This window comes from Protomyctophum bolini (assembly GCF_963924005.1).
Source record: "Protomyctophum bolini genome assembly, chromosome: 6".
Taxonomy (NCBI): domain Eukaryota; kingdom Metazoa; phylum Chordata; class Actinopteri; order Myctophiformes; family Myctophidae; genus Protomyctophum; species Protomyctophum bolini.
In genome coordinates this window covers 13088087-13156459 of record NC_137867.1, presented here as the reverse complement: position 1 = coordinate 13156459, position 68373 = coordinate 13088087, and the positions used below count along the sequence as shown (strand labels likewise).

The 68373-nt window shown below is 42.1% G+C and overlaps 5 protein-coding genes across 9 annotated transcripts in view; 1 reads left to right on the top strand and 4 right to left on the bottom strand.

Moving 5' to 3' along the window:
• Positions 1 to 9647: 9647 nt before the first annotated feature.
• On the bottom strand, positions 9648 to 11534 carry LOC308317166 (proepiregulin-like). Its single transcript, XM_080766000.1, has 3 exons — positions 11409 to 11534; positions 10472 to 10618; positions 9648 to 9735 (listed from the first exon to the last, which is right to left on the bottom strand). The coding sequence occupies exons 1-3, from the start codon at positions 11498 to 11500 to the stop codon at positions 9666 to 9668; spliced, it is 309 nt and encodes a 102-aa protein (XP_080622126.1). The 5' UTR covers positions 11501 to 11534; the 3' UTR covers positions 9648 to 9665.
• A 4456-nt stretch (positions 11535 to 15990) lies between these two features.
• On the bottom strand, positions 15991 to 19627 carry LOC308316406 (epigen-like). 2 transcript variants are annotated; one of them, XM_080765017.1, is made up of 5 exons: positions 19449 to 19627; positions 18361 to 18495; positions 18125 to 18245; positions 17668 to 17820; positions 15991 to 16258 (listed from the first exon to the last, which is right to left on the bottom strand). In XM_080765017.1, exons 1-5 carry the CDS (start codon positions 19585 to 19587, stop codon positions 16198 to 16200), a joined length of 609 nt encoding a protein of 202 aa, XP_080621143.1. In that variant the 5' UTR covers positions 19588 to 19627; the 3' UTR covers positions 15991 to 16197. The 2 variants fall into 2 exon arrangements, with proteins under 2 accessions (XP_080621143.1, XP_080621144.1); XM_080765018.1 differs by having other exon boundaries at positions 18361 to 18390.
• A 1658-nt stretch (positions 19628 to 21285) lies between these two features.
• LOC308316408 (epigen-like) lies at positions 21286 to 24259 on the bottom strand. The gene is made up of 5 exons (XM_080765020.1): positions 24119 to 24259; positions 23559 to 23687; positions 23202 to 23322; positions 22562 to 22714; positions 21286 to 22013 (listed from the first exon to the last, which is right to left on the bottom strand). The coding sequence occupies exons 1-5, from the start codon at positions 24150 to 24152 to the stop codon at positions 21956 to 21958; spliced, it is 495 nt and encodes a 164-aa protein (XP_080621146.1). The 5' UTR covers positions 24153 to 24259; the 3' UTR covers positions 21286 to 21955.
• Positions 24260 to 25695: 1436 nt separating this feature from the next.
• Positions 25696 to 40249, bottom strand: LOC308316808 (bifunctional methylenetetrahydrofolate dehydrogenase/cyclohydrolase 2, mitochondrial-like). Of its 2 annotated transcripts, XM_080765582.1 has the most exons (8): positions 40102 to 40249; positions 38366 to 38550; positions 37847 to 37969; positions 37322 to 37474; positions 35445 to 35552; positions 31887 to 31979; positions 27708 to 27833; positions 25696 to 26202 (listed from the first exon to the last, which is right to left on the bottom strand). In XM_080765582.1, the coding sequence occupies exons 1-8, from the start codon at positions 40245 to 40247 to the stop codon at positions 26087 to 26089; spliced, it is 1050 nt and encodes a 349-aa protein (XP_080621708.1). In that variant the 5' UTR covers positions 40248 to 40249; the 3' UTR covers positions 25696 to 26086. The 2 variants fall into 2 exon arrangements, with proteins under 2 accessions (XP_080621708.1, XP_080621709.1); XM_080765583.1 differs by lacking the exon at positions 37847 to 37969.
• An 11112-nt stretch (positions 40250 to 51361) lies between these two features.
• The window catches only part of slc20a2 (solute carrier family 20 member 2), a 52421-nt gene continuing 35409 nt past the window's right edge, over positions 51362 to 68373 (top strand). For 2 of the 3 annotated variants that reach the window (XM_080765430.1, XM_080765429.1), the window contains exon 1: positions 51362 to 51572. The gene's annotated coding sequence lies outside the window, so the exon portion shown is untranslated. The remainder of the gene's footprint in view (positions 51573 to 68373) is intronic. The other variant, XM_080765427.1, reaches the window with a different exon arrangement.

Below are 68373 nucleotides of genomic sequence, written 5' to 3'. Positions count from 1 at the left end.
GCAGAGCTACAATAACAGGGTGTTTATGTATGATCAGGTCCATTCATTTACATGGTGAATGGCTCATTGACTCTGGTTACATCTCTAATGTGGCTGCAGAGGGACGCTATGTTATCTATTAACTACTTGAACGCTAGTGTCCTCGTTCTTGGTATGCCATTATAGGTGTACCTTTGGTGAAAATATGCATGAGACGTTGAGAGAGTGCAGGAGAAAATGAGGTGGCCAAGGGCAGACCCCTGAAGGACCCCAGTCAACAAAGTATATAGGGTTAAGTGGTTAACTCCAGCTCACTAGGACACACTGTTCAGCTGCCTATATGCCACCTGAGACAGAGACCACACAACCATGCAGCTCTCATTAGTATTCCCCCCAAAGGGACCTGAGCACGAGAAGTCTGGAGTGTCTTGATGTTTCATTTGTGCGCGTGGTGCGTGCGTGCGTGCGACCATGCGTGTGTTTTTTTTCTCAGCTTGACAATAGAATCATCTTACATTTATATATATAGTATAAAGGTGGGTGAAATTCGTTTTGCGCATCATGTTAATAATAAAATAAAATTAGAAGACAATTAGGAGAACACGCACGTGCACGCACGCACATGAACTGAGGAAGAGTGGCCCATATGCAGACAGGCCCATAGAGGTATATAGACATGCAGGCCTGGATGGATGGTGATGGAATTGCTCAGAGGGGGAGAAACAATGTTTTTCGGATGAAATCCATTACACAGTCGATCACAGTACGAACATTCACGAAAGATAATCCATAAGTGACTGTTCAGTAAGGAAATACAGCATTCCGCATTCAATACTGAGATGACATGTTACTGGGCACATGCAGTGCCCTACCCTACAGCTTCACGTTGGTTCGGCAGCTGCAAGACACAAGAGAAACATCAGCTGAAGACAGCTGGGGGGGACCACTGGTCTCGTCTTTGTTGGAGCTAATACAGAACAATGTGCCCCGAAGAGCCACCGTGTGCACCAGCATCATAACAAGGGTCCTCCGTCAGACCATCACCCTTGGCCTGTTTGCCCTCCTGCTCTCAGGGAAGAGGCCAGAGCGTGTGAGGCCTGTAACTGAACTGTGCCCCCCTGTCAATCCTTTTCACTTTTGAAAATGCACAAACAGCACTTTACTAAACTGTACTGGAAACTTTTTTAAAGGATTTCACCCGGGAAAGGCACTGCCACCAATGCTGTGCCTACATCCATCACCAATTAAGCAATATACAGTATAAAATAAACACCTTTGGCTCCTATACATATTCTATTACTAAATGGAAAAGCAGATTACTTCAAAGTACTGATTTTAGTATTTGGGAGACATTTTCACACGGCTGAATTGGCTTCATGACAGAAGAATGTAAAACATTTTTCATGCAAGATTTTTGAAAATCTGACAACAGCTCTATACCCAAAACAATATCCCTGTGAAATGTGTCCTTCAAATATTTTGCACTATGAACCAAACAATGAGACACAAGCTGGAGTTAGTTAAAATTGTGTTTATATAAATGAAATGCATTATTTCCTTTTCAAATAGACCATGGAATAAATCCACAAACTGTTCCTAACCACTTTAACCCTGGTGCATTGTGAGCTCATTATTATTAAATTATATTCTAGACAAACATAGAGACAAAGAATACTGCAGGCCCCTATATTACACGGATAGGCTCGGTGGGAGCCCAATAATAATGAAAACAATTTGAACGGCAAACAAAGCAACAGTAAATAAGACATGAAATAAATGTTAAATAATAAACTAGATAAATACAATGACGTATAAATAAGAAAAGAAAATATCAAGTACATCCCATAAAAACGAAGAGGTTTCTTTAGAAACCAAGGTTTTGTAAGTAGAGTGAGCGAAATACTTCACTCTATGGGATGTTTCCCTTGCGGAGCAAAGGGCAGAAACTTCAGTCATGAACTCCCACAGCACATATAGCTCCTAAATATGTACTGTGGGTTTAAGAGCGATGACGTAGACGCCCTGCTTCTCGAAGCGTCTAGTCTGCGTCTACGTCATGCGCGCTCATTCGTACACCTTTCTTCTGCCGGGCCAAGACAGAAGGGTGTTTCGAGTGAAGTATTTCGCTCACTCTACTTACAAAACCTTGGTTTCTAAAGAAACCTCTTCGTTTTGTTAAGTATTCGTTCACGAAATACTTCACTCTATGGGACCTTATGAACTCCCGTGTCTTGAATTTAGTCAAGTGTGTTCAGGGCTATATGGTAACCTAAAAGAGGGCTGGAGAACCTCTGGTTGATAGCCCGGTCCCGGTGGAGAATGGTAGTAGCCTCGGGCTGACCTATACATTCCCAGTGTAGATGCTTAATGTAGGCCTGGTATATCCAGGGCATCTAGACTTATGTGATTACACATGGTTTAATGGCCTAATAGGTCCATTATGGAGCGGCAGCTCCCAACACTGCGTGCGCCACAGAGGGCGCTGCCACGTCTAGGTTATAGTATGTGGCAAATGTTGAGGGAGAGGACCAGCTCGCTGCGGTACAGACCTCTTGGATTGGGACTCCCTTGCAGAGTGCCCATGATGCTGCCATGCCTCTTGTGGAGTGAGCTCTCAGCGCTTGTGGGGGCTCCACTCCCTGACTAGTATAAGCCAGGCGGATGGTTTGCACTATCCAATTGGAGATACTGACCGTTGTGACGGGCTTTCTTTGGTCCTGGTACCCCAGGATACGCTAGAGATAGCGACTTTGGTGACAGGTTTTCCCCTGGTTCTTTCACCCCAGGATATGAGCAGTTGATGACCTATCCTGTAGGGGCCTGTCCTGTCCATGTAGGCGCGGAGCGCTCTCACTGGACAAAGGCGGTTCAGCCTCCTGTCCTCTTCCGTGGCGAAGGGGGGAGGGTGGAAAAACTGTAGGTCCACCGGTACGCAGACCGAGAAAGCGTTCTTTGGTAAGAAGGCTGGGTTTGCTTTGATGGTGACCTTGGTTGACCTGTCGTCGAATCTCATGCACTCTGGAGTGGTCGAAAGTGCATGTAGATCGCTGACCCTCTTAGCGGTCGTCAGAGCGACTAGGAGGGCTGTCTTAAGAGTAAGAAACTTTAGGTCAGCCGTCTGCAGTGGCTTGAAGGGCTCATTGGTTAGAGCCCTGAGTACTATAGGGACAGATCCCAGGAGGGGACCAGGGGCCTGTTGACCCTACAGTCCCTGCGTACGCCTTTCACAAACTGTCTTACTAGCGGAGAATGACTGGTGGTGAAGTTGCATTACCTGATGAAAAGGTTACATATCATTGTGAAGTCATTGTGAAGTCAAATGCCCATATAATAATGTGGGCATTTGTCACTTTACTCTTGCAAATCGAAGAGGTTTCTTTAGAAACCAAGGTTTTGTAAGTAGAGTGAGCGAAATACTTCACTCTATGATACCGTCTGGTTGTCAATGCCCACGTGGCAAGCCGAGATGGCTGACAGGTGGGTTTTCACTGAGGAGATGCCTAGACCTCTGTCCGGGAACTCCTGCAGGAATGTCAGAATGTCGACTATTGAAGCTTGGAAAGGGATAACCTGGTTAGGTCGTTCTAAGCACCACTGCTCGAACACACTCCAGGCTGTGTCGTAGTGTAACGCTGTTGACTGGGCTCTGGCCCTCTGAATTGTTGCAACAACATTCAGAGGGAGGCCGGTTTCAGTCAGCATTGCCCTCTCACAGGCCAGACCCATAGGTCTAGGTCCTTGGGGAAAGGGTGGAAGATCTCTCCTCTTGCTTGCGTGAGGGGGTCCGCTCGTAGAGGGAGCTGCCATGGTTGTCTGTAGAGGAGGGGAGCTATCTCCGACCTCCAGACGCCCCAGGCTGGTGCTACTAGGAGTAGCGTCAGACCCTGAGTACTCACTCTGTCCAGAGTGTGAAGAATGAGACTCAGTGGAGGGAAGGCGTAGAGAAGGGACCTGGGCCATTGGTGAGCTAGAGCGTCTAGTCCCAATGTTGATGGTCCTCTCATGGCGAAGAAGAGGACACTTCGTGTCCTGCTCTGAGGCGAACAGGTCTACCTCGGGTGCTCCGAACCTGCACCAGATCTGGTTCGCTACCTGGGGGTGTATAGTGACCAGTCTGCGTATCAGAGGTCTCCCCTGGACAGCAGGTCCGCCCCTGTGTTTAGAACACCCGGGACGTGGCACGCTGTAATGGACAAGAGACGAGTGTTGCACCACAACGTGCGTTTCTGAGCCAGTTGGTGCAAGCGGGGGAACCTGAGTCCCCCTTGCTTGTTGATGTAGCACATCGTTGTCATGTTGTCTGTCCTGACCAGGACGTGACAACCTTGGGCGCGCGGTTCGAAGCTCCTCAGTGCGAGGAACACCGCCATCAGCTCCAGATAATTGATGTGGCAGGACCGTAGTTGTCCTGTCCACAGCCCTCTGGCTGTAGCGCCCTCCAATGTGGCTCCCCAGCCAGACATGCTGGCGTCTGTGGTGACGACTTTCCTGGTCAGAGGTCTGCCCATAGGGACGCCCTCTGAGAGGGCTCGTCTGTCCGCCCACCATTTCAGTGCTAGCACGCATTGTGACGTCACTGTTACCCTCTAGCGGCGACGGTGCATGGGTATGCATAAAGCATTCCTCCACCGTTGAAAAGGTTTCACATTTAGCCTGGCTAGGCGGACTATGTGAACCCCTGGGGCCATAAGCCCCGCCCTCCGGAGGCATGCATGAAAAATAATCGAACGATCCCTCTTGAATGATGCCGTGGACTTTATTATCAACGGTTCATGGGTATGCGTACAGCATTTACCCACCGTTGAAAAGGTCTCATATTCAGCCTGTTTAGGCGGAATATGTGAGCCACTGAGGCTAAAAGCCTCGCCATCCGGAGGCGTGCATGAAGAGTAATCGTGCGATACCTCTTGAATGATGCCTCGGACTGTATTATCGCCTCTATCCCCTCTTGGCTCGGGTGAGTCGTGGGAGAGATTGAGTCTGGCGTTATACCGATGGAGTCTATAGACTTTTCTTTCGGGCTATAGACTGTTTCGGAGTTAGCACGCTCTTCTCCTGGTTTACTTGAAACCTGAGAGTGGAGGTGGTTGAGCACTCCTGTTGAGTGTGCAGTGGCGCCTCCTGTGGCGAGTCTGCTCACAGGGGCCATTCGTCTAATGTTGCTAGGCGAATGTCCTGTTGTCATAGTGGAGCTTATAGCCATGGCTGTAACCTTCACAGAGACTCTCGGACTCAGGGACAGTCCGAACGTGAGCCAGTCCCCTTCGCGGAGTAAGCTTAGTAGGACTGGCGGTGTCAGCATTTTGGAGCCAAAGTCATCAAAATCGATTCGGGGCTCTGAGGTTTGAATGGGCGAAGCCCGCCCCCTGTCTTTTCACCAGAAAATAGCGGGGAACCCGTTGAGAGACTGGTTGACAGGGACCTCTCTGAGATGGCATCTTTCTGCAGGAAGGAATTGATTTCCTCCATTAGAATGTGCCTCGCCTCTCCGTCTGCTCTCGAGAAGATGATTCCTTCGAGAGTGGGCGGTTTTATTTAGGCGAATTGGAGCCTTTAGCCCTCTGCTATAGTGCGCATGATCATGGGGAGTTCCCAGTATCTAGCACTGAGCTTGATTACGTAACAGGGAGCCCCTTCTGTTCCAGGGGATTCTGTCCGTGAGGCTTTGGTGCCCTCTAGCGATTTGAGCGCATGGGGACAAGTGTTTCTCTTCCTTTAGATGAGAAAATGAGAGATAGTTGCTTTAAACAGTGCTGTCTGTGGCGACTATCTCTGAGGCATTGTGGTGCACTCTAGTGGCCTAGGCGCGTAGAGGCATTACCTGCTAGAGACAAGCGCCGTTATTCTTTCATTGTAGGTGAGAAAATAATTGGGCGTAGAGTACGCGGCCTGTGACAGTATAATACTGTCACAGAGCGTGGTTATTCCCCACGTATGGCCCACGTATGGTCTTCAGGTCGTTTCAAGTCGTATTAGTGTTTTTTGTTTCATTGTATAATTTTATTTTATAAAAAAAATACAGAGAATACACATTAACAACAAATGCAGAAAAGGGTACAGAGGCTAGTAGCATGCACCATTTTCGGCTTTGAAACGTCTTTTAGAGTCTGTGGTTTGAGGGTGAGGTCCGTGACCACTACCCTCTAACTCGGACCCCTGAAGGGAGGAGAGAAGAGAAGCCCACGTTCTAGGGGAAGGTTCTGTCTGTGAGGCTCTGGTGCACTCTAGTGGCCTAGGCGTGTAGAGGCATTAGATATCATTGACAGCCCGTTCATTTTTCAATCAATTGAAAAAATAATTGGGCGTGACCTCCCGGGCCTGGGACAGTAAAATACTGTCCCAGAGGCGGGTTATAGTCCCCACAATGGGCTTGTGCCCTTCTTCAGGTCGTCAAGTTTCAAGTTGTTCCTGTGTTTTTGTTTTTGTGTTACTCTTTGAAGTAAAAAACATACACATTGTGACATAATTATGCACATTCTAACAACATTTGAGGGTTTTGTACAGTGGCAGCACTGCATGTACATTCCCTCTGAAACGTTTGTAGGGCGGAGAGCAGCGGCCAGCGGTCCCGGGGCGTCCTCTGTGTCCGTCGTCCACCCTGAAAGCAGCCTAACTAGAATGCTACAAGCTAGGATGGCAGCGACCATCCAACGAGGTTGTTAATCCCGACCTCTTTTAATTGTTAGCTAAACAGCTAAACAAACCTAGCTTCACAATGTACATACCTTGTAATGTTGGGGGAAGCAGTGGGTAGAGTGAGATTTTCGTGTTACTTTTTTATTGAGGTAAAAAACATACACATTTGTGACATAATCATGCACATTCACCATGTTTGAGGGGTTTGTACAGGGGCAGAAGTGCTTGTACATTCCCACTGAAACGTTTGGCTTGTGGTTCGAGACCACTACTCTCGGGGAGTGGGTTGACCCGTTTCTTTGTTAGCAACGTTAGCTATAAGCTAGTAGAGCCGTGGGTGTTAGGTCCGTTGACTCTACGCAGCGAAAGCTAGTTAGCTCCCCGCTAGCGCGCGCGGCACAGGCCTCTCATGGTTTAGCCGAGCTAGCACGCGGCACCTTATGGGGTGGTACGTGTTAGCTACGGCCAGTGTTGTTGCCGCATCCCGCCACGGCGCACCACTTCTGAGGCTTTTCTTTCTCTTTTCTGGGGTAGAGAAGCCTCTTCGGCGGCGTCTCGCTGCTGCTGCGGTCTCCTTCCCCGGGGAATTTCCGTGGAGAAGGGGACCGCGAGTTAGCTGGCTTCGTGTGAGGGCTAATAGCCGGAACGTGAAGGAAGCTGGAATTAGCTGATTCTGTGAAAAGGCCTACTAGCCGCGAACGTAGAGAAAGCTAATTTACTAGTTGGCTTATTGGCCGCGTAGTTTTAGTTGAAGCTGAACTAGCGAAAACTGGCTTAGAGGCCTAGTCAACACCAGCTAGCTAACGTGAAGGTAGACTAGCGAACAAAGGGCTGTATGGGCCTCGGTGAACACTAGCTAACTTCTGAGGCTTTTCTTTCTCCTTTTCTGGGGTAGAGAGGCCTCTTCAGCGGCGTATCGCTGCTGCTGCCTCCTTCCCCGGGGAATTTCCGTGGAGAAGGGGACCGCGAGTTAGCTGGCTTCGTGTGAGGGCTAATAGCCGGAACGTGAAGGAAGCTGGAATTAGCTGACTCTGTGAAAGGGCCTACTAGCCGCGAACGTAGAGAAAGCTAATTTACTAGTTGGCTTATTGGCCGTGTAGTTTTAGTTGAAGCTGAACTAGCGAAAACTGGCTTACAGGCCTAGTCAACACCAACTAGCTAACGTGAAGGTAGACTAGCGAACAAAGGGCTGTATGGGCCTCGGTGAACACTAGCTAACTTGACGTGGAGTCTCTATGTGAAAACTAGGCTGGCGAAAACGGGCTTAGGGGCCCCGTAAAACACCGCCTAGTTTTAACGCTGAAGGTGCTATGCTAGCGCTGGCTAGTAAACCGAGCGAGCTAGGAAGATAGCACCTTAGTGAGACTCGAGCTATGCTAACTGTAGATAGCTATCAATAGGAAGTTAGTGCCTTGCTAAGCTAATGCTAAGCGGCGCTAGCTGTAAGCTAACGCCAACGGCGCTAGCTGTAGTTGATGTTAGCTTCCTATTCTGAAAAGGGCGGTCTTTTCGAATTGTTTTATTTTAGAACTTAGGTTTTAACCGTTCTAGGAGCTTTGTTTCTGCAGAGTTTCTTTGCGAAGAATTCTGTCTGAAGAAAGTTCAAGTATCAGGGAACCTCACGGTACTCGAGTTGCACTCTTGTCCGATTTTCAAGGTATAAATTGCCCTAAACACTTGACTCTATTAACAGAAGTCTGTCCTTACAGCTCGGCAGAAGAAAGCGAATGAGCGCGCATGACGTAGACGCAGACTAGACGCTTCGAGAAGCAGGGCGTCTACGTCATCGCTCTTAAACCCACAGTACATATTTAGGAGCTATATGTGCTGTGGGAGTTCATGACTGAAGTTTCTGCCCTTTGCTCCGCAAGGGAAACATCCCATAGAGTGAAGTATTTCGTGAACGAATACTTAACAAAACCTGTCTGGAGAGGTAATTTGTTAAAGATGATGACTGATATTGCAAGCCAATCTACACTAAATGTATTAAAACTCCCAACAGATAGAGGCACGTAATTGCTCAGGGCTGTCCAAAAGGCAGAATTCGGGAATGTATTGCAACATAGGGACATGATGCTGTGTGTGTGTGTGTGTGTGTGTGTGTGTGTGTGTGTGTGTGTGTGTGTGTGTGTGTGTGTGTGTGTGTGTGTGTGTGTGTGTGTGTGTGTGTGTGTGTGTGTGTGTGTGTGTGTGTCTGTGTGTCTGTGCGTGCGCTGTGTGTGTGTGTGTGTGTGTGTGTGTTTTTTTTCTCACCTGGAGAAATAGGAGAACAAATTTAAAAAAAGGGAATAAGATATGTGGAGCTGATACAGAATTTACATGGAATTCCCGTACAGAATATCACGTTCCTGTTTAATGTGCGTCATCCTGGCACCAAAGTGCAGCACAATATTCTTCTGCAAGCCGATGCTTGTCACAGTAGACATATTTTAGGTGCATCACTGATTCAATCCATAGATTACCAGTTTGAATGTTTTAAGGGACATTTGAAAATTAACTGAATTGTTTCATAATCTGTCTTCCTATATAGTGTTCTGTGATTAATCCGCATGTCTGTGGGCCAAGTGGTGTAACTATTAAAGTACTGTACTTTCTGAGTGTACTACCCGGTAACGTTATGTTCAGAAGGACTTTTGGGAAAAGAGGAAATGTTGGTTCTCTTTGCTTAGCTTACAAAAGACCAGACAGACAGTATCACATACTGTATGTATACTGTATCACACCTGCATGAGCAACTAACTAGAAAATGGACATACTGTAAAACTAACCCTAAGCCCTAAACCTATAACCTCTAAATGCCTAATTTTAACATTAACCCCAACCTGAAGGAAATGTGTCCTCATAATATCTATTTCTCAAATTCCAATACAGGTAAACACACACACGCACACGCACACGCACACACACACACACACACACACACACACACACACACACAACACACACACACACACACACACACACACACACACACACACACACACACACACACACACACACACACACACACACACACACACACACACACACACCACACACACACACACACACTAAGCATTCTGCACTCCCTGGTATCCCTGATGCTTTGGTCGGAAGGAGCATCTGCTTCTCTTCTTACACCTAGAAAATTACAAAAAAAGAGAAAAAAGCCTTAAATATGGTCAGAAACTGGCCTTCAGACTGCCCTCTCTGTGAAAGCAGGTGTGGTGACTCAGATATAGTCTTGTTTGTTTATTCCTGGGACGTCACACATTAGCATATTCCTGCAGGTGTGGCATGATCTATAATAATAGATCATGGAATTGTTAATGAGGACACAGACAGAGCCAAGTTCAAGGTACTATAAAACATAAGAAACACACTGGTATAGGTCAATAACTCTCTGGAATGCTCTGCCCAAAAACATCTTATCTACGATACATAACAAAATCACTTTAATAAAGAATATCAAGAGATACCTTGCCACTTTGCGAAGTACATAACTGTGAACTGTGATTTGTGAATTTGTTCTTTTGATTTTATAATGTGAATTTGTTCTTTGTATTTGTTTTTATTTTGTTTTATTTTAAATTGTATTTTTAGTTGTACATTTGGTATTGTATTTGTTTTATTCAGGACCCCAGGAAGACTAGAGGCTCAGTCATGTGTCTCTAATGGGGATCCTTCAATAAACATAAACATAAACTCCTTTATAGGCAAGACAAATACTTGACAGGGCATAATTGATCAAACATTTATATTGCTCACAAAGTTGGGATGTGTGAACTGCATCTTAAAAGGGTTTAACTGCCTCAATCTTTCATCAAACATCACATTGCACTGTGCACAGACACAAGCTCGAGACATCAGCCTTTACCATTTCCAGTAGAAGTAGAAGGCTCCAGCTAGCCCTATAATCAGCAGAGCCACACACACAATGATGAGGACCACCTGCTCCTCTCCTACCGGCTGCTTGACCAGCTCCATGTGAGTACATCTGGGGCCATAGTAGCCCCGCTCACAGCTGCAACACAAAGACAAGTCAGCACACATGCAAATAGGTTTGTATATTTTACAGATTAAAGGAATATGTGCGTCACTGTTTCTCAACATTATCCCCTGTGTCTTTATCGGTCTAACTGTATCACTAGATCAGCAAACCAGGAGCAGGGACAGATTGTCTGAGCGGAGCGTACAGTAGTTGTACAAACATGCAAGACTATACACTACAGCCATTCTCCTAGAGATCTTTTCAAGAGCCATGCCTTTACAGTGATGTCTGGGATCAGACAGCAATGTGTTATCTTCAGAGTCTGAGCTATAAATTGCACTTTGTAAGCCACTTTGTATACAGTAATACTAAAATCACACCTGTGTGAAGTGGGGGCGCTCTTATCATCATTCATTATCATACATCATCTCATTCTGGCCAAGCACAATTTGCGTCCTCCTTTTGTCTTCAATGTTTGTGTTTACACAAACACTCAAAGCTGGGCATATGAGGAGCTAGCGCCCCTCAAAAACGTTTGTGTGGATCGACACGGTTAACCACCTTTAACCTGACATCCTTATTTTTGCAGGTCATCATACTTTTCCTAACTAAAATAATTTAAAAATCACACCCGAGGGAAGTGAGGGGCGCTCTTATCATCATACATCATCATATGTCACATTCTATGCTCAGCCAATCAAATCATCACAAATGTAGCACACACAAACACACAAAGCTGGGCATATAGGAGTGGCTGACGCCCCTAAAAAAAACATACACATACTTGACAGTGGCACATTACTTTAACATTTGACACACTTACTTGCAGTGGTATTCATTGACTTCCAGAAGAAGCATACACTGGCCATTGTTGAAGCAGTATTGCTCTAAGCCAGAGCCACAGCCAGCTGTCATCGACCTCGCCACTCGAGGGTGCTCTTCCACTAGATATAAATCAGTAATGAGATGAGTTATGGCAAGTCTTTAGGCAATGAGGAAAGCATAATCACATGCCCCTGTCAGGCAGTGCTGCCAGCCATCATCCTACCCAACCCCCGACACTGACATCTTTCCTCTGGGCGATGGAACAGGTTTTTCCTCAGATCAGTAGCGCTTTGGCAGCCCTCTTATATAATCTCCCATCTCTCACAGAATCACAGTACATTTCCTTACCATCAAACAGAACTGTCAATAAAGTACCGCCGTGTGCCACTATATCCGTATTATACCATTATACACAATGTTATAATATCTGCATATTATGATTTTGGACTTTGACACTTTCTAAAAAATAAAAGGCACATAAGTATATATGTTCCACAGTGGGTTTCCTCCCTGTATTCTATACACTTACAACCACTTGTACGTCCTGATACAGTGGACTAGCGCAGGCAGTAATGTCAACATAACGTCCCGTCACAGCTGCAACCATGGAATAACTATAAGCAGATAACAAATGTATATGTTGATATATGTGCTGCCTAGGCTGTCACACATCTTGAACATGCTGCCCTGTAGTCTGTGTATGTCGATGTGTGCTGTGAAACACAACAGACTACAGAAGTTCTAACAACACCACAGTCATCAGAGTAGGCTACATACCTGTAGATGGGGAGTTGCTTACTGTGGTTTGCTGTAATGAGGAGACACCCTTTGTGAATGCATAAGGCCAGAACAGCATGACGCCTGTTTAACAGAAAATGTTACCCATGTCAAGAATATTGTGGTTCTCAGGCTGTGGATTTGATTTATGATTGGGTTTAAAAAAATGATATAGATGGTGATTATTTTTGTTGTTGACACGTATTCTTGCACCGCAGTGTGTGATATGAGTGTGATATGTGATATGATATCCTGGCTCTTTTTCAATACAATGTACATGTAATATTATATGTTATTCAGGACACCTACATTTCAAGCTACAGGAGGAATGGTTCAAAGTTCAAGGTGTCAAAGTGTTGCTTGACAACCCGTGTAGATATTGTTGTGTAAACAATTATGCAGTGAAAAGGACGTGATGTGATGTTGGTCTTATTAATTGCTTCACATTCCTGTACCAGTCTGAACGGCTTGGGTGATGGTGGCATGTTTAGGCGCTAACGTCCTCCAGGCTTGGCAAAGAATAACATGCTTCGTCAAGACATGGACTGTCTGTATCGCAGGCATAAAACCAACCAAGACCTGGCTTCCTTGGTCTCCCTATGATGTGTTGTTTATTGTCATAAATAATGTATTCACTCGGTCATCCCTTTTCTCACAATAATTTCCATTCTCTTGAGGCGAACGTTAAATATTTTAAGGATTTCAGGCATGCATGAGGAAGAATTTACTTTATTATATACCACAAATTATTTATTGTCAAACGTATTGGTTGTTGGGTACAATCTAACTATAAATGCACCAAGTCTCTCTGTGTGTGTACGTCTCACTCTGGAATCCACGGAACTCGAGAACCGTTCGCCCCACGACTTCAAATTCGACCCACGTGTTCCACCCCATCACAGGGGGTGCAGTGCCCGGTGTCGGTCGGACCCACGGTTGTCCAGAACCACCCCAAAAAAGGCTCTGCCCGGGGCCCCTGCCCAGGGCCCCTGCCCAGTGTCCATATATGGAGCTGGCCTGTTCTGACATCATTCTGCCATCTGCATAGACTCCATATTTGGGTATGCCTGACAAAGAACTCCATATAATTACATTACAATTTAGGCATAAGACGATCGTAATCCAGAGCGATTTACATTAAGCAAGAAAGAACAAAAACATGGCAATACATCATAATAAAGAATAGTTATCATGAATCATGCATACGTAAGCTAAGAACGTAACAGTGATATATCCTACTAGAAATGCCACGTCTCTGTCGACGTAACTGGAGAACCGTTTGCCCCACCGACTTCAAATTCGACACATGCGTTCCAAACCACCACAGGGCGTGCAGTGCCCGGCCTCAAGTCTGTGGGACACACCGTTGTACAGAAAGACAACAAAAGGCTCTGGTCAGGCTCTGCCAGTGGAGATAATCAGCCAAAGTCCCCTCACCTGTGCAATTTCCAGCCTCTGCCTCAGCCAATTGATTGCCATGGCAACATCTCACACCTGTCTATTGATTACTTAACCAGTCCACTTTACACAGTCGGTTTGCACTTCAGACACAGACAGACAGATACAGAGATCTCCATATACTTTACAGTATGGGCACAAAAGGGACACAGACAGATAGTTAAAACGGGTGCTATGACAAGGTCACAACGGGTATTATTAGGTTCCCAAGTTGCATCGTTCTCAAGTAGGCCGGTGGCCGACGGGCACGTACAGGTCTAGTCTAGGTCTAGAACTATGCATATACTATATAGTGCTATGTCTACAGAAAATGCTATCTAAGTTACATAAGTTGAGCCTTTGCATACACCTGTAAGATCGTCGCGTACTAGGGCATGTGCTACGGTCCAAGATGGATATGGGCATAAAAGGGACACAGACATAATATGTGGGTGTGGGCACTTCTGTATAGAGGCTCCAATGGGCACCGCTCTAGTTATAATTCATTGACCAACAATATAAATCAGATGCTCAACTAGTTTATGGGTAGAGATGAATATCATACTACCGGTATATGATATATATGTAGGCCTACAGCATGGTTGCCCTCTCTTAACATTCTTCTATTAAGTCATAAACCCATTATAATATAGGGTTAACGACAGTCACAGAATAACAGAATAAAGAATTTATTACACTTACACATCCCAATGTTTTAGCCTAGTATAGGCTGTACAGGAGTCAGGACATTAGTCTATTTAAATTCTATTTGGTGTAGGACTATTAAACCTTGTGTGAAGCAAAAATAAATATACAGTTAGCCATGAAAGTGAGATGATTTGGTAAAAATAAATCACGCAAATATCTTTAAAATGTGATGTTTTCATTACTTTTGCAGTTGCCCAACAACACCCCATATCCCACATGGTGGATCAACATTCAACATTTAATTGAAACAGTCAAAGTAGACGCCGGTAGACAACACGCATAGATCTATCCCTGCCTAAACAACATACCGAAAAGTGGCAGGAGAGCTGAGGGCTTGGTGTTCTTCATGGTCGAGTGACTCGAGTCGACACAGCGGCTGCGGAACGAACGATGAACCGTCCTTTTCAATGGTGCTTTCGTGGGAAGACAGACAGAGACGCGACAGAGAGTAGACTACCTTGTTGTGGGCATTTCCTGTCCGAAGCCTATCATTTAGTTATTCAGGAGCTGACGAAAACCTTTTTTGTCGGAGAACACCTGAAAACTACACTTTATAGTTTGGGCGTGGTGGTCGACTCATTCCTTTTTCGTTGGGGAGGGGGTAGAAGAAAGGAAAGAAAATAACAGAACACAGACCCATCCTGCACTGCAGAGCAACCAATATTTGTAAAGGTGCCCGGTCCCGGATTAGTCATATAATTATATGTCTTAATGGTTATGGAAAATACATGCAGCAGCACAGCAGCCGCACAATCAACTCTCTAATGGTTAATAGTGTTGTAAATAAAGGACTACAGCAAGAGGCCTAAACTAAAATACATAGATAGCTCGATCATTGTGATTAATTTAAAAAAAATCCGTCACCGTCATCGGTTTTATTGTTGTTTGTCAAAGCAATATATAGCAGCCAAGATATTTTCTACAATTGAGAAATAATAGGAAGGTTCTTTAATAGCAAGCAGTGGGACAATTTCAAGCTACACTGAATTATCTTCTTCCCGAGGTAAACTATAGCCTCAGGCTATTGAATTATCTTTCATGAACACCTTCCTACAGATACTCACCCTATCATGCATGAAATAAAGACTATTAATATTTCCTTGGTTAGACAGTAAACGAATTATTGCATACGTATTCATCTACATTAATGCTGTGTAGACTATATATAGTTCTGTTTTTTTTTCTCCAAAACTTTCAAGGAACAAAACAAAACATATTTTTATGACTTTATTAGAAAACATTTTTTTTAAAGATCAAATTAATAAATTAGTTCATATATCACAATAAATAAAATCAGCAGCATAAACACAATTTCTTAAGGCCCTTTTAACAAGACATGAGGGAATTCCACTCATTTTACTGTCATTAATATACCTGAGCTGTTGTGTGGAAATAAAAAGTGGAGGTCTGGAAAAAAAATCATTAACATGGTGAAACACATCTTGATGATGTCATCAAGATGTATTTCACCATGTTAATGCTTTTTTATTATTTCCACACAACAGCTCTCTAAGGTATATTAATGACATAGTAAAAATGTTGAAAATGAGTGGAATGCCCCTTTCATTGAGCCTGTTTATTCTCATGGCTGCCATCTGAACTGACAGTGACAACCATTGAATCTTTTGTCGTTCACAATCACAGCAAGACATGCAAATAAAATGAATGCAACAATGCACTTGGTTACTCAACACTGACTGCAGTCAATCAGTTGTTCACTGTAACTCTCCACTTATTATCACTATCTCAGTGCTAATTTGACTTGGAGAGTGAAAAAACATCAAACGGAACCTCTGAGTTACATTTGACAGTATTCTGGTGGTGGTGGTGATGAGAACAAAGAAAGTAACAGCAAGTTACAGAGCTTACACCGAGTTCTCAGATTCATGTTTAATTAACCCTTCCGAGTTGGCAGACTTGGCACACCTGGAAAAGAAAAAATATATTACAATGAGGATTTGCATGATGTTTACATACAGTAACTGGTCTGGTGTAACAGACACATTTTTACTTGTTGATCCCATTATTGTAAAATAATGCAGAATCATTCTCTCTCCACTGATGATAATGGTCAATTTGCCCAGCTAAAATAAATAAGATAGGTAGGAAACCTAGATTTCATCACACCAATCCAACTAGCAAAACACACCTGACAATGTGCTGCATTTCACACTAATCCTTCCTTCATTCTCTCAATCATTAATTATCAGGTGGAGGTTGCAGATTTGTTTCTAGCCCAAAATTCAAGACAACATTGAACTTGAAATGTGAACTTAATCGCTTGTTCTTTTCTTAAACAGGCACTTATTTAAATCGTATTGAAAGACAGCTGTACAGTATATGCATGCAGTCAGTGTGCCTCTCTCTCAGAGAGAAGACTCTCACCCAGAGATAAAGGTGTCTGCACAGTGCACACTGCTGCGTTTTACAGATTCTGCCGTTTTCCAGCAAGGATCTTAATTCTGACTTACTTACATCATAGTTGCACATCTATCTCTTAATCTAAACATGATGGCTCGATCCAAAGTGAGGGTCACTCCCTTTGTTGAAACCAATGCTTGCCCGACAACATCCTGACCAGTAGAGCGCTGTCACACTCTATGCTCTCTCTTTCTACACCATCACGCCATCACTTCGATTTCTGGTGTTTTCACCAAATGGAAATTTTACTCTACCAGTACATTCCAAAGATTGTTGAAAAATGACATGAAAGCTTGCCACAGCTTGCTCGAACACCACACAAGATGAGTGCCCGTTTTCACATGAGATGGATTTCAAGATTTCCACTATACTTCCTGGACTTTTTATGAAACAGCGCTCACGTGTCATCATGAACGTGCGCAATGATAGTCAACGGACCAGCGCGTTCACGGTTTGTGTCCAAACTGCAATACCAAATTCGGCCACTATGTCCATTTCGCCTCAGGGTTTCCTCCGGGTGCCGTCTCTATTCATATATAGGGTATGATGTATCAAGTAATGCCATGTAAGCCAGTCATCAAGCACTAAATCAGAATGTACTGAATCATCTAAATAGCCAAAATGACCACACGATAGAGGAGGGGAAGACTGGATCTAAGTTCATTGGCTTATTCCAAAAGAACTAATAAAAAACAGAAAGCTGTCAAACGTGAGCCAACGTGTTTTGACCAGAGGTCTTCATCAGGCCAACTGTGGCACAACACAATAGAGGGTATGCATAAAATGAGTCTTTTGCCACTTTGTAGGCGTTCCCGCACAACTAACGCGGGTGTGAGTGTATATATATATATATATACACATACGGTATGGTATATACACATCAGTTATCATTATCAGTAGGGTTCAGCACTTACCTCCGGTGGAGACAGAAGAAATATATTAATACAATGGCAAGAATGAGCAGGGCCACTCCCACAATGATTATGATCACTCCCTCATAGTTGGAGCTCGTCCGAGTTTCCGATACAAGATACATACACCGCACGCCACTGTATGAAGACGTGCACCTGCAGACACAGTGAGAAACGTGTGAATACATCTCCGCTTTAACGCCTTTAGACCTGAGGCTGATTCTATACAAATGCCCTAAGTTCTAAATCAGTATATTCTCACACCTTCAACATTTTTCAAAAGTGTTCAAAAATAGCAGAAGTAGACTCGCTGTGCCTGTGACTGTGCTTGTATATCTGTATTTTTGAATAGCCAACAATGCTAAAATAGTAAAATCTAAAATGACACAGATGCTTTCCCAGTTAAATGAGAGGGACAGAGAGAAAGGGAGGGAGTGGGAGAAATTGCTTCATATCTTACACGCAAGAAGGCATGTTGGTGTCTTGTGGGTATATGCACCGGCCATCATTGAAACAATAGTGGAGATGTTCCTCCCTGCATGGACTGTGCATTTGCAGCACTCGAGGTTCCTCCATACTTCCTACAAAGAGAGATAAACAAAGCAGGTATCTCTCATAATTTTGGTTCCCCACATAATGCATAATGGTAATGCATGTTCCAGTTAACAATGCTTTGTATTCTCTGAAGTCACTTACCATTGTTAAGTTCAGTTGTCAGCATGTGTTCTGAAATGGGAGGGTCATGTGTTGTAAAGTTATCTGGTAGGGATTCGCTCTGGACCACTGTGAATGTGATCAATATGAACAGTGCTGCAACCACCAATGAGACAGCTGGAGCAAAGAGCCAGAGGACAGAGATGCGACAATTAAACACTATACATCCTTGACATTGTGTGTACGTAAGAAACACATTATGAACCGTCACTGACAGCATCATAAATAACTATATCACAAGTCCAATGTATCTTTTCCTATCTATACTTGTTCAACCTGTGGGCCATTTGGGGTGGGGGTAGCCTATGGATGTAGGGGAATAAAAAAGGACAAATTTGGGCAGTTGACAAACATGAAATGTGTATTGGAATTGTCAAATGGTTGTATGCAACTCAGCTGACATGCTTGTCCAAACCGCTATGTAGGCAAAATAAAAATAAAACTTTATCTAAAAAAAAAAAAACAACCTTCAGGCAGGTTGCCAACTATATTCTCAGAAATAAGAATGTCTCAAATCCAATGTAAAATAGATTTTTGTCTAATAGGCTACTTATAGCCTTAACCAATGTCTCTGACTACTCAGTGTAGTGTAGTAAGTACCACCATGTGCCTTTTACATTCAATCAATCATGTTTACAAACATTACACTGGGTGTGGGACTGTGGCATGATTATACAATCAGCTCAGCTGTGCGGTCAGGTAGGTTCATTCTGTCATCATGAGCATTTCAAACTAATGACGAAAGATCATCAAAGACGCATTCAATCCAGATTAGGCTGTAAAGCGTTCTACGTCGTGGATCCTAGTTGGGCATAAACCCCAGACTCTACACGTACAGTGCATTCGGGCGGACGGTAGCCTTACTAGCCTACTATAGTTACAGTACTAGTTGAGAGAAACACACATAGCCTACCTACAGCTAGCTCTGGTCCAGAGCTAAGCATAGCAACTTGTTGTGACCGTTATGATTTCAATATCACAGTCAAACTAAAGTTTCCATGTTGATCAGTAGGCGCTAATATTGTTCAACGTTTAGCTAAACTGAGAAAGGAATGAGTAATTTAACATACCTTTGTCCAAATCTGTTTGTCTTTTTGTAAGCATCTTGTCCTCGGACTGTGTTATCAGGTAACTCTTCTTCCCTGGAGGTGTGTGTGTAAATTCAGATCTATGCTGCTGCCTGCTGAGCCTTATATAGCGTTGCAACATGCAAGCACACGACAACACCCTGGCTATATATCATACACCTTCTTTTGGTTAGATGTTTAAGTCTAGAAAGCCTGCCCTGTAGTGTAGCCTCCAGCATGGCTCCATCACTTCCTGTCCCACATTGTCCACGGCAACCTGCATGCAGAGACAACTCAGGAATGGTGCACTGTGACGTGACGGACAGATAAGGCTCTGAGTAGCCTCGATACCCAGGCTTTCATTTCGTCTGCGCGAAACTCTGAGTAACCTCGCCTCACCAGGCTTTCCACCACCGGAGGAAAGGCTCTGAGGTATTTTACGCACGGAGGCGCCGGGGGCTGTCATGTGTGTCCCAGTCACCACCAGCATAGACCAGAGACCACTAGCCCTAAAATGTCTCCGCTGTTACAAATACGTCTCAGGCCACTGCAGCCACTCAACCCAGGGCTGTGTGCGTGGGCGTGTGTGATCTGTTTAAGTTTAAAACTGGAAGAGTGAGAAGTGGGAACCTATAGCTATGCCCAAAATCATTGTGGGCACAAACTGACCTGCAATGTTAAATTGGCTATTTTTTTTTCAGAATAAATAATTTGGAAAATGGTCTGAAGTAATGTAGTATGATAATGATTACATGTCATGATTTGATTACAGTACTATACATTTTTAGATGGTTTCCCCACTATAGGAGTTCTCAGGCTTTTGCAGGGACAAATTACCCATTGGGCCAGTGGGGCCCTTCGGGGAAATTGGACCGTGAGGTACTAGGTTTGACACCCTGAAAAGGCCCTTCATTGGCTGTTAATTGTGTTAAACTTATAGGTTAAAAAGGTGTTAAAAACACGAAAATGTGGGGGCCATGCAAATATTACCGGCCCAGGGGCCCTCGTAAGGGTTAATCCGTCCCTGGGCTTTTGTTGCAAATATCAACTATAGTAGGCTATATGAATTTTCATTTTGTTTCACTTCATTTTAATGGTAGTTTAGTTTAGTTTATTTCGGACCTTTCTTAACAAGCATGTATAACAATACATAATACATATACAAGACACTTGAGTGGCCCGAAAAGGTGTAGGCTGAAGCTAAAAGCTTATGCCTACCCTATTTGTTTACAGAATCAAATAGAGCTAACAAAACTGTCAAACCGTTTATACTATTTCTCCAAAACATTCAAATCACAAAAGCAAAATCTTATTTTACGACTTTATTATAAAACATTAAATAAATTGCACAAATTGAATAAATTAATTTATATATTACAATAAATATATACCCAGTAGAAACTGCATACATTTCTCAAGGCCCTAATAACAGACCTAGATAAAAGAGACTGTTTATTCTCATGGCTGCCTCTGAACCGGCAACCATTGAATCTTTTGTCCTTCACAGCCAGTCACGTTGTCTGCCTTACTCCGGCAAAGGTGGACTGCCATGTTCAACACCGTACAGTGTCAGACCTGAAATACTTTATGTACTGTACTCCAGACTCGAGGTTCTCAACCTTTTCTTGATCAGGGTCCACCGATCTGACCATCTTCAAAGCATGTTCATTTGAATCAATCAGTCTACAGTGTAGACTGATTGATTCAGTGTGTGTGTGTGTGTGTGTGTGTGTGTGTGTGTGTGTGTGTGTGTGTAGACTCTACACACACACACACACACACACACACACACACACACACACACACACACACACACAGGTTGTGTATGTGTATGCCTAGGGTATACATTGTGATCATGGCTTACAGTGGTGTGTGGGGGTAGGGGGCTGCCCATGCAGTAAGAAGGGTACTTAGGCTATATGTTCTGCTGACATGTTGGAGTAGGACTTATGGATTGTGCTGGCCTGTCGTATCCACATTGGTCCGTCTGTTCTCTCCTGTTTGTTCCAGGGCGGGTTGGTTTGTTCAGTGGCTAAAACCACCTCAGGGCAGGTTTGTTGTTGTTCTCAATGGAACAAACGTAGTATATTTTATATGTTATCCTTAAAATTATTAATTTAGGGGGCCTACTTGCAGTATCCTTGCAGCCCCGGACCACAGGTTGAGAATCACTGACGTACTGTTCGTACTGGACGATCCAATCAAAACAAAAGTCAAGTCCTCACAGCATGAGACACATTCTCACAAATCTGTGTTCAGAGAGTGTACGAAAAGAAGAACATTTACTCTAGTCACAAGGGTCCATTAGGTTCCATTTGTACACTCTTGAGTTGGATAAATTAAGACTAAGGATTATACTGTGTAGTTTTCCATTGCTACAGATTATAGTGAAATTGTAGGACTGTACAGAAATGCTTAACTGACAGCAGTGAATGTGATGAAGCGATGATGAGGATGAAGAAGATGATGGCGGTGGTGATGACAACAAAAGTAACAGCAAGTTGCAGGGGTTACACTGAGTTCTCAGATCCATGTTTAATTAATCTTTTGGAGTTGGAGTTGACACACCTGGAAAAGAAAAACGTTGGAATGAGGAGGATGTGCATGAGATGGACATAACTGGTCTGGTGTAACAGGCAAAATATGACTTGTTGGTCATACAGTGTAACTCAGAATTATTATCTCCATCAATTTGTCAATTTGTCCAGGTGAAGAGGCATAGATGGAAACCTCAATTTCACTGACTACACCAATCTAACAAAACAACTGACACTATGATGCATTTGACGTAGAGAAGCCCCTGATAACTACACTGATGAATAATGCCATGAAGGCTTTGATCATGTAAATCAAAATGCTGTCAGGCCAGTCATCAAGCAGAGCAATGTGAGCTCTTTACCGAATCAAATGGAATGGATTGATGGATTTTTGTTGAGTGACACAACTCTTTTCCCCCAAGAGTTGATGAGAGAAGGGGGAAAAGGTATTCTTGAGCTATTGTCACAATGTCCAAAGAGGATCCAGGAGGACGTAAAATGTTTTGATCAGCACAGTAACACTGAATGTCACGGTGCAGTGAGCAGATATCTAAACAAACAGCCAAGTACAGCACTTACCTCTTGTGAAAACAGAAGAAATATATTAATCCAATGGCAAGAATGAGCAGAACCACTCCCACAATGATGAGGATCACTTTCTCATAGTTGGGAGCCACCTGAGTTTTGGCTACAAGATGCATGCATCGAGGGCCAATGTGTGAAGATGTGCACCTGCAGACACGAGAAACATGTTACATGTCTGCTTGAACACCAATCAAGTGCATCTGTGCACAACATGAATTTAAAACTAGAAAAAGTGCCCCTCGGGGCACAGGTCTCCACCAGGCCAGGCCTCCTGGTGGCGCTATAATAGGCCAATGTGAAAAGGGTGCCATTTTCTTACAACATTGATGGCAATTGGATGATTTGCGGCATTTTGTTCCAGAAATGTGTTTTGCAATATTCCACCTGTTGGTGGCGCTATAACAGGCCAACCAGAAAAGGGTGGGATGTATTCCTCAGCCTAGTAGGAAAGTCTGTGCACGCTGCATTCATGATTTGAGGCTCTTTGTTTCAAAAGGGCCAATCCTGCAAACTTTGAAAGCCAAAGTTAGCCAATTAGGATGGAATGTGAAATATCGGACAGATCCGTCTTGAACACATGACTATAGAGATAGTGTGTAATGATTTGCGTCATAATTCATGGTTCATAACTTACTCGCAAGAAGGCATGTTGGTGTCTTGTGGGTATATGCACTGGCCACCATTTAAACAGAAGTCGACATGTTCCTCCCTGCATGGACTGTGCATTTGCAGCACTCGAGGTTCCTCCATACTTCCTACAAGTGAATGGAAAAAAATGGTTAATCACAAATAGTGTAAAATGCAATGATAATGAATCCTGTGTTTGCAGGAATCACTGAGGCATATCATATTGGTTAGTTACTAAGTATTCCCCGGTCCCACAGACTCCCACTGTGTCCAACCTATGCACATTGCATGCATAGTTGCATACAGTGCAAGGTACTTAATGCATGATCCAGTTGACACTACTTTGTATTCTCTGAAGCCTCACCATTGTAAAGTTCAGTTGTCATCATGTTTTCTGAATGAGGAGGGTTGTGTGTTGGATAGGTATCTGACAAGGATTCACTCTGGACCACTGTGATCAATATAAACAGTGCTGCAACCACCAATGAGCCTGCTGGAGCAGAGAGGCAAAGAATAGAAGAAAACAATTAAACACGACATTATTGCCAAGGAGTATTTTACTGAAGCTTCACCATTTTGCTTACATAACCGACAACACCACTGACCACCAATTAAAATGGTCACACAACTTGCATTTCACACAATTATTAAACATTTCCACCATGGAAAGATGTTGAAATCCACTCTTTAATATACTCAAAATATATTGTTTGCATCTAAAACTCTATAAACACTGTGCAATTGATATACTCAAGTTGTATAGAAAATTGAGACATGGCCTCTTGCAATCGTTTACAAAATATCTGTAATTTAAAACAGCTGGAGTTTTGCAAAGCACATAATAATTCAATCAAAATGTCAACGTCAAAGAATAGTTTTTATGTAATCTTAAAGCTTAAACTGAGAAAGGAGCCAGCAACTTACCCATGTCCAAATGTGTTTGTCTTTTTGCAATCATCCTGTTCCCCGATTGTGAGTGCTTAGATAAGTCTTTGCTGGAGTGTGTAAGTTCAGACCTACAGCATGCTGAGCCTTATATAGCCATTCAAAGCAGCCAAACAGCCAATCATACACCTAGATTTTGCTGAAATATGAAAAGCATTTCGTTTTCTTATACCACGTAGAGCCTGGAGCGCATCGAGCGCATCACTTCCTGCCCTATTGTCAAAGGCAGCATGCATGCAGAGACAACTCAAGAATGGTGGTGGTGGAGTTTGACAGGTATTTTACCGGAGGCACCCAGTCGCCCACATTATTAAACCTTATTCTCTGGAACTAGCTGAACCTGCGCAATCATTGGCACATCTAGGTAGTTTTCATGATGCTTGTCAACTCTCATTTTTTATGAATTGCCTCACTGTAGGTATTGTGAAAGTTTTTCACTGAAGTGGCGCTCACTAAAGGGAAATTGAAATATGAACTGACACAGGCAAATAAATATAAACAGAAAGGGAAGGTATTACCGTATTATAACAATATCACAACCAAATATTTTGTGAAATGAGAAAATCTATAATATAACAATATTAGGAAAATATTAAGATTTTTCTTCAGGTTGAAAATCCAAATAATTTAATTCAAAACTTCTCAGATTAAAGAGTAATGACACTTTGGTAGAGGTTTGGGACCGGGTTGTTTGGTTACCTTGCCACAATGTGACTCCAAATATTGGTGAGATGTCTTAAATCGTTGCTCTCGATTAGAAATTGATATTCCAAAGACAGCTCGAATTTGAGTACGAAAAAGGATGGCATTTGTGGGTGAACGGTTTGAGCTGCACAGCCTGCCCATCATGTTGTGGTTGGATCCATGTGCTTTATCAGTGAGTCAAACTTATTCTAATTGGGGATTAGAATGCAGACAAGATTGGATTCATCTCTCTAGATAAAAGCTCAGCAATAGCAACATTATGGGTTCATTATGGCCCTAGATAGGCAAATAAACTAGCAAGCATTAATCACATGAACCCTATTCTTTAGAGCGAACTTTCTGCAAAATAGATCTACAAGCTCAAAACATGTCAGCGCTGTAAACACATGGTGTGCATACAATGTCTTATGCCATTTGATGTTGCAGAGGGGATAAAATGAGGGGCCTAGTATGGTCTATACTCCCCCCTCTGGGGGTCTTCAATTAACAAAGTATAGGGTTTAAGATGTGATTCATGTGCTCAATTTATACTCCATCGCATGATGGCATCACATCCCAAAAGTACAGCTCCAATGGTCAATGTGTCGTGACATCTTGAAGATGTCGGCAAGCAACACTGTCAAGTGATATATCATGAATTAGATTGTGGGCTTTGTCATATTAAATCGTATAGGGCTAATGTGGTTAAGAAAATATCCCCCCTGTTAATTTCCTTAAAAGAATTGAAGCCATGCCTCTGCTCAGAACTACCACTGTTTGCAGCCGACAGCTGTGTGTATTTCAAGCTTTAGATATTGGACTGACACAAGTTAAAGTATAAGTATATTCATCGGAATAAAGAGAAACCAATATACATGCCACAAAACCTTTTATTTAATGATTACTCTTTCCAGTAAATCTTGATACTCAAAAATGATCATAACCAGCTTCAGTAGAAAAGATATGAATCTCAAATCTCAAAAAAGTTAACTCTGAAAATAAATATTACAATATTTAGTATAGTGTGTGTGTGTGTGTGTGTGTGTGAGAGAGAGAAAGTCTACTGTTTTCTGTTTTGATTGGTGGTATTGTTGAGGTTTTCTGAGTTTAGTCCTACAGTAGCATACTTGTTGTGGTTGATGTCATATTTCCTTAAGGCAAGATCTGTAAATTTTCCATAGGTGAGCAGTAGTGGATATACCTGTTCTGTGCGCATGCGCGCCTGCCTGCGTGTGTATGTGTGTGTGTGTGCGTGTGTCTGTGTTAATGCATCAGCGCATTCCTGGCAGCAGTCACAGTGTTCTTCATCAACATGGCGACCGTCATCGGCCCCACTCCTCCTGGGACTGGAGTAATGAAACCTGCCTTCTCCTTCACACCTGCGAGGAGCCAAAGATGGGTATTATTAAGTTAGTCTTTTACTGCAGTTGATTGGAAAAGTGTTTTGGGTACAAGGAATTTGTGTACTCATGCTAAGAGTTGATGTTTGCATGGAGGCTAAAGGTGAAATGGTGGCAGGAAACCAAATGTTGCAAAACCAATTTGCAAACTCTGTTGGCATTCCAAATCTAAAGAAACTCATTTTTGCTTTTTGGCACTACAGCAAGAGTTGTTTTGCTGTCCTCTATGCATGCAGAATTGCATTAATACACAGTAAAGTCCTCAGTGTTCATTTATCCATTTATAGGCTGCTACCTGTAAGTGAGTCAAATGCTCCGTTAACTAGACTGGGTGCCCAGTGTGGCCTGGGTCATTGCGTTGATAGTCTCGGGGACTGCAGGCGTTTTGTTAAAAAAAACCTGGGTGATGTCAATAATCGATGAGGCATCATGACACTATCACTCACGGTAGTGTTAAGGTAGTTCTGCTGAGTGTCAAGAGCACAGGGCAGAATCACAGTTATACTGTAGCTGCTCCAAGGACAAGGTAAACCATAACAAGAGAGGCTATAACACTTACACAACAACGGCCACTGGGCCACAGTGGAGACATCCAAGGCCTCCAGAGCCTAATCAAATAGCGCATGTATTATAAGTATCTTAAGTGATGGTAAATAATATAAAGGTTAGAAATAAGCAGTCATGTCAATTCTTCCTCAGTTTAACACGCACCAGGAAATGTGCCATAGGAGCGCTAACCAATAAGTGCAGAGGGGCATCGCCCCAAATTTGTGTTCTACAGGGGAGGGGTGAGTGGAGGCAAGTACCTAGGTTTGTGAACCAATAGGGAGCCGGCGTCCGTTTCCAGTGCTAGTTTGATCCGCCCCTCTATGCCAAGAAAAGCTTGAGTAATTTCAGGTTATTGCGTTGGTAACATAGATACTCTTCACAATGTGACTACAAGTACTTGGTGTAAGTACTTGGTCTATGACGTCATGACATTGAATGTGGACTTTACTGCATTTCATAGAATTGTATTTAGTGAAAATGGTGATATAACCACTTTCCACCTGGCTTCCTTATTTTGGGTGTCATTGTAGGAATTTATTCATATTTTTGTCATGAGACAGCGGAAATGAAAATTCTGCTGGCTTATGGTGTGGCTTATGGGAACAGAATAGAAATATCTCAGATTCTTCTTTTTGGCTCAAAATAAGCTTGATTTGCGACTCATTTCTGATTCCTGGTTACAAAATGTATGTTTTGGGTAACAATTGTGGCACCCGTTACATTCACTTTCTGACTCTCGGCTTCTGAGTGAAACGGCTTTCAAACTTAAGGTCTCGCTGTATTAAATGCTGGTGGCCCTGGAGTACACAATTCAGACACCAGATGGGGGTGTTAGCGGTACATGAGTTAATATGAGATTACACACAAAAAACATAAAAAACTAAGTGGGAATAGCATTGGACACTAAAGTACAGTATGTGGTTAAAGTTACTTACCTTCAAAGTCCACATCACCAATGAGTCGGAGCTTTCCTGTCCTTGAGTCCTTAATACGGTTGATTCCAACGTCAATGACTGCTGCCCCCTCTTTCACCATGTCTGCTGTGATCAGCCCAGGAATTCCTAATAGCACAAAGGACTACACGTTAACAACACATTACTGTACACAGCACACTGTACATGTGGAAATATTCCTTCCCTGTGCTGAACTACAGTCAACGAGCCTGACACACTTTGTGTTTCAGCAACATCACATTTACATTTGTACAATCTCAGAGTTAAACTAGATAAAGTGCCCCTCAGGGCACAGGTCTCCACCAGCACAGGTCAGGTTGTGGCCTCCTGGTGGCGCTATAATAGGCCAATGTGAAAAGGGTGCCATTTCTTCTTACGGCCTAAAAACTCCACCTGTTGGTGGCACTATAACAGGCCAATGTGAAAAGGGTGGGATATAGTCCTCAGCCTAGTAGGAAATTCAGTGAAAGATTTCAGTAAATTGCACGCTGCGTTCATAATTTGTTTTTCGCCTCCTGGTGGCGCTATAACAGGCCCTTCTGGAAAATTTGGGGCAGAGGTTCATCGTTGGCATCCAGGGAGTGTGTGCAAAATTTGGCAGGTGTACACAGAAGGACGGACGGACACACACACACACACACACACACACACACACACACACACACACACGGACGGAGTGCAAAACATACTCTCTCCCAATGCCTTCGGCCTGGTGGAGACAATTATTGTGCACACTCGATTTCTCCACTGATTCACATTCACAATTCCAAAACTTGAAAAAGTCTGAAAACTTGCAATTGAACGCAACAATGTAAACAACACCACCTTTCACCTCCTCTTAACTGCATTTTAATGAGTGGAACTGGAATGTATGCAATTTCACAACAGAGTATAATTACAATAAATACCTCTGTAAAAACTAAAATTATGAATTGATTTATTGTGTGGGCATTGGGTGGCTCGGTTTTGGTATCTTTCGGAGCATGTAATGTATATGTGGAAAATTTACTGAAATTGTCATGTACATACATTATTGTTACGTCCCCAACAAAGAGGTCCAGGACAGGTGTTATTTTGTGCAAAAGTGCATTATTGGCTATTTCCCCTAATATAAGCCCTCAATGGGGGTGGGGTTTTTGTGCTAATTCGCTTATTTCCATCGAAATAAGTAGTAAAGTGTGCCACTCGGGATACTATTTACATTATGAATAGGGATGGAGCCCGAAAATCGGGTCCATTACAAACCCGGTTCTGCATTTATCGAGACCTGAGTATCAATAAGCGTTTGGCTTGTCGAGGTATAGCCGCAGCGGCTGATGTCATGGGCCGCTCGCTATAAAGGGGGCTTGGACGCGACGGGTGGTTGTGTGGTTCGTCATCGTTTGCCGTGGTGGAAGTATGGTGGAACGGGTGAAAAGTTTGGTAACATATAAAAATCACACCCGTGTGAACTGAGTGGTGCAATAAGACGTATTCAATGTGCAACTTCTCAGTCTATCGTGGGCCGAAAAGGCAGAGCTAAAAGCTCACAACGCGGTGCAACCAGACGCGTTGTGAGCTTGTAGATTGGCTATTTTTGGTGCGCGACACCGCCGTACACATTGTATACATTTCACCTTTAAAGTGACGGTACACAATGAACAGTTCCCTCTGTCTGTTAGAAAGGTACTGTATAAGGCCTATAGCAGAATGTAGTGCAAAGGGATGTCTTGGTTGGTTAAAATAAAGAGAAGATTATTAAAATATAATAAGCATATATATATATACTGTATATATAATATGCATGTGTGTGTGTGTGTGTGTGTGTGTGTGTGTGTGTGTGTGTGTGTGTGTGTGTGTGTGTCTTTGTAAGTGTGTATACACCTTAGAACTGTTTGGCATACAAACTCTCACAACTGGCCAATAAAAATAAGGTTATGTTCTTTCCACAAAATAATAGTGCAGGGCTCGATAAGGACCCGGCTCAATAAGCCTGCTCGATAAGGTGATCGTTATCAATAAAACCTTAACGAGCTCCATCCCTAATTATGAAGAGAGGATATATACAAAAAATATTGTTTTTTGAGCGATGGAAATTAGCGAATGAGCATAACACCCCATAGCCCCATTCAATTCAATACAATTAAATGTAATTCATTGAGGGCTTATGGTAGAGGAAATAGCCAATAATGGCTTGGTGGGGACGTAACAACTACAAATAAAGGTAATAAAGCCTTCTAGCATGGAATTATCTTTTAAAGGTATATTCAGTGATTTCACTTAATTCAAATATCACTTATTTTTTTTGTTTTGTTGTGATAATCTACTATAGTGTGCTGACCATATAAGGAGTTTCTCCCTGTCCCCAGTTAACCCCTGGGGTCAAAAAACCTTAGATTTCGTTTTTGGCTAGGTGGCCCAGCCTTCATCCAATCAGGATAGAGAGGGGTCTTCCGCCAATCATGATCGAGCAGGGGCGGGCCTTGGTGTGTGCATGCTGTTGGCCTGTCACGTGTACCCCCCACTGTAGAGCGTGTGCATGTGCACATCTTGTTACCGGGGCGGACCGGGTTTTTTTTCTCCAAATCACCCAAATCACTGAATGCTCCTTTAAACAAATTAATATTAAGATTTAATTGATTTGAATCAAAACACTGCACAGTATATAGCATGCAGACAATGGAAGTCAATGACACGCTAACACAAACTACACCCTAAGTTTAATTGTCTGCTAACCGCTAGTGTCAATTAAACCAAATTTAACCAATCACCAGTCATGGCTTTAAGAGATCCCTTTAAGAGATCCCTTAAGCCTTAACCATTGCCCGTTAGTGCTATATTGCTTCATAGCCGCTGCCCTGAAGTCTCTGCTGCGCAAGACTTCTGCTGATTATAGGAAAATTACAAAGAGATAGGAGAATAAGGAGAGATGAGGCAACCTACTCTGTGCCTGCAGACATCTCCATTGAGGCGTGCGCGGTGTGCCGTGCACTGCTCTACCGAACTAATTTGGCACGGCTTACGGGTGCTTTTAAACTCCACGACAAAATTGGAGCTCCATATTCCTTGTGAGCAAGAGGGCCTGAGTTCTGACTCCCTCTTGTCTGCATATTGCTCCCTTGGTTTCCTGTATTTCTACACTGATTCATCTTAAAGGTAGAGTAAGTGATTTCACTCAAAAAACCTTAGGTTTCGTTTTTGGCTGTGGGACCTAAGCCTTCCAATCAGGATAGAGAGTCAAAAACGAAACCTAAGGTTTTTTGACCCCCAGGGGTTAACTGGGGACAGGGAGGAACTCCTTATATGGTCAGCACACTCTATAGTAGAGAGGATTATCACAACAAAACAAAAAAATAAGTGATATTTGAATTAAGTGAAATCACTTACTCTACCTTTAAATAAAACACACACACATTTTGTAAACTGGCTTGATTTTCATATGATCCGACCTATACGGACATATCATTTGCTTTAAGGTGCTATAAATTACATTTTAAGGTTAGTGGTCACCGTGGTCAAATGGTGGCTTTTTTATTTTGGAACAAAATCTTTCAAAAGTAAAGAACAGGCATATACTCCATATTTGTAAATTGTATGGAGTATGATGTATAGTACAGTAAGCATCTGGATTGAAAAGGTGGACAAACTCCCCAGAAGGGGAAATCAGGAGCGTCGTCTGCTACAAAGAGAAATGTTCCACATTTATAATTTGAACACTACGGCCCCATACAGTCTAAACAAAGTGTTCGATATCAAACCATTCCTGTCAATATTTTTGGTCTTTTTAACTACGTTATTACATAGAACAGTGTATGTTACTACTACTCTGGCTACTGGCTACTCTGGCTACTCTCTGTATAGCTCAGGGAGCTGTTTCTACACTTGGATCGGGTTATGATATGGGTTCTTGATGTATGTGTGTATGATTTCTTCCCCTGGTGGCCACACAGGGATAATCCCTTCAATCCCAAATAGGGACTGTGTCCACATGGTGCTTATCATTGATTTGTTTCTGCCCACTTATACCATACCTGTGCTATATGCGCTGCTAGCTATCCAATATACTTTGGGGAGCTTTCAAAACAGTGTTTTTGTTCGAGCACCCGTTGAATTAGCCTGGGATGTGCGTGCACCTCCTGACCACTTTAGTACAGTAAGCATGACAGTGAATCAATTGATTACCTGCAGCTGCAATAACGATATCAGCCAGGCTTGTTAGCTCCTTCAGTCTCTCTCTAGGGGTACACCTGTGGGCGATGGTCACTGTGGCGTCACCTGAGGGGCAATGGAATTTAAAATGAAGGAAAGGAATAAAGAGTATGAATCAACAATGCAATGTCATGCTCAAAGCTAGTGTCAAGCTGTGTCTCATTTGCAAGGAATATCCCTGACTAGGTACCAGATTATTATCTGGAACTTTGTGTCTATTTGTACGTCTCTAAATGTTTTGATGAATTGAACAAGGTGGACCCTCTTGTAAACAAGTGTAATGCTTTATTGGGTCGTCCACTCACAGTTAACAGTCTTTTGTATTGAGTTGTGCTTGAAATGTACTGTAATTCTGAAAAACTGTCAATACATATATCAAACTCCCATTGGAAAAGCATGGTGGTGGCCCAAAAAAACAAAAAAGCGACCAAACATTGCTTGATTGGTGTTTGGTGAGGCCTCAGAGAACTTTAATGATTCAGAGGATATTTGAATGGAGGGGGTGGGGTGGGGTATGAAGGGAGACAAAGACAGTGGGAAGGGCTCTAGCATAAGAGGAATGGAGGGCAAGTCACAGCACATCAGACCTCCATGTGTGCCAAGGGAGGGATACTGTATGTGGGGAGATAGAAATATGCGAGACCCTTCAGCTCGACTTCCGAGTTCAACAGGTGAAACGACCCGAAGGGGCCCATGTAGACTTAGTGTTGTAAATGGCTATTTTAGTGTCTCTCTTTTGGAGAATCCTGGAGGCAACCCGTGTTAAAGATCATCAGAGATGTTGCTAGGTTACATTCTGAGGGAACAGAGTGGCATGTATAACCACATTCTGACAAGGGTTAGCTCATGCTCGTCATGTTTCAGTTCTCCTGGGTTTATCGTACCAGACAAAATACTAGAACATGTGTCGTCATGGAAAATGTCTTTTCTTTTAAATATCTCTTTCCAGGAAAATATTTCTTTATCATTCCATACTTTTGTAGAAAGCAAGAAAGCTTCTGGATGTTCTCCAATATATGCATAATAGATACAGTGGAACGCTAAAGCCAATGTCATATACAGTAGGCGAACATGTATAAATGACCCTGACTGAGAGTTGAGACCATTACTTTATATGCATGACACACTAGTCTTACAAGATGATACAATAATGCTTTTTCATGTGCGAAAACTGAATGAAAATGTACAACAGATCTTGATGCAAGCTTCCGAGAAGACAACAAAAACAATCTTGTAACGTAATTTTCTCCAAATTAGGCTCAACACTGACACCTTCACTGAGCTGGCTTGCTCACCTCCCTATAACCATGAGCTTGAGCACACTTGCCTTGGAATTTCTCAGCAGTGCACCTCGGTCAATTATTGCCAAAGTCTGTCTTCATATTAATATCTCTGGGATGGGTGATAATAGTCCCTGCATGTACTCCTACAGGCTGGGACGACACCTGTCAGCAGGGAGTGTTGGGCGGGACGAGTAGGACAAAGGCCCTACGTCCTCCCGGTGGGGGCTCCTCACTGGCATGTGAGTCAGTAAGATACAACAGCAGTGATAGCACAGAAATGTGCGCGGAGAATAATTAATTGGCATAACGACTAAATTGGGAGAAACAGGGGGTAAAAAAATAATTGGCTACTCTAAAATTGTATAAATAAATAAAAGAAGAAGAAAGGAGTACTAGGAGTAGTAGAAGTATATTTACAGACAAACTGTGGGTGGTGGCAAGCTAGTAGACAGGTGCTCTTTTCTGTGAAGGAGGGTATACTAGTGTGATTCATAGTCTAGCAGTGAGTCACAGAGGATATTCAGATTCTAAGGAATTGAGATATGGGGAAAGCTGGAAATGTTTGAAAATGGTTCCCATCAGAACCCTATTACGTGGTCATGACATTTATCAAGGCCTGATAACCAGTGGTTCGGTGGCTGACAACCAGTGCAGTTATACAATGCAAAATAGTTTCTATATAATTAATGTAGTACACGTTCTAGTAGTGCTCGAGTCTACATCTTTCTACGTCACAGGACATCAGTCGTCAACGATAAAACTCTTCTACAGCAATTTTGTTTGCAATTTTGCACTTATTTAGACACGGTTATTGAGATCTACGTGTTGCTTTGATCAAGATTGTTCCGGTTCATGCCCAGTGCTCTTGCCCCATATTAACGTTAAATTCCATCCTGCATTTCCCCAAAACCACTCCCGCCTTCTTCCTGCAGCCATATGTGGGATTGCCAGCCCACATTGCCAAACAATCATTTCCTGCACGGCCCCATAATGACGTGTAGCAGCAGCTATTGTTTGATAACGAGTCGGAGGGTAATTGTGCTCTCCCCTTTCATCAGTCTCACCGTGATGAACACGATGAACTTTTAATTTATGGTCATCAGATTTGTGCCAGGGAAAGTCGAGATGGCGCAACAGCTTTTGATTACACAGCAACCCAAATGCACTGGTATTGCTCATGTGAGGCAATACCAGTGTTTTATTATGTCCCCAACAATATGCAATACCCACACCGAGACAAGCAGGTCCCTGTGTCTCTAAGTGGGTCTTGAATATTGTCTGGATCATAATGAAACACAGGTGACAGTGGCTTAGGGGAGTGGCCGGTAGATAGAGTGGCTGGACCGCGAGGTTCCCAGTTCGATCCCGGTATCCTTGAGCAAGACACTGAATCCCGGCGAATTGCTCCTGATGTGCAGGTTGGTGCCTTGCATGTTTGAATGGAATGCAATCTATGTAATATAGCAAGCAAGAATGCACACACACACACACACACACACACACACACACACACACACACACACACACACACACACACACACACACACACACACACACACACACACACACACACACACACACACACACACACACACACACACACACACACACACACACACACACACACACACACACTTTATTTGAATCCACAAATTACAATAACGGAGTTGACAGTTCATGTTCACTTATGATGTAATTTTTTATATGGAAAGCACTTTGGGTCAACTTCTGTTGTTTTTAAATGTGCTATATAAATAAAGGTGACTTGACTTCACTTAAGGATACACATGGCATCTCCTCCTCCACACAGACAAACTGCCTATAACAGCCGAAACAGAACAGTATTTGGCAAGTTGTTTGGCTTTGCTTTTTGTCATGCCAGCTATTCTTAGGCCACTCATGGTCAGTTTATGCACATGGCCCAGGCTTCCGAATATCAGTATGGCAAATCTACAGCGACACCCCAGGTTTGTTATACTTTCACGTAATGGTTGATACTTAGAATGTTTATATTGGAATGCCTGGTCCATGTACAAATCAAAGACACAGCCTACCTCCAGAATCAGGACCTCCTTGTGACTGGTGTCAACAAAGGCAACATCAGGTGTATTTGGGATGTTAGCAAAGACATCGTATGCACAGCTAAACCAATCTGGTAACACACACACACACACACACACACACACACACACACACACACACACACACACACACACACACACACACACACACACACACACACACATACCTCCAGGACGTTCATGGTTCTGGTCAGTATGCAGCAACATGGCGATAGGCATCCCCACATTTTTGGAACGCCCAGCCACCAGCACATTCTTTCCCACTGTCTCTATACCTGCACAGATAAAAATGCACACCGATTGGTTGATTGGTTGCAATAGAGGTTCAATGTTGTACTTTATTGTCATCTTGAGTATACATACTGTAAGAGTAAAACGTATTTTGGTTTGGCAGCACATGATCACTGAGACCCATCATGTGAAGCCCATCAAAGGACAAAGTTTATAGATTTTCATCATAAGATGAAGTATAAATAGGGAATATGCGGCAATGAGCACTATAAATAAACGTATCTCCGGATGTCTGAGTGAAGTGAACAGTAAAGGAGACAAATGAGACACACACACCGCCAGTAGTAATATTTAATCTATGTGCCTGATCAAAGACAAACTATGTTTTGGTAGTCTGTCATACTAAATCGTGCACCGCACTCTGGCACCACAATGTCGTAGCAGTCGCGCCCATCCCAGTTAACACATCTTTTGTCAGCAAGGACAAAAGTGATTGATGGAAGAGTGGGAGGATAGGTATGCATATGTTTGGTGTGGCTGAATCGAAACCGGGATCATTTAATTATCCCGGTTTCATCATTTAACTTAGGTGGATAGACTGGGTACTTTTTGAAAAGTCTGTGCAACCTGATTGTTCTATTATATTTTTATAGCTTTACCATATATTTCATGGATATAATACGGTGTCACATAATCTTTCCATTCTCAGACCATTCTAAGGTCCTGATGGGGGGAAATATCAATCATTTTCATTTTCATCGTTTTCTTTCTCTTTTTTGTCTTTGTATTTTTTCTTAAATCTTTTGTTTTCTATAAAAGAAGAATGTATTTCATATCACAATGTTTGTGTAACAATTTATAATCTGTTCTCAATAAAAAACCAATTAAATAATAGTGCCCTAAACACACAACCTGTTGAAAACCCCTGCCCTAAACACATTCAGGCCAAGCATTATTATAGTATCATGCGTCAAACAATCTAGCCAAACAATGTTTGGTTTGAAATTCTGCCAATATGGCACATATATATATTTAAATAAATGAATAATATGGGAGGGAAATATTGAGAAGAAATCCTATAAATAATATCTGTGCTGCTGTGTCTCGTTTCAGCAGACATGAGACATCAGAATGAGAAATGTCGAAAAAAAGAAAAGAAAAGTTTAGTCGAAGTCATCTTGCTCAGCTCTAGTTTAAATAGTTAAAATTAAATTGATTTAGTCTGTGCTTCACTCCCTTGCCAATGATGACTCTGTAAAAGAAAATGATCATGTGGCGCCATCTAAAGGCAATAGAAAGCTAGGAGCACATATAGATAAGCTATCTCTGTTTACAACTGACATAATTTGTCATACATCCTGGGTGATTGTGTTCAGAACTGGGAGCTGATGGTGATGATAGCAATCCATCTCCCAGGGGTCTAGGTATGTTCTTGGCTGATAACTCTACAATAAACGTCTCTCACCTATTTACTGTACTTACCTCACATTTCATCCACATTAAATATATAAATAGAATTATGTTTAAAAGAAAATAATCTTTTCTAGTCAGATATACTTCAGATTGCACTCCCTCTGGGGGAGCGTTAATTTAACTAAGGGCAAAACCTGACCTGTAAAGTTATATATCCGTAACTCACTCTCTTTACTGCTGATTCGGCCTTACAAAAACTACTAGTCTACTAGTGATGCACGGGCCGGCACGTTGCCCGCAGGTCCCGCGGGTTGTCCCGCGGGGCGGGCGGACGGGTCAAGGTTTTCAGCGCAATTATCGCGCGGCGGGTCACTGCCTTGTCGTGTTCAAAAGGGTTTACCTGCTCTTTTAATGATCTCCCAGACAGCAGCGGGTGTGGCAGGCACCATTGACCTCTGGTCCAGACACAGCTTGCCGATATTTACAATGTGGAATCCATCCACATCCTTCTCTGGTGCGATGGCATTACACACAGCCCGCTCATTGATGTGCTCTACACAAGGTGGAAGATGCACAAACGTTCAATGATTATGTTCTGTTTTAATTCCCATTTCTTCTATACTAAGTAATCATTCAAGCGTTTAAGCGTGACCAGGGTCCACCAGGGGATTGAATTGTGCACACACCAGTCTTAATAGGGATGCCAGCTCAAGTCTTAAAAAGTCAAAAGAGTGGCTGATAGCCAAAGTGCCAATTATTTATTAGGACGCAGAGTGAGAAACCAACGTTTCGGCAGATGCAACTGCTGAAATGTTGGTTTCTCACTTCTAAAAAAAATAATGTTCAATTCAAAAGACAAAAGAGTAGCCGTCTTTTGAAATTATTTTTCTTTTTTTAGAATGGGCAGTAGAATTATTTTATTTACCAGGGAGTGGCAGCTGTACTAGCAGACCGCTGACCTTCCAGTCACGGTTCATTTGGTCAATCAACTCTAGAAGTTCCTCTTGGGACACCGAGCTGGGATAAACCACTGTATCACTGGAGATACCTAGACGCACATAGCGGAAAACAAAACAATGGTAAATGGTGCCTTTCTCAAAAGCGCTTTACAATGGGCATAACATTCACCCATTCACACACAGTTGCACGCAAGCACACACACTCACACACACACACACACCGGGAGCAATTAGGGGTTCAGTGTCTTGCTCAAGGACACTTCGACACTAACTCTGGGGGAGCCCGGGTTCGAACTGGCAACCTTGCGGTTGCCATCCAGCCACTCTACCCCTGAGCCACCGTCGCCCCACACAGCAGAGGAAGTCACCATGCAAGGCACCAACCAATCTGTAAGGTAGAGTATGTTCATAATATAACTGTGGTAACTTGTGTACACCACTGTACCTCTAAATGTGTGGAGGTGTGGTGAATGATGATGTCTGACCTAGTATGCTGGCTGCCTTGGTCTTGTTCCTAACATAGGTGCGACTGGCCGGATCGTCCCCCACCAACACCACTCTGAGGTGGGGTCTCATGTTGCCCTGGGCCATCAGCTCCTCCACATCATCCTGTATCTCTCTGTGTAGCTGACGAGCCAGCTCTGTTCCAGAAATCACCACAGCCGCATGTCTGGTCCATAGTATACCACCATGGAAGACAGAAATCCATGCACACCATCACACAATGAATAATGTTGTGAAATTGCTAAATGAAATAGAGAATAATCTAAATAAAATATAATACCGTATATGAGATTTTCTATTTTTTTGTTGTTTACTTTATTTGGACCAAGATTTTCTCCCCCCCCCCCCCCCCTTGTCCAATGATGCACTCACTCCAAGTGCTCCCATTCTTGATAAGAACAAGACTTATGGAACATCCCAGTTATAGATCATAGGTTGTAGGTCAAAACATTACCATGTGTTGTTCTTGCTTACTGTAAATCGCTCTGGATTAAGAATGTCTGCTAAATGCCTGAATTGTAAATTATAGTCCAAAGAAAAATGGTGAAGGAAATTACATTCCGGTATTCTCACTAACACTGATACAAATCCTTCAGAAGAAAACATTTCAAGGGAGAGGAGAGTATGAGATTTTTCTAATAAAAAATCATATTAGAGGCCTACAAAATCCATATGTGCTTAACAGCTACTGGCTTTGGTGTTTTGTTTTTATTGAATACTTTATAGTCAAACATGTAAACACCTGGTAGCCTATGCGTTCAGGCTAAACTAAAGAGAGGATAACACAAGGGTTTACTTTCCATTGTGGTACACAAAAGTCCTGGGGACTGGGGTTTCCATTGTGGTATGTCCACAATGGAAAACCCAGTCCCCACTGCTCCCCAGGACTTTTTTGTGTTATCCTCACAGCAATCTGAGAATCCCATCGTCAAATATTCGGGAAAACAGCGCCTCCTCTGTTGTTCCTCGAAATGTAGTTAGTTGACGCAAGGCAACAGTCTGTCTTGAGAGACTATCCTATCCTGACAGTGGTACGTCCTATGTTATGTAATACAATAATTCATCAGAATAACACAATAATTCTATGTCATCAACAAATACAAAACATTGTATGTACAAAGGACACTCCTTTGGGTTGTGTGTGTGTGTGTGTGTGTGTGTGTGTGTGTGTGTGTGTGTTGGTGGGGGGGGGGGGGTACAGTAAAGTACATTTCTGGCCTGGGTCCCTGGAAACAGCTGACTGACGTGCCAGGACAAACATGAAACAGGTGCTCATGAGTTGACAGATGACGGTTGAAGCATGATGATGACCCTCTCACCCTACTGTCCCACGGATAACCTTGACAATCTATCTCACTCCTATCTCACCCCCCCCCCCCCCCCCCCCCCCTCCTGTTTGCAAGTATTGCAACGCTCACCGCAGCCAACATTACTCCAAATGCGTGCAATGTTCTTCACGCAAGGCAACACAGGACTTATGTAATACGAACACTACTGTCAATTTGTTGACAGTAGGCAACCTAGGCTATATTCAGTTTTTATCAGGGCGAAAATCTAACCTCGTGGCATTCTGCTAAATCTGCACCTGCACTGCTGTCACTCACATCATCTCTCACACGTGACGACAGACATTCCATGCACCGGCAAAAGCACAGGACATCCATCCGTCTACGAGAGGACTGTTTACTTTACAGTATTATTATTATTCATTGTTTACCTTATCACTGATTGGCACAGATGTCTTCTCTGATTCTCGCATTTTCTGTGCGTCCGCAATTTCGCACGGCAGCAGTGATGGTGTAACGCTATTAATCCGCTACAGATTCTGAAGGAGGAGCGTGGCGGTGGAACACAAGCCGCCATGTTTGCGTGTCAGAGCTATTGTTGTGCACGTGTGTGTGTTTGTGTGTGTGTGCGTGTACGTGTCGTGCATGCGTGTGCACGCGCGCGCGTAATAGAGGCAGGGCAGAGAGGAGTACTGTGAGGATTACATTCTGCGCTGTGTAGTAGTAGTATAGCGGCAGTGGGTTTGTTTTGTTTGTTGTGTAGTATCTTCCATACCAGTGGTGCAATCAGAGAGTATCATCATAGCCGCACTCAAAGTCAAAGGGCACCTATAGGCTACTGACTGCTGCAATTCAAAACTGGCCTCTGTGACCCCTGTCAAATCTGAGTCCCACCCACCCCCTCTTCCTATATGATTTCCCCCCCTTTTTATCCTGTTTTTGAATACAGCGTTTTGTTTTCTAAATCTAAATTCAGTTGTCATCTTACATGATCATGGTGAAAAGATGAGTTTAAAAAAACATTGTATCATGGCTAAGAGATAATAACATAAATTGACAAATTAATTCATGAATCAGTATATTCATTTTTTATTTGATGATGTATGACGACAAGAGTTCCCCTCACTGTGATTTTCTTTGTATAGAAGTGTATATTTTTACGTCTCTAAATGTTCTGATGAATTGAAAATGGTGGACCCTGTTGTAAACAAGTGTAATGCTTTACCAGTGTGTCGTCCAGAGTAACAGTTTTTGTATTGAGTTGTGCTTTTCATTTGATGTACGCATTCTGCATACCGTTATACTGTACTTCAATCAATCAATGCTCTATAGGTTGGTGGTTCTCAAACGTTTTCATGTCAATGACCCCCACATTGATATTTGGCTGCAGACCTCCATCTGCCAGGGACCCCCAGAAAATATTTATGTTAGAAAAGTCTAAATTATTCAAAACATTTCCAAACATTTTTGAGATTTTTCAAAACCGCACTGTGAGCTTCAGATATACAAGCCAATAAACAATACAGTATATAGCCTATCTGAAATTTTTGAAATAGCCAAAGTATAAAATATGGATAAAGTGGTTAAACCGATTGTGATATACTGTATTGACAAATTTTGCTGGTGACCCCCTGGAACCTCCCCAAGGACCCCCGGCCCGGGGGTCCCCACACCCCACTTTGACAACCAATGCTTATATGCTGCAAAAGGATGCAGCATATCGTCTCTGTCGGGTGGAAACCTATTATGTCCAAAACTGTTACTTTTCAGGATTCAAATTCCAACATAGCAAAAGCAGCAGATGTAGCCTTCAAGCTATAAACGCATTTCGATCTTATCTGCTACCTTTGATGCTTTTGTGAGACACACAACTTTAAAATATGGTGATAAGAGGTTTCTGCCCGACAGCAACGATATGCTGGTGTCCATGCCAAACATCCTCAGCCTGCAGTGGAAGAAGAGAAGAGCCATGTGAAGAAAGACCATATGGTGAGACCAGCCCAGTTCTCACTAAACTCTGGGGAACTTAAAGTTGCTCACTCTTTCCATAACAAACTCATTGATGTGAACGGGAGCCTGTCCTTCATTTTTGCATTATTATGTTGAGATGGAGGTTTTTCTCATACCATGACTCACTTTGTCTCATTGTTGTCTGAAACCCTAGGCTGATTTTTATACACAGTTACACCCTGAACGCCCAGGGTTATTTAATCCATTAAATCAGAGCACCCTTCTATTGGGTCTCTGCCCACCTGGCCATAAGATTCAGAGTAGCGAACAAAGATTAATGGATTTATGTTTACTACAAGCCAAAAGGGCTATAGCCTTATCGTGGAAAAAGATAGGCAAACCTAGTATTGCTCAGTGGTTTAGGGAGTTGTCATTGTGTCTTCCTCTGGAAAGAATCACGTATGCTTTAAAGAATAAACAGAAGATATTTGATAGGATATGGGGAAAGTTTATTCAGTATATTACGGTTAATGACTTGTCTTATTTAATGGGGGAAATTGTTTGATCTTGTTCTCTGCAGCTGTTTGTTTTTGGTCTTGTTGGTTGTTTGACTCTGTTATTGTTGCCATTCGAGTGCCATTATTATTATTATTATTATGTACGTACTGTATGTTGTTGTTTTGTTTTGTTTGTTTTTCATTTTGGGTAATTGTATTGTCTGTATTGTGTATTGTTTTGTTTGTTGTATTGTCTGTTTGTACAAAAAAAAATGCAATAAATATATTGTTAAAAAAAAAAAAAAAAAAAATCAGAGCACCCAGCGATTTATAGCAGCGGAGCACATTTAGCGACGGACCAGGCGCTATCCCGGATGTAGCTGAAGTAGCTAGATGTAACCAAAACACTCCAGAGGCAGGTATGACCATAATGATTAAAGTCTAACGTGACTACCGACGGGACCGCGATGGGCCGTCTAACACTATAATCTTTGCTTAGAATTGGACGGAATTATTTAGATCAAGAGCTGTTCACGTTTTAAGATTTTCGGTCTCATCGGCTAAAATGGGGGGGGGGGGACATTTTCAATGACGTCCCACCGGAAAATAACATAGAATGTTACGCAACAGACGCTTCCAGCCTGTGGAGCGATGCGATCGGTTTTGATCGGTATCAATAAATCTCTGTCCTTTTATTAATCTCCGTCCTGGGCGACAAGCGTTACTAATTGATTGAACGGATAACTCCGTCCTTGCCGCTCAGGGTTGTCTTTAGTTCAATGTTTGTTTTGTAAACGCATTGACAATGAAGGGAACATTTACGTCATAATGTGTCATTTACGTCATATTGTCTCTTTATTGTTAATGGCGTTTAATGTCTGTGTTTGCACTGTTTGTTTTACATGCACCTAATCAACATGAGTTAAGACTTTATATATTAGCGCCCCTCACTTGTCACTTCACATGGGTGTGATTTTTGAGTGGCGCAACCACTCCAAGGAACAGCAATGTCCCTATGTCCTAACCTATGTCCCGATGTTTAGAGTACCAATAGGGGGTGCTGTTTTAGTTTTAGTTTAGAATGTAGATACCGGTAGTTTGCTTTATTTTAATTTCATGTTGAAAACTACAAATTAAAAAGATGGCAGACTAATAAGCCTAAAAATTTAGCCCGCCCACACCCACACACACACACACACACACACACACACACACACACACACACACACACTGAAGAGGCTAATACCCTGGTGAGCACATCACCAGCTGCTCTGAAGCTCCCCAAGCAAGCAAACTGTGATGGAGATTTGGTCAACATACCCCGCATTTTTATCACCCATGGGGATATGTTTTATTTCTGCTTCTGGTCAGACTGAATTGAATAAATGCATTTGGGAAATGAAGACTGCCTGGTATTTTGTTTGATATTACTTTTATGTAGGCACCTGTTGGCACAAATTATAACAAGAGTGAAGAGATTAAGTGTAGGGGGAGAAAATGAAGGGAACACGTACAGTATGGTTTGAGTGGTTAACTCCAGCAATGAAATTTACATATTTTGCTGTTGAATCTTATAGCATATATTGAAAAACAAAAGAAACAAACTACAACCTGTGTGATTCTATTGGTAATCTAAATGGATTAAAGGGTGGTGCACAGAATCTGTGGCAAAACAGTGAAAATGTTACTGAACCCTGGAGCTCAGCATAATAGCATGGTATACTACACATTAAGTAATGAGTATCTACCTCAAACTGGGAGCATAGCGTGGCATGCTACAGTGTCAGAAGAAAAAAAAGAGAACAAAGGAGATTACATTTCCTGTAACTATGAGAGAGCTGTGATATTTGTTAGGTGGCTGTCAGGGCAGAGATTGCACTTGTGACACCACATGGTGACTGCATGCCCACTGACTGGTTGAAGGAATGGTTGTGTAGGATCCACCTTTAATGATAGTCTATTCAATGGAAAGTGCTTTTTAAATCAGTTAGCAATGCGTAAACTCCTTCGAAAAACATTATTTTATTAAAGAATGATCCCGTGTAAGACTTGAGGGTATCGCCTTTGTAAATCTGTGTTCTCAGACAATAACAAGCTTTCACTGGATTATGAGTACAGAAAACGCTGTGTTGGTCACGTAGGATTAAGATTCAGCTTGTGAGCAGGGGTAGTTGAGTCTAATAGATTAGTCATGGTTTGGTTATTACTAGTAATATATAATGGGTGTCTGGAGTTGGTTGGGTGAATGTCTGTGTGTGGGCCATTTAAAGTAACCCTATTTGGGTAAATCTGAGCATGCAGGCATGGAACAAAGTTCAGTAACAAAGCTATTTCTAGAATACTACTGAGCAAAAAAGAAATACAAACAAGCAATAGGAAAAATTATTTCACAGTTCAGATGCATGAGTTGGCTCCTAACCATCTACCGGTACTCCCCCATGTTGTTGACAGGTTAGGCTTGTTATGTAACTCCTTTATGCCTTCCACACGTGGCTATGGCCATAATAGCAAGCAATATTTAGACTTGATACTGCAGCACCCATGAAATGACACATAGCCTAGTAGTGGTGTCGAAAAATGAAGCAGAGCAAATAGTGAAATGTTTTCTTTCATACGTTCACAAGATAGACATGTTCATATAGTCAATAGACTTTTTGCCTAAGCTGTAATTCTGGGTGCTACCTGTTTCCTTCAATGTATGAGGAGTGAGCAGGCCGCTTCTTATCACCTAACAGTCGGGAGTTTCCCCAGTAGGACCTAGCTCGTGGAAGGAACATGTTATTCCAAATGATGAGATCGATGCCAGTGGAAGAGATTAGCTGGTGCATCCCATGTGTTAAAATTAAATCGTCAAATCACTTCATATTTGGTGAACAATTAACCTTTACTCTACCTTTCAAAACACAGTTAAATGGGGTTTTTTTCATAGCTGTGAGAAACAATGGCAGTAGAATACAGTAGATAATCAAACAAACAATAAAACAACAAAAACAGGCAACATGGCAACATGGCAAATTGTTGTGGTAATTTTTACTATTTAGGCTGGATTTTGGAACTACTAGAAGTCTAGAACAGTCTAAGTATCTATGCATGTTTCTCCTCAGCTCATATACGAAGTATAATTATATAATCAGGGGTCAGGCCTGCGTGTGTATGACTTAAATGTAAGCTGTCATGATGACTTAATTCTCCTGCCTCTCACCGTGTTCACCCTAACCCTTCACAGACCATCTTCAAAGTCTCTATAGTCCTATTATACTGTCTCAGGGTTATCTAAAACGAGTGCACAACATTGCGATCTATTTTTGTGGCAACAGGCAATGGGTAAAGCCGATGCAGAACTACAGGTCTAAATCACTCATTACAACATAGCTACAACATCACCTCAACATACAAGCGTACAGCCTCTAGGGGTTAACGCATTCACCATTCACTAACCCTATAACACTTAGCTGTTATTGTACACTATTGTGAGAGCACTATAGGTTATCTGCGGGATGTGCACAATAGGCTGAATGTCAAGCCTTTACAATGGGGATAACACACCCCTCGAGCACATGATTGAGTGTCTATTGATACTTTTGTTAATGACTTGAGTGCACTGAAATTGAAGCCACACCTAAGTATCACCTTGAACAACTATGAAACTCTTTCATTTCAAGCATTATACTACAGTTTAATTTGGAACAGAATGTAAAAGTTTCTCCTGGCTGTCAGCTATTATCAGTATACTGTGTGCAATGTGCACATTACACTTATCTGCAGTTTTTGCCGAATGTTTGCCTATTGTGACATTCACAGAACAAGGATACTAGGGTTCACATGGTTCATATTCAGTGGCCTTCTCATTCACAGAACCAGGCTAAGCTGTTGCTATAACCTTCTACAATCTACAAGAGCATTAAAATACTAAATGCACCAAACATCATGGTTCTTCCCTTACAGCTGAGCTTACTTACAGGAACCTTACTGGTTGCAAATTTGCAATCATGTCCCTGTGTGAGGTGGGATTGAGAAGTTACTCTGTCCTCTGATTAGTTATCATGGACCTGGTCCTGGAACCACCATGAGCACATGAATAAACCGACTTTTGTAAAACACATTTCGTTACACAAATCGTTACACAGTATCTCTATGGTCATGACTCATGTGCTCAAGTCGGATCTGTACGATATTTCATATTCCATCCTAATTGGCTATAGTTGGCTTTCAAAGTTTGCAAGATTTCCTCGTTTTGAACAAAAGCCACAACAGGCTGACATTTCTCAAGGTTTTGTGTATCATCAAAATCCTGTGTTTTGCTCACTTGCATTTCATCAACCATCATCGGGCCAAATATCACCACTGGCTCCTCAATTTGTGTTTAAATCATCTGGTGAACAATCAACGTTTTGCTATGAAAATCGGCAAAACAGGAAAATTGGGCAAGGCACCTCGATGTAAAATGACCTACCGGTATTTTGTAAAAAATGTAAAAAGAATAATAATATTTGGAAAATGGTCTTCTTAAGTAATGTAAAGTAGTCTATACATGATTAGAATATGCTTGAAATTTGACAATTACGGTCTAACTAAATTGCTACAAAACCTTTATATCCAATCATTTTGGGCATAAACCAAGGGTAAATTTAAGTATGACATTAATGTACCGTGCATGTTCAAATCACGTATAATTTCGTTTAAATTACTTAAGTTAAGACCAAATATTTGATTTCTTTACATTCTTTACATTTTCTTTACACTTCTAAAATCAACCAACTAGTAACAACAAACAAGAAGATATGACTACAGTGCTGTGCTACAGCAATTTCATATCATTATTATTAATAAAGTTCTGTAATATATTTGATTGAAAAGATGGCATATCATGTCACCATTTCTTGTGGTAGACTAGGGGATGCAAAGAAGCAAAACCTACTGTTTCCGCTGCTTTTGTTGTAGTCATTATAACCATGAACCCTTCCCTATTCTAGGGCAAACATTCTGCTAAAATAGCTCAGAAGTAGACTAGAAGGGACTACGTATAGAGTAGACCACTGGGGGACTCCGGTCAATGGTGTAATGGGGTTTAAGTGACCACCTATTGATTGATTGGTGGGTCTTGAGCTGTGCTTTAAAAATGTCTACAGAGGCTGCCTGACGAAGGTACAGTGGGAGCTTGTTCCATGCCGACGGCCCGTAGAAGCAAAAAGCTGCTTCCCCGTATTTTTTAGTTGCCATTTTTTTAGGCAAAGCGAGCAGGCCAGCAGTGGAAGACCTTAGGGGGGCGGTTTGGGACATATTTAGGCAGGCAGTCATGTAGGTAGGAAGGTGCGAGACCATTGAGAGCTTTATACACAAGTAAAATAATCCTAAAAACAACCGGAAGCCAGTGCAGTGAAGCCAAAACTGGAGTAATATGTTCTCTCATCTTAGTTCTATAGTTAAAACTCTGGCTGCTGCATTTTGGACAAGTTGTAATCTGTCAGTTGTTTATACACAAATACACAGTTAGAAAAAAAATGGAAAACGTACCTAGAGTAAATTCAGGCCACCTAGAGTAGCTGTTGATCAAAATGCTAAATCTACATGCACTGACTACATCTACACAGTACACTGGCATGTTTACGTTTACACTGAGACGTTTTTTTAAGACACCCTAATCAGTTTATATATATTCCTAAGTATCTGTTCAATAATCTGTAAATTGTATAACAATTCTTTGAAGAGTGGGCAGAGAGAGATTGATTCAACTGTACAGTGATACACCTGGCTGTCAGTGCACAGGGGAGTTTGGAGAAGGTTATATGAGGGCTGGGTGTGTCTGTGTCATGTTCCAATCTTTTTGTCCTAATTCAATCCCTAAAATGACATTGTTTTGGAGCTGATAGGCCTACGGTATGTACTGTATGTATCCATTGTGTAGGCTAGTAGTACGTACCTTAGAGTGTATTTCATTTATTTTAGACAATTTTCAGTGTTCAATCAATCAATCACACACACACACACACACACACACACACACACACACACACACACACACACACACACACACACACAGAGAAACGCATTAGACTCTATGGGACCAGGGACCTTTACATTTTATTGTAGGGTGTCTGTTTTGATTGATTGAAATCTTTATTAACAGTTTGCAGAATTACAGTACATTTCAAGCACAAACTCAATACAAAGACTGTTAACTGTGAGTGGACGACCCAATTAAGCCTTACACTTGTTTACAACAGGGTCCACATTGTTCAATTCATCAAAACATTTAGAGACAAACAAATAGACACTTCTATATGTAGTTAAAGAACAGAACAGGAATTCATCATATAGGAAGCGAAAAGGGAAAAAAAATATATATACAGTGAGGGGAACAGGGGGATAAAAGAGAACGAAAGACAGAGTGTAGGGCGCCTGCACACAACACCATGCGTTGATGCCATGTGTGCATATGTGCAGGCACCCAACACCATGTCCATACAAAAACATAGTACAATCCAGATAAAAATTCAGCTTTTACAGAGGCCTCACCTGGTCTCACCTGCTCAGCAGTAGTTCTGCCAAGTCATCTTCAAATGGCCTACTCATCTGGCTTGTTTCCATTCTGTAATGCAACATAAACAAGGGAATCAGTCAGACCTAATCAGTTAATTATCGGACCTAAATTAATAAATTATCTAGAAGTTGCACACAGCAAAGGCAAAAGAAAAATCTTCTTCTTTTCATATATTAAATTAGTTAGCGATGTTTCAACGAACCCAGAAGTGGTCCTCAAGAAGACCAAGAGCATATTGCAAATTATAATCTGCTTTCATTTTGGGCTCTGTGGGCTGTAGCTTTCTGAATTGTGATATGTTGCTAGAATCATGGCATTGATTGCATCTGGTGCAATAAAGTATAGCTCAGTTAGACATCACATAGACATAGTTTAATTAATTCAACACTTTACTATTCATTTTTTCCACGTCGCTGGGAAGCCCCTAGACTGGACTCGCGGATGAAAAGAGCGACATTCGGGCAGCATGGCTGCATGGTTGTGAGGATGACAGTGGGCTGGCCGCTGGTCATCAGCATCAAGTCAGAAACAAAATTGCGTCATGAGCGCTAAAATAAACATCTGGCTTCCGGTCGACGGACTTCAAAATAAATAGCCTTGACACATATCACAGCTGGTAGCAACATTCATATAAATACTAGCACAGAGGCATGCATGTGTATATCTCTGCACAGAGGTTGACGTTGGGGTCATTGTCTTGTTTTGACAGTTTGTTTCTCCTTTTCTTTCCCTTCCTTTTGCCAATAGGCCTAATGTCCAAAAATGGGTGGATATTGTGGATATTTTCAACTGATTGTGAACAAGGCTTAGAATCAACCTGGGGACCACTGTTGTGCTGCATGGGTATGGGTTAAGATTACCGGTAGTGCTTTTATAACACTTGCTATGGGTCCCGACTCCCTATGCTATGTGTATACATGCATCCCACTGTTTTTCAACCAATGGTCTATCCATGGACTACACATAATTTACTAATAATAATTACTCAGCATGGCACAAATCCAGTGCACTTCCCCCTCTTGAGATTCTAACTCCCTTTTTCTGTTGAATTTCTTGACCTCCAGTCAGTAAATGATTACATATGGACGGTCATCATAGGTCACCAGGTCATTCAGTTCACGGTTTCTCAACTAGTGTAAAGAAAATGTTAAAAATCAACAAATCCCACATTACAGCCTCACTGCTGGATTACTACAATTACCATAATGCTTTGCTGCACTCACCCCACCTTGTGGAGAGGTCTATGGTAGTTCTGGAAGAAAGTGAGACAAGTGTCCATGACACCACTGGCACTTTTAAATACTAAAATATCTAAAAACACATAACACACATTAAAAAAAACAGGAAAGTGTTTATTGTCTCCCAAACATCATTAAAATAAGATGGTTGCAAAAGGGGTTACGTGGCCATTTATATGTACCAGAGCTTTATCAGATGTACAAGCTCGCAGTGTGGCACAAATTGACGTGCTGCAAGCTTGTAGACATGTTATTTTTTGAATAGCATATATATATCAATGCATGAAGTGGTTAAATGATTGCTACCTTAACTGTGGAGTGTGGACGCCTGGAACCCCCCAAGGACCGCTGGGGGTTCCCGGACCCCACTTTAGAACCAATGGTCTAGTAACAGAAGTATACCTAGGTATTTCTCTCCTATTGCGTACCCCTTGAAAGTCAGTTTCATCATAGCATGTGATGGCTTTTGCGACTACAGACTACAGTCTACACTTGACAAAACTTTCAAACCTCTTCAACATTTCCAGACTTGGTTGACCATGTCTTAAACGAATGGACTGAAATGTGCTTAGATGGGCTGTACAGGGACAATGGTGGTCTTTTTTGAAGAATAGAGGCAGGGAAAGGTTGAAAATGTCTGCGATTGAATGATCTGTCGGCTGGTTTGCACACACACCTTTGGGGGACCTGACTGGTAATATCTATCTCTATCTATCTCTATCTCTTGTGTGGATTAATCCTAGCCTGGCTAATAAGCCAGACCGAATAAGCCAGACCGACTCAAATATTGTGATTTGAGTCTGGGTTATTAGCCAGGCTAGATTAATCCCCTGTTGAAGGATTTACAGTGTAAATCCTTGTGTACATTTTACACAGTCTGCTCTAGATGTTTCCAATGGGCAGGGGTCCTGGTACATGTACAGTACAATCCAGATATACAGTGTCCAGTTGATCTGGAAGAGAATGATCTGCAGACACTAGTTCCACCACATTTTGTATTTATTGTAATCTGTAATGGTGTTCCTGGTGTTGACTCAATGTACTGTAGTCTAATTGGCCCTGTAGCATATGCCTTTCGTCAAAAACAACATTTTATGTCTTTATATTTATATTGGGGCAAACAGGGCTTAATCACAAATAGACAGTATCTGCCTTGTATGTGGTTCTGAAGCTTGTAGAAAAGGCCAACTGACTGCACAAATGTTCTTGTTTTAGGCAGGACATATTGAAGATTATCAGGTAACAGTTACGAATTAAGTTCTGGCAGTCCAGTTTTAGTTGTAAAAATAAAATAAAGATAAATAAAGATAATATTATGTGTGTTTTAACAAACCGTTAAGGTTAAGTTAAAACTAGTAAGAATTCGTATAAACTTGGACTTATATTGAAGTGCACTGACCGGAAGTCAAATGTTTACTTCAGCCCACTTGACGATGTGGGCTTCCAGTTTGTATGATTGTATCCAGTGGGTTGACGCTGGTGAATCGTTCGAGGCGAGGCGAGCTCTCTGGAGGGGAGTGTTGGAATCCTCTTGACATTTTCGACAGACCCATTCAAGTCCACGAGGCGACGACCACGGGAAGGAAGCGTTCCGACGGGAAGCCAGGCAGTGTTGTGAGCGTGGGCACACGGAGGGAGCGACGGGCACGTTTTCTGCTCTCCAAATTTCACTGGTGGTAAGTGAAAGCCTTTAACCATTTCCCTCGGTGAGAAAAGATGAATTTATGTACTCCGTCGCTTGGCAAAAGGAACGGATCTACAAGCTAATATGCGAATGCGACGCTTCGTCGTCAGACAGCTGGTAGATCTGCTCTTTTTTTTGACAAGCGACACCGTCGTACTGCAGCTCTGTACACAGTGTACAGTGAATTAAGAATCACAGCGGACAACATGCGTCAACATACATGCAACATGGTTTACGCTGCGCTGCGCACATCAAAGTAACGTGCCCACATGATGGCAATTTGATGTGAAACAATGTTGCGACGAGTGCTCATACATACACACACACACACACCCACACGAGTGACACGACACATTAATACACAAGTCACCGTCGTGTTTTACACGTGCGTGACTAGTAGTGGGAATGTGGGATACATTTGTCCCCCGGGTGACCCACCATTCTGAATGGTTTGTTGTCATCTTGTCCTTACTATGTCCTTAGTTACGAGCCAGCGCTTGAGCGACCATTGGGGGGGGGGGGGTTACAATGATGGCCGCGTAGGAATACCGAAAAATCACGCGAGTCCATTTCTGTTGTGCTTTCCTTGCGTCCGATTACTCCGATATTCTGTAGTAGCCTAGCAGACGGAGTCGACGGACTGGGCCTGCGCAGTGGTACACAGCACGACCACCCATCACACAATGTGCCTCAGTTCATCACCCATCATGTCTGTGTTAACTAAAGGGGTCCTTGAGGGAGTTCCAGGGGGTCCCCGGCTAAAAGGATAGTTTGGAACCAAATGGACCCGTTAGGGTTAACATTGATTTTACAATATAAATTGCGGTCTCAGAGATATAAATGGCATTAAATGGGGGTTCGTAGTCAAACTGGGGGTCCTTGAAATTAAACTGGTGGAGAAATTTGAGAATCACTGCTACAGCAGCTGTAAAAATCTTCTTATTGGGGTCCCTGGCATATATTTTCAATTGGGGGTCCGTGGGCTGATCAGTGTCAATTTTGGGGTCCTTGACATGACAAAGTTTTGGAACCACTGAACTAAAGACCCCCAGGGAGGGCTTTAAAAATGTCCAGAGTAGACTGTGGGCTTAACTCCCGCCATTGTCACAATATTGAGTACTTGGTAGTAGTTATATTAAGTACCACATTAACTCCAGCATACCAAAATTCTTAAAATCTATAAACTTTTAATAGCCTTTAATTATAGCAAAAAAGGAAGCCAGAGTCTCCAGTATACATCTGCAGAATTTACCAGACAAACGGACACAGCTGGGAAGTTGGGTTAATTATTAAGCTACCTATTATGATAAGAAATGGAAGAACACGAAGGTCTTTAACTGCTATGTACAGTATTTAATTTTATTTCCATCATATTGTATGAGTTTTTGTATAATAGCTATTATAGGGCCCATGTACAGAATAGGACTGGGGATGTCTGTCTAGTCTCGCCAAACAAAGACTATATAGATATGACATGCTTATTAAGATAAGATAAGCAATCTAAATACTTCCGTCTTTTAATCAACCTTTTATGCTTTGATTGCCCCAGCACGGGGATCAATCTCTTGATTCTCTTCGCATTCTGTATATATTACCTACATAATTACTTGAGGGAGACATTATATAACCTGACTAGTGTTGCCGTTGGCATTCTATTCATCAGTTCTGCAGTTTGGGTTATCACAGGAGAAGCTCACTGAGTCATGTATGTTGGGTAACGCAATGGAACTCTTGCCTTAACAAGCAGGTTTTAGAAGTAATTAAATGTATTGAGATTAGCGTGCATGTCATCTCAATATTTTAGAATTATTTACACACATGCACGACTTGTAGAAACTAAAAACAAGCCGGACGGTACAGTAGTTATTGCATGGATTAAAGTTCTCAGTCGAAAATAGCCGATCTACAAGCTCACAACGCTGTAGGCTTGTAGATTGGCTATTTTCGGTTATCAGTTATTTTCATCAGAAGCATCTTCCATTAACATGAATGGGACTCTCAGATATTTTATAAAAGCAATGGTTCAAGCTTCAATCTGTGATTTCTTCATGTGGTTGGCTGTATGTAGAACAGCAGCAACATGGGTTTAGAATATTGCCTCATTTTACAACGTAAGTGTGTTAATTGTTTAGGACAAAACAGGCTCCTTTTGTGCTGTTTCACAAATCACAGATTAGGTCCTGGCCTAACAAAATAGTTAAATCATAATGTATCATCATGTATTTTGCTTTTATTCCATTCCATAGTCATTGAGAAAAACATGCATTGTATGCAGTTGTTTGCTTTGCAGTGTAACACATGACAGACAGAACCTGTTTGCGTCCAGCAAGACACTCTTGATGCTACTATGTCTGAGCACAGAAAAATGTGACAAAATATTTATTTTGTGTTTGGTTGTACCGATTCATTTTAGCTTTTGACTGTACTTTGACCTGTCCCTACTGACTTGTAATCTCTCTGAAAAACAATCAAGTTGGAATGATTCACTGCAAATTACTAGTTCTGTGGTGACAGGGTGCAGTCACGACTTAGCCCACACTGTCAACACAAGTCACATTTTTATGCTTGCTGTCCCATAAAACCGAACACTTTGTCATAATAAACAGAGACACCATAGTTAAGCAGCAGTTACAAGTCCAGCCCCTCACTTTTGTAGTAGTGTGATTAAGTTATTTGTGTGCTGGGGTGGAGGGACATATTATATGCATGAAGTGTACATTGAATGTGTACATTGTGTAATGTTTTCACGTTAAACAAGATGCAGAGAATGCAGAGTCAGACTAGTCTTGATGGGTGTGCGCCTGTGCGTGTTGTCTGTTGAGGACACGTGTGTCCGCTGTTGACAGTTCCTCCAGTTTCTGCCATAGCCCCTCCCTCCCAGTGAGTCCAGGCATATGTGAATTTCACCTGAGGCCTCGCAGTGTGATAAGAAATAAGGTCTATTGTGAACAGGCTAGTTACACAGCCCCATTATACAGGCCCTTCTTACAAGTTGTCTCTCTTTTCTTCTTCCTACAAGCATTTTATGCTATTTTTCCAGGCCTAACTAATCGGATCTAGTCTCAGTGAAGCCAGTGTACCAAAAAAGGGTTTCAAAATGACACCTTAAAAAGCGTTGTGCAGATAGTGATTTAAGTCTTGGCTAATGAATACTGTGCTAAACTCTCAGCCTCAGGTGTTTTGCTCGATTAGGTCATTGTGTTGGCAATTGACAGTTTTCATGAAGTGAAACCTCAACTGATGCTTTCCAACAAGTGAGATGGAATGCCTGCATTTCTGTTTGGGCACAGCTGCACATACACAACATTTCCTATGCAGTGCCACTTGGCATCCAATTAGAATTGTTTTGATGACTGCTCAAAACAGGAGCTGTCCTAAACCACCAGGATCTGTATTGCTTTGGGCCAGCTTTGCTTTAGGTCTGAACAGGCAACTTTGAACTCTGTTACAAGAAAATTGGACATTTGCACTTAAGGAACTTTAATCAGACATTTATCCTCCCTAAAAAACATTACACCCGTTAAACTTTTGGCCTGCTATGAGTCAGTACAGTGGACATTAATAATGCTTTTAAGTATCCCCATTCCCCATCAGAAGTAAGTGACTCGTGTTGGAAAGACACAGCAAAGCGATTTCTTGTTGCGCTCAAAGCACCTTATATTGACCAAATGGTTCAATGGTCAGCTGTTGCAAGCATAAGCTTGATGTGCCCCTTTTCACTCTGATATAAAAGAAAGTGGGCATCAACATTTCAACTTTCCAAAAATGTTTTGTTCATTTACTCATTTTATCGTCCACCCAGGCTTTGTGAACCTTACACCCCGGACAGTTTTAAAATTTCTCAATTTTGTATTTTGACATACATTTTAGAAGCCTATACAAACCCATTGTACCTTGAAACTCCATTTTAATCCTGATAGATTCATTGAAAACACCCGTCCTGGGTTTGTGTGACTGATATTGTCCTTCTAATACGTGAGGGTCCGTGTTTATTTTAATTACTTTTTTCATTTATTTATTTCCCCCCAAAAAATATAAAAAGTAAGTAGAAGTAATTGGAAAAAAGTTAAAAACACTATCAGTTATTTTGAAGTTACAATGGGTTTGTATAGCAAGGAGGTGCATGGGCGGTTAAAACGAATATAAAATACTAAATCAAGCAACTTAAACGCTCTGGGGTGTTCACAAAAGTGAAATATCCCTTTAAAATAAAGAAACTAGGCCATGTGGATTAAAATGCCTAAATTGTAAAGTAGAGGTGGACATAGTTGAGCTGCAGCACCCTCTGGTGGACTCATTTCCAGACATATTGATATACAGACAGTGTCTGGCTCATCATTATGTTGTTTTACAGTCACTGTTTAGTGGTGGCTCAGCTAATAACCATAAGATGGAGGATGAATATGCTCAACACCTAGAAGCAAAAATGACCTTGATCTTGCTGATGTAGAAAAAATAAAGAAGCCAATATGGAAACGCACTAGAGCCTGTACTGGTTTCCATGACGGTAGCTAGGGCCCCTGTGCAGGCTGGCCTGTCTGCCAGTGGGTGTGTCTGTCTCTCTGTGGGAGGCAGGGCAGTTTGGCACCAGGGTTGGCAGTGCCACAGTCAGAACAGTCTGTCACCGATCGGCCCACCTCACCCTCGGAACACAATCACACTGTTGTCTGAGGCCTTCTCCGCCATGGCAACATCACATGATAGGTCACAGACGGACAGCAGGGATCTTCATGCTTGTGTTTGTGTGTGTGTGAGTGAGTGAAACTGTTTCTCATGTCTGCTCCCTCCAGAGTTCCTTAATCCATGTTTTTGCTGCAAACCCGAGCTATGTTGATTATCACATTCCCACACACAGATCTTGTGTTTAACCACCAATCTGTCAGTCAAGAATTGAGGCAAACAGAATGGAGCAAACAAATGGAATGTAAAGAGAGGAGTGGAAGGTTTACAGGCATCCCTTTTGAGTGATTCTAGGTGTTGTAGTTACCGTGAAGCCATGATGTAGGCTTAGGCTAACTAATATTGGCAAATGTATAATAATAATAATAGCTCAAATTTATATAGCGCTTTTCTAAATACCCAAAACGCTTTACAAGTTAAGAACACTAGGAACAGACTTTATTAGGAAAAAAAACAAAGCAAAACATAGCAGATACAACAGTACAAGGTTAAAAAGATAAAAGGATAAACGAGGGAAGGGGGGGGACATCCTAACCAGACCTCAGCTGGGGAAAGCTATCCTGAAGAGGTGGGTTTTGAGTGAGGTTTTGAATGAGAGGAGAGAGGGACCAGCTCTGAGATGGTTGGGGAGTTCATTCCAGAGTTTGGGGGCCGAAACGTAGAAGGAACGCAAGAGGAGCCAGGTTATTGAGAGCTTTGTAGGTGGTGAGCAGGATTTTGTAGTGAATTCTTTGTTTGACGGGGAGCCAGTGTAGGTCGTGGAGGACGGGTGTAATGTGGTCTCTGGAGCTTGTTCCGGGGGAGCAGGCGGGCAACTGAGTTTTGTACATGTTGTAGTTTGTTGAGGACTTTGGAGGTGGTGCCGTTGAGGATGCTGTTGCATCTATATATCTTCAGTAGGTACTCCGTAGATAAAATAAAATAAATGTTTTAATCTTGCGTGGGGAAAAAACAATAACTGGTGATTCTGTCTTGGAAGCACATTTGCGAAAGAACATTTACATTTTTATTTCCAAATAACGCTGAGTTGAGTTTGTTCACGTTCATTTGTGTGCTAAAAGTCGGAATATTAATGACTTGCATTTGCATTATCATGTGTAGATTGATAGTTTTTTTGCTGTGCCGTTGAGAGGAGAGTGCAAACTGCGCTTTGTCTGCTGTTGACATACATTATATTCGTTTTAATAGCCATCTGTTGTCTGCGATTGACGTATACATACTTTTATATCACTTTATATGGATCTGAAACGGCACCTTTTAAAAACCAACTTTTAGCCCTGAGCCGCAGGCCCTGCATGCACGGAACGTGCCAAAATGCCCCATGCCAAAGCGCCAGCGCTCGCCCAGCAGTCAGGGCTAAGTTAAGACCTCCATAATATTATGGTCAATGCCTGTGTGAAAAGTCGGAGGGATTAGTGCAGCCATTCATTCATGTTTCAGACATTCAGACAGACAGACAGACAGACATTCATTCATTCAGACAGACAGACAGACATTGAGTGAATTATAGTATGATGATGATGCCTTCTTATAATGAAAAGCATATCCACAAACGGTGTAATCGGATCCCGGTACTGAATGCATTGAGTTCTCTACATTAATTATGGATATCGGCCTTCCAGTTATCCAAAAAACAAATCCATTTTAGACGACCTCTAGTTATCACTCTCTGCCTCTCTCTCTCTGTCTCTCACACTATCTCTCACTGTCGACTAGATTGCTTTAGGGAGAGACTTTGCCTTTTGCCTCTTAATATTATTGACTCATTATTCTGCTTTGACCTGGGGTTGCATTGGGGTTTTGGAAAATTCCTGAGGGCAAAGTGCTAAGCGAAAGACTGAGAGGCATGGTGAGCTTTTGGGATCATCCACTCAGACCATGGAAATTGTGTCTCTGTTAGTTTATGTGTTGGGGGGGGGGGGGGGGGAAACAAAACCACCCTGCTGCCAACTGTAAATCTCCCCCTATAAGGACCTACAAACTGTACATCTTTTTGTTCGTAGGGAGAGAATAGCAAATCAGTGCACATCAGATAAGCCTGTTTCTTCTGTGATTAAACATGCAGGCAACTATAGGAGTGCTGCTAACTGGATAAGGATGTATACAATTTTATCTTATCATTTATAGTACCAACCATATTTTATGATTAATTTACTGTTTGATTTTAAGTTGTTAAGCATGTTAGTTTGTAACATTGTTTAAAAAGGTGCTATATAAATAATAATAATATTATTGATTATTATTATTGATGATCATTTAGATGAATTGTTAAGAATGGTGTGCTATGTACATAATCATGTTTACACGCACGCACGCGCACGCACGTGCGTTATACTTTGTGTGAGTTTGTGGACCCACCCTTGTCGACAAGGGTGGGTATTCTCAAAGATTAGCAGAAGGTGGGATGCCCTTTTTGCCCTTTTGTTATTGACAACGGTGGGAAGAAGTGTTTCTAAGCTAGTGTAGGTTGGGTTGTTTGAACAGGTGTGTGTGCACGTGTGCATGTGTGCTTGTAAATCTCCTGTCACAGCACCATGCAGCATGGGACTGAAGGGTGTGTGAAGAGTCTGTGATGAATGAAGATCCCATGGAGTTTTGCGCAGGCCAATAGGTGTTCACTCTACGGGTGGCGTTTTGTCTGGGAGTGTGTGAAAGGGGCTGGGTTCCATGTAAGGACGAGCAACTGGCTGGCTACTAGTCACTGGACAGCCTCATGTGACACTGCTATTTCTAGCCCAATCATTCCACATCCCCTCAGCCTTTAGCAACAGAACGAGTGGTGGATATGCGACACCTCACAGGAGGGGATTGTGGGTTGTCACTCAGGGAATGTATCTAGTGGGGTCTAACGGTAGTAGCAGGTAGCGGGGGGGTGATCAAGATGACATGAAGTTTAGGTATAAGCTATAATTATAGGAATATAGGGGTGCATTGGCAGTTTGGCACTGCCCTCACAATTCAATTACATTACGATTCACCAGGATTCGATTCTACTATGCATTGCAAGGCATCACACTTTTCTATATTACTGTACAACAATACAATACAATCAGTCGGATATACTGAACAACATGTTGTATTTAGAATTATATTATATTGTATTATATACAGTATTATAATTATATATTATATACAGGTATAATTATATTTAGGCATCGATTATGTCATATTGCTGCATTGCATGGCCGAATCGGCTGGTCGCCGATAAAAATAAAATGTTATTGCCTTTCACTTCATACTATTCATTCTCTACCGCGGATTGTCCTGTCAGACTTTAGTGATTTGAACAGCCTATGGATTTATTTATTTATTCATTCAAATTTTATTATATGTGGTGATGCCACATTTTTGCTTCTTACAGTGCTCACGAGGGTCAGTTTTGACCTGTTTTTTTGTTCATAGCATGACAAACTATTTTATTCAGGAAGCCAAAATCAGGCTGGTCCGGTCCGGTGTATCTCAGGATCTAGACACATGCATTAGGTAAAAAGAAAGCACTGGAGCAACTCGGACAATTGGAGCCTTTTCTTGGATAGAGCAGGGTGCAAGCCAGGCGGTAATGACAACGTTTCAATGTGATCGTCAATAGTTATATCTTTGTCAGGTCATAGCTGACGTAGTTGTAACGGACATCGAAACATTTAATCAGGGCTTAAAATGTAAAGATTCTGGGAACTATGTTTTGCTGACTTGTGGAATAAGGCAACCATCTGTTTTCTCACCATTTCTGAAATTGGACCTGATGACACACCACGGTTGTACTGTAACCATACTCCAATCATAACTACAGTCAGTGCTGTCATCAAACCATGAATAAGTCTATATAACACTATTGGCAGCCATCTTTGTTTTCAATGGCCATCCGATGAGCTTTATTTTAGACCAATTTTACATTTCGTTTTAATCTTCCACTGGTATATTTTTCACAATTACTATTCAAAACCACAGACCTTGGGGAAATGATGGGGCAAGTGTAGAATAAACATGTCTCGTATACCCAAGAAGAGGTAATATTCCAGGGCAAATGCCAGGCAAAGAAGTTCTGGAAGCCAATAATTCTATTTATTTTTAAATCCCCAGGGTACCAGGCACTGACCAGGTGTTGACATCCTCATAGAACTTGCCACGTGTTCACAGGGTGACAGTGCACGCACACTCACAGAGCTTGAGAGGCGGGTCTGAGCTAAAGTCAACAAAATGTACATTGACACAAACTGATCTTTTCTGACCTTCAAATACTTCAAAACACAACACCATTCATCTAGCCTACATAAAAAAAACTTCATAATGCCATTATCTGCCAATGAATGAAGTATGGAAGAAGCATATTAGATAGTGCCACAAATTACAATTCACTAAATCCAGAATTTCGATTTTAACACTCAACGTGTTAAACACCCCCCCCCCCCCCCCCATTCACGAGTTACACAAGTTAATTGATTGCAGAACAGCTTCCCTCCCTGTTTTAAGACTTACATGGTTCCCATCGGACAGAGTGGGATAGGTGGCGTGTTTTGATGACGTCATCGGAAAAACAACCGTAATTCTGGGAAATTGAGGCCTGATGCATTCCAATGGTGGCGGTGGAGCGCAGCTCTGTTGTTGTGATCGCTACTTTGGATTATTTTTCAACACTACGACAAGCGATTACACCGTTTTTAAAACGGTTTTCATGAAAAGGAATAATGATGTGTCTGCGCGGTCGTTCTTCAAAAGTTAGTGAAATCCAGGCAGTGAACGTGGCATTGCGATGTAATTAATTCCGCAGTCAAACTGTTAAATCGCACCAATGTAGTGGCTGCCATGTAGTGGCTCTACTTTAACTGCAAATCAAAGTATTTGATCTATTCATATTATTCTTTTTGCTTATTTTCCTGACGCCCACTATTGGATAACTAAATGCCACGAACGATGACCAATTTAGTTGAACTGGAAGTCCAGATGACCTGTATATGATTGTATGTTCAACAGTTGAAGTTTGGTTGTAATTATTTTTCTTTAGGATTTGTTTTGGGGCTTTTTGATGCCTTATTTATTGGACAGTAGACTAACAGGAAATGGGAAACTCGTGACATGCTGTCAGGCTGGCATTGCAGCCTAGGGTGACGATTGGTTGTCATTTAACAAACTCCCTTTAGTTCTGCTAAATAAAGCATGGAATGCTTTAGTTGCTAGACCCTGCGAACTTAGATAGAGCCCCTCAGGGCACTTGGTGCCAAATGTGGCTGAATAATAAAAGACTAATAATTCATACTCTGTCGTGTGCAGAGCCTAAAATAGCAGATCTACAAGCTGCTTGTGTGAGCTACAGTGGCTATTTTGGGCGCGGGACACTGTCATACGACTACATTATAAATCAGGCTTACGGCCCTGTGAGGAGAAGGGGGTCACTGGCTGCACCCCTATGTGATTCTTCTGCCGTGGCACCATGCTGTTGTGACTGGAAGTGATGGGTGGAAAACTCATAATGAAATGATTTGGTCTCACGCGATTCAAGATGACTTGCTTGTAAAACTCCCGTCCCTTCGCAGCAGTTACCCGGAACACAAGCAGACCACCTGTCACAGTGGGTTTCCCTCAGAGCGCAGCATGCTGCCACAGCAGCACTTGGGACACTATAGTCTCAACAACGATGCTGTGGTTGAAATGGATGTCCACAATGTCAGCTTCAAGCATACCTCTTAATGCAAAGTAGTCAGTGGACACTATTTTATATCAAAGTTGTCTTTCATTTTCATAGACTACTTTACACCTGGAAAATCAAACGTCTTGTTCATGCTGAGAAAACAGATTTATTTAATGCCTAGACTGTTTTAAAGCCCCCTTTGACAAACATGAATGGTTCCAATCTGAGAGCCTCTGCAATAGTCCATTCATAGACTTAAGTGCCATCTAGAGTGAAGAACATTTATATATTAACATTAACAAGTAGTTGGCCACATCAAGCTTGTCAGTGATGAGAGTGTCGTTCGATTTTATGTTGTTGGCAAACCTTGTCTTCTGTTTCTGGCTGCAGCCTAGTTGGTTGTTGAGTAGCTTCCAGAGCTCCCGAGGATTGTTTTCGTTTTCCTCTGCTTTATCATTGATAAAGTTTCTTTTTGCAGATTTTGTCATGGCAATTACAATTTAGTTGGTTTCGTTGGGTTTTTAGGTTGCCCAGCTGAGCTTGGTGATCACTGTCGAAGCGCTTGGCAAGCTTTGACTTGCATTTTAGAAATTCAGAGCATTTCTTGTCTCTCCCCATTGCAGTCAGTCTGTCCGGATGTATCCATGGCTCCGAGTGGGTTTTGACCCTGATGGTTCTCAAGGGGAGCCATGTTGTTTAGTACTGATGTAAATTCAGTGATTCTTCGACTAGTGAGCTCCTGAGCTCATCGGACCAATCAGACACTCCAGTTCAAGGTTAAAGGCCTAGAGTAGGTTTTGAGGTTCCTAGATTTGTTTTGTGACAGCCGGTCTTTAGTTTGAGTTTTTTGCGGGTACAGAATATTATAAAATGATCGCTAAGCCTGCATGCAATAATGGCTTTCTTGGATTGTGGATTTGTCCAAGGTCAGAATGAGCTCAATGATAGTTTGAGTAGACTCACACACCCTTGTGGGTTGGGTAATTAGCTGACTAACACCGTGCAGATCACAAAACCTGCTGCATGCATCTTACATGGTTGCCCCATTATACCCCTGCCTTTGAATTCATTAATTGTTATACGAACATTTGTATGAACATTTCTGAAATATCTTTCCTGGAGGGAAGATCTGAAATATCTTATCCCGGAGGAAAGGTAACCTCATTTCCTGTGGTGAGGAGTGAGACACGCATTGCCAAATTCCTCTGATACTGTTACAATATTTTTGTTTTCATTACTGACCAATGTTTTTTCCGTTGATTTTTAATAACTATGGCTATGAGCAATGCCAAGTCTTCAGTGGCTGAACACCCACTGTTGCAGTGGGTGGGTATTTGGCAAAGTGGGCAGCCTTGCCTTGACGTTGAGCAAACCATGCCCATGCCTAAACCTAACTCTCTGTAACCTTACTTAATGTGATGGAATCTGTCTTACCACAGTGAAAAAGCAACATTCTTGGTGGTCCAGCAGTTGATGTGTTTTAAAGCAGTAATCAGGAACCGTTTCAGTGAATAAAACACTATTTTGACAATATAACTAGCACATCTGCAGTGGTTGGAGCTAGGTGGTCTCCCTGCTCTTAGACCCTGTGGCCGTGGTCGGGTAGGAACACTAATGGTTATAAAGTGGTATTGCTTGAAGCTCAAAGCACAATATCGTAACTGCCCAAGCAGTTCATTCAGTCTTCGCTCATTGGTAGACATTTTGACTTCTGCGCAGAAGTCTTAGAAGACTGACTGAGATTATTTGGGCTGCAGATACACTGACATTTGTATATCTGTCACCACACAGCCCTCCCCAATATCCACTGCACACACAAGTTCAAAATAAAGGTCCTCAAGCCACAAATGTTACCCGTTGTGTCAGGCCAGCTTGTGTTCTAATATATTCCACATTGTTCAGTAAAGAGTAGTTTGATTCTTGTCTGTGCCTGAATGTCAGCTTCCACCTGCTGCAACATCCCCACTACACTCATTGGCCTGACTTGATGAGTAACATCTGTGGCTTGTACTTTATATATTATATTTTGAATTAGACTGGAGTAGTAGGACCGTTAACCTATTAAGACCTGAGGCCGATTCTACAAATGCCTTCTTAATCTGTAGTTTCACACAGATATTTTTAATGTTAAAAAACGGCAGATATCTATCTGCTATTCTATATCTGCTCATTTTGAATATCCAACAAAAATCTAAAATGACACTGATGCTTTCCCAGTTTTAACGGGTTAAACATGGAGTGTGCAGTGGATGTTTGGGTGGTCTACCAAGACTGACGGGGAGATACAAATGTTAGAACAGTGCATGTGTGTGTGTGTGTGTGTGTGTGTGTGTGTGTGTGTACTGTATATAGACAGGGATATAGGTTGAGACATTGCTGTTCCTTGGAGTGGTTGCACCACTCAAAAATGGGGATATATATAGGAGGGGAAAGGAACTGGTTGGAATAACATGCGCTACGTCCAACCAGGGAAACTCCCCCCTGTCAGGTGTAAAGGAGCAACTTTACTCAGGCATGAAGGAAGCATGAGTTCAAGTCCGTTGCTCTCCCCTTGTCCCCCATATATGGGGACTAGGTTGGTGGAGGGTGTGTAGAGCCCAGGATCACATTAGATGATTGACACAGGGGTGAAAAATGGGTTACAAAATCGTGGGATAAAAAATATATATTAAAAAAAAAAAAAAAAAGGGATATATACTGTGTGTGTGTGTGTGTGTGTGTGTGTGTGTGTGTGTGTGTGTGTGTATATATATATATATATATATATATATATATATATATATATATATATATACTGAATTTGAACTTGAAAAGCGTCATTCACATAACCACAGTTTTGCGGTAATGCAGTCATTTTCCCAACCCTACTTATACCTTAACATTAACAGTGGTTTACATGGTTAACCCCAAAAAATCCCACATCCCAGCCCTACTTGTGTTTACTTTAAGTGTTACCATATCTTTGTATTAAAAAGAATAATTCCCTTGTGGAAATTGGAAACAAACGTAGGATGACAGACTCTTAAAGGACCAATGAAAGAATGTGGGTGTGGAATCATTCCTAAACTAAAATGATGTAATTGGTCGATTGTCGATAAGGCTCATAACGGCCCAATGGCTGAATAACATTTCCTCCACCAGTGCTAGCTGAGGGCTGAATATTCACTTCCTTTAAGATCTTAAATGTATCTTGAAGATGCCATATCTTTCCACTATATGCAAATTAAATTGACTTGGATGGGATAAGTTATTAGTTGGTTTCTTGACTTGGCAGGTCTTACTCTTTAAAAACCAAAGTGCTCTCGCAATGTTATATTATTTATAAGAAATACAGCCACCCTTGTTACAGTGTGATTTAATGAGGCGCAATTGCAAGCTCTTGTAGTTGTCGTGTGAAATTCCCTCCTATATTGTGACTGCTCTAATCAGTCCCTCTGTGGACCTTTAGCCACAGCTAATGCTAGCTGACACATTTTTGAGCATTAATCTGCATTTTCACCTAGAATAACAGTCTCAAGGTAATCCGCTGACTCAGTGACTCGTAGGCATAATCCGACAGGCCTCACCCCTCTATTGAGCGACGTGTGCACTACGTGCACTATGGGCAGCAAGCTCGTGGACAGTGTTAAGCCTGTGTGTGAGTGTGTACTGTATGTGCCTCAGATGGTTTTCTTGCCCTGGCATTCCAGCAAAGTGGTGGTCGCATACATAGGCTCCCATATTACCATTGTCCCCCAATAGGGGTGCACAACAGCAACCCTAATCAAAGGCAGTCCGTAATGCTGTTAGCCGGTCATGTGCTAGAAGCCAGGATTAGGAACGGGAGATCCAGCTTAGATAGCTTTCTCATTCTCTATTTCACTCACTAACTCAAGCCACACAAATACTCAAACACACATAACATGTAATAACAGAGATGTTCCCTTTATTGTGGTTCAACTGAAACAAATCCATGCATTGTCTCACACAAACTAAACATCTTAACCACCACAGTGAACCAATGAATCACCTCTCTATCAGGAAACGCCAAACTACAATTAATTGTCCCACAACTTCTCTTTTGACCCTCATCGACTCTGCGGCTTGTTTTGTTTTTAATGCACTCTCCAATAACTGCACCCACATTACCCAATAAATGATTATGGTGAGGCCAGCCAACCCACCAGATGAATGCTATCCAGAATGGCGAAACGGAGGTAGGGATATTTGAGGGTCCTTTTCCAGTACTTTTGTTAACATTAACCCTGGTGTGCGTCCCTATTTTGGGCAAGTTTAAAAATTATTACTGTGATCCAGTATGTAGATTGGCTGTTTTAGCCATTTGTCATACAATTAATAATTATATGGGGCATAATTGGTTAAAAAAGTAGACTGTTGTATAGTTTTATACATGTACGTCTTTAAATGTTCTGATGAATTGAAAATGGGGCCGGGGACCCTGATTTAATGTAAACAAGTCTTAGTGCTTTTCCTGGTTTTATCCTCTTATGAGTTTTTGTATTGACCTGTACTTTCGTTTGAAATTTCTTTTCACAGTTTGTAGAATGGGTACAGTTCAATCAATCAACTCACTTACATGTCCACGTCCAATCTTTCAACTTGACTAACTGGATTAAAGTTTTTCCCCATCCTCAATCAATACATTATCATTATTTAAAACTGACACATAGCATGCCATGGAGTAGCAGGGCAAGAATGTGCCCAAGACGAAAGAGAGCAAATGCTACTTGCAAAACACTCCATACAAACACATATTTTCTACAATCTACGGAATGCAATGCACTCATTTCTTTGGTTTCAGAAATCTATGGGGATGACACAAAAACCTGAACATCACTAAGGTTATGGGATTAAGCTATGCTGAAGCAAAGTTACAAGTGTCTGTATTTTCTTTATCCATCATTGTCTCCACCAGACCGAAAGCAAGGGGAGAGTATGTTTTGCACTCCGTCTGTGTGTCCGTCCGTTACCAGCTAATCTCCGGCACCGTTAACATGGCCAATGCCAAACTTTGCACACACACTCCCTGGATGCCAACGACCAACCTCTGCCCCAAATGTTCCACAACGGCCTGTTATAGCGTTACCATGAGGCTGATTTTCACATTTTTACCTATAAATGCACCGATCTGCGTGAAACGTTGCCTTTTATAGTGCCACCAAGAGGCCATCCATCCATCTTCAACTGCTTATCCGTAGTCGAGTTGTGGGGGCAACAGCTCCACCAGAGTGTTCCAGACGTCCCTCTCCATAGCAACAGGCCACCAGGAGGGCGACTTTTGTAAACGCTTTTTGTTTTTATATTACTCCTCCAGATTCTGTCCAAAAAACCCTGACACCTGATTTTTGCTAAACACATACCGGTATTTGGAACAAAATGCTTCAAATCATCCAATTGCCATCAAAAGCGTAAGAAAAATGGCACCCTTTTCACATTGGCCTTTATAGCGTCACCAGGAGGCCACAATAACTTGATCTGGCCTGGAGACCTGTGCCCCGACGGGCACTTTTTCTAGTTCATAAACGAAAAGCCCACCAATGTTTCACAAATGGCCCAGCTGTATCGGGTCTGTCCTAGTCTTGTTGGCATCATTGGATGTTTTTTGCCAGTGTTTTTTTTATCAGAATTCCCGATCTCATATGTATACTTACTGATTATCAGCCGTTTCTGATTAATAACCCTATAAATAAGTACACTATTTGGGAATAATCTACCTACCACACACATCCACAAATGCACGTCACATGTACCCGTTTCCCAAGACACTTCAATAGATGTCCACGCCACTGTCATACCAATAGGTACACGTTGTTTTATTGACAAGTCAACACCTGAAACCAGAGAGAGATGACCTTAACACCGGGGCTCCACCGGTGGAGCCCTGGCGTAAGAGTATTAATTAGTAGTATTTAAATGTAATGCTTACCTAACAACACCAAAATGCCAGAGGGGGTTCAATAGTTTGTTGTTGTTGTAATGTGGCTTCTTTGTTTGCAACTTTGCACTAGCTAAAGTTACTCTAAAGGCTCATTCACAGTCTGGATTTTCGGTGGTGAGGTGACCACCACTCCGGTGGTGAGCTGCACCGGAGCTGAAATAACGTTGAGCAGTGGTGAGTAAAAACAGAAAGAAGGGCTGGAGCGGTGGCGATGGTTTTCTCTTCACCGCGGCTCGTGACGTCATGTTGTATTTCGGTGGTCACCTAACCACCGAAAATCCAGACTATGTATGAGCCTTAAGCCACTATAGGGACATTCAAACAAACTGACAGCATGACTGTAATTTGTCCATTCTTGTTAACATAGCCTTTTACTGATGATTGGGTATGATGACTGGCTGATGAAGGAATACTTGCTTGAGGTTATTTTGTGTTCATTGTCTGGTCTACTGACTAGTAGCCTTCTTTAAAGGTAGTGTAAGTGATTTTTTTATTTTAATTCTTTAAAGATTGTTATTGCTAGTATGCCGTATATAGACAGGGAATGGG

Coding starts and splice junctions, on each gene's coding strand:
- LOC308317166 (XM_080766000.1), bottom strand. CDS start 11,500: ATGACAGCTGGCTGTGGCTCTGGCTTAGAGCAATACTGCTTCAACAAT. Junction 10,619..11,408: donor GTCAATGAATACCACTGCAA/GTAAGTGTGTCA, acceptor TTTGTGTTGCAG/CTGTGAGCGGGGCTACTATG. Junction 9,736..10,471: donor TTCTACTTCTACTGGAAATG/GTAAAGGCTGAT, acceptor GTAATTTTCTAG/GTGTAAGAAGAGAAGCAGAT.
- LOC308316406 (XM_080765017.1), bottom strand. CDS start 19,587: ATGTTGCAACGCTATATAAGGCTCAGCAGGCAGCAGCATAGATCTGAA. Junction 18,246..18,360: donor GACAACTGAACTTAACAATG/GTAAGTGACTTC, acceptor CTCTCTTTGTAG/GAAGTATGGAGGAACCTCGA. Junction 16,259..17,667: donor TTCTTCTGTCTCCACCGGAG/GTAAGTGCTGAA, acceptor TTTCTTTTCCAG/GTGTGCCAAGTCTGCCAACT.
- LOC308316408 (XM_080765020.1), bottom strand. CDS start 24,152: ATGATTGCAAAAAGACAAACACATTTGGACATGG. Junction 22,715..23,201: donor ACCAACATGCCTTCTTGCGA/GTAAGTTATGAA, acceptor TCGTGTCTGCAG/GTGCACATCTTCACACATTG. Junction 22,014..22,561: donor TTCTTCTGTTTTCACAAGAG/GTAAGTGCTGTA, acceptor TTTCTTTTCCAG/GTGTGTCAACTCCAACTCCA.
- LOC308316808 (XM_080765582.1), bottom strand. CDS start 40,247: ATGGCGGCTTGTGTTCCACCGCCACGCTCCTCCTTCAGAATCTGTAGC. Junction 37,475..37,846: donor AGTACAGCTGCCACTCCCTG/GTAAATAAAATA, acceptor CACCTTGTGTAG/AGCACATCAATGAGCGGGCT. Junction 31,980..35,444: donor GAACCATGAACGTCCTGGAG/GTATGTGTGTGT, acceptor ATTGCCCCTCAG/GTGACGCCACAGTGACCATC.